Source organism: Pezoporus occidentalis, unplaced genomic scaffold, assembly GCF_034315485.1.
Source record: "Pezoporus occidentalis ecotype Australia unplaced genomic scaffold, CSIRO_AGI_Poc_V1 ctg124, whole genome shotgun sequence".
Taxonomy (NCBI): domain Eukaryota; kingdom Metazoa; phylum Chordata; class Aves; order Psittaciformes; family Psittacidae; genus Pezoporus; species Pezoporus occidentalis.
In genome coordinates this window covers 593,499-662,727 of record NW_026913038.1, presented here as the reverse complement: position 1 = coordinate 662,727, position 69,229 = coordinate 593,499, and the positions used below count along the sequence as shown (strand labels likewise).

At 46.0% G+C, this 69,229-nt stretch overlaps 5 protein-coding genes across 8 annotated transcripts in view; 2 read left to right on the top strand and 3 right to left on the bottom strand.

Moving 5' to 3' along the window:
• LSM11 (LSM11, U7 small nuclear RNA associated) overlaps positions 1–3,420 on the bottom strand; it is a 10,243-nt gene extending 6,823 nt beyond the window's left edge. The window contains exon 1 of the mRNA XM_062607516.1: positions 2,925–3,420. Coding sequence (XP_062463500.1) covers positions 2,925–3,351 — 427 coding nt within the window. The 5' untranslated portion in view covers positions 3,352–3,420. The remainder of the gene's footprint in view (positions 1–2,924) is intronic.
• Positions 3,421–6,781: 3,361 nt separating this feature from the next.
• Positions 6,782–11,381, bottom strand: THG1L (tRNA-histidine guanylyltransferase 1 like). Its single transcript, XM_062607515.1, is given in 6 exon segments — positions 6,782–6,963; positions 8,016–8,123; positions 8,737–8,825; positions 9,464–9,633; positions 10,078–10,245; positions 11,150–11,381. Coding segments are annotated over 6 exon segments (894 nt in total). The 5' UTR covers positions 11,347–11,381; the 3' UTR covers positions 6,782–6,801.
• Positions 11,382–11,732: 351 nt separating this feature from the next.
• On the top strand, positions 11,733–20,587 carry SOX30 (SRY-box transcription factor 30). Of its 2 annotated transcripts, none has more exons than XM_062607514.1 (5): positions 11,733–11,862; positions 14,005–14,244; positions 15,858–16,037; positions 17,916–18,396; positions 20,151–20,587. In XM_062607514.1, the coding sequence occupies exons 1-5, from the start codon at positions 11,850–11,852 to the stop codon at positions 20,521–20,523; spliced, it is 1,287 nt and encodes a 428-aa protein (XP_062463498.1). In that variant the 5' UTR covers positions 11,733–11,849; the 3' UTR covers positions 20,524–20,587. The 2 variants fall into 2 exon arrangements, with proteins under 2 accessions (XP_062463498.1, XP_062463497.1); XM_062607513.1 differs by having other exon boundaries at positions 11,790–12,796; positions 18,211–18,396; positions 20,151–20,396.
• Positions 20,588–25,816: 5,229 nt separating this feature from the next.
• ADAM19 (ADAM metallopeptidase domain 19) lies at positions 25,817–57,579 on the top strand. The gene is made up of 23 exons (XM_062607512.1): positions 25,817–26,015; positions 26,231–26,304; positions 29,150–29,220; positions 38,332–38,410; positions 39,274–39,350; positions 40,899–41,091; positions 41,313–41,378; positions 42,719–42,790; positions 43,619–43,785; positions 44,926–45,010; positions 45,249–45,388; positions 46,971–47,148; positions 47,828–47,917; positions 49,152–49,347; positions 49,621–49,729; positions 50,257–50,461; positions 50,981–51,061; positions 51,259–51,367; positions 51,470–51,602; positions 51,729–51,795; positions 52,051–52,245; positions 54,580–54,726; positions 55,151–57,579. The coding sequence occupies exons 1-23, from the start codon at positions 25,961–25,963 to the stop codon at positions 55,214–55,216; spliced, it is 2,655 nt and encodes an 884-aa protein (XP_062463496.1). The 5' UTR covers positions 25,817–25,960; the 3' UTR covers positions 55,217–57,579.
• A 386-nt stretch (positions 57,580–57,965) lies between these two features.
• On the bottom strand, positions 57,966–67,302 carry NIPAL4 (NIPA like domain containing 4). 3 transcript variants are annotated; one of them, XM_062607510.1, is made up of 8 exons: positions 67,144–67,302; positions 65,375–65,614; positions 62,733–62,912; positions 61,556–61,646; positions 60,342–60,502; positions 59,662–60,245; positions 59,186–59,228; positions 57,966–58,441 (listed from the first exon to the last, which is right to left on the bottom strand). In XM_062607510.1, exons 1-7 carry the CDS (start codon positions 67,178–67,180, stop codon positions 59,217–59,219), a joined length of 1,305 nt encoding a protein of 434 aa, XP_062463494.1. In that variant the 5' UTR covers positions 67,181–67,302; the 3' UTR covers positions 57,966–58,441; positions 59,186–59,216. The 3 variants fall into 3 exon arrangements, with proteins under 3 accessions (XP_062463494.1, XP_062463493.1, XP_062463495.1); XM_062607509.1 differs by lacking the exons at positions 57,966–58,441; positions 59,186–59,228 and having other exon boundaries at positions 59,241–60,245; XM_062607511.1 differs by lacking the exons at positions 57,966–58,441; positions 59,186–59,228 and having other exon boundaries at positions 59,243–60,245; positions 62,733–62,789.
• Positions 67,303–69,229: the final 1,927 nt, after the last annotated feature.

The window sequence follows — 69,229 nt, the reverse complement described above, 5'->3', positions numbered from 1 at the left end:
ACAATTCCTTCTGAGAGCCAGGGGAAAACACTGGTCTAAAATCTCACATGGCTCTTCATATTAATAAAATATCTGAGTCAGGGATGATCTCTTGCCTTGTGCTTTAGGGACCACGCATTCAAGGCCTGATTTGCACTCTAGAAGATACATCCTGTGAGTGTAAAGCGTTGCCATATGACAGCTGATCTGCGGTGTTTGCCTGCATGGTAATTCTTAGCCACAGCAGGGAAAGCTAAAGCAGTTGCCTCTGAATTAACCTAACAACATTTATCTTTTGAGATCCACTGTCGTCTTGCCAGCCCTCTCCAGCTGGGTAGCTGGAGAAAACTGCTTTCACACAGAGCATAAGCTGCCTCAGTACCTCCCAGCTCTGCCTGTGGGGGCCTTTTCACAAGTCTCTCTGCTTCCTTCAGCCAAACTGATGAGGAACTGATGTCTGGATGTGCAGGAACCACAGGTGACACCATCGCATCATCAGATGGATGCTTTTAATCAGAAAACACTCTTTCTTTCTAACCAATTCTGACAATCTACAGCATCTTATCAGAGTCAGATTTTAAATTCCAATGTTCCCTTTATGCAGGAAGTTTATCTACAACTTCTTGTGAAAATCCACATCCTGTCTATATTCCCAACTATGCCTTTGACTGTCAGCACCCCATTAGGCCTGGTGGAGAACACTGCGGCTCTACCAAACCTAGACAAGACACACTCTTCCACTTGCCCCTGCAGCTTCACCAGGGCAAACCTTCAACTTCACTTGATCAAAAGGGCAGAACACAGAATCCAAAAGCCTTTAAACAATCTGACATCCACTTCTGGCAAAACAATAAAACCAGCAATGAAAGGAATTCATTTTTGCTCTTCTGCAAGCAGCAAAGCCTGGGGTGACCAGGCTCTGCACATAGCTAGAGTTGCCTGTGGCTGCTGATGCTGTGATGTACCAGGATGAATAGGTTTTCAATCCACAAGGAAGGATGCACCTGGTTGGTTTTGTACTCTAAATCCAATCCCTATTTGTGTACAGTAAGCACATGCTTAATACCAGGATTCTGAAGAACAGCTAATAAATTACTGCAAGCCAGAGGGTGAGTACCCCAGGAGGGAAAAAATAAAGATACAAACTCTGGTGAAGTTCAAGTCCCTGTCCTCAGGGCAAGGTTTTAAGAGGCAAGATTAAAAACAAAACCAAACCCAAGCAATAAAAGCAAAGCAAATGAGAACAGCTGAAATAACCCAGAGCACTACCAAAGGCCTTTCTAACTGCTCTGCATTAACCACCTGCACATGAGTTCTCTGCCCCTTTGGTAAATGCAAAGTTAATTAGGAATAGCTTCTCCTGAACTGATCCAACACAGGCACTGCTCAAGCAGCTTCCTTCTCGCTTTTGTGGCTGCATCTGAAATCACATCTCGTGACAAGCAAAACATTAGCTCCATTTTACACTTCTGACCCACTGAATTTAGGGAACACATCGTACCTTGTCACTGCTACCTGGGAGCACAAGGATGCAGCAAACCACCCATCAGTTACTTTCAGACGCAGCCACCACCTCAGAACCCAGGCTTCAAATGTGGGCCCATCTGCAGTGCAGACAGACCCCTGCTTACAGGAAAGTTATTCTTAAAGCTCTCCAGACTGCTGAATAGCACTTTTCATGGCAGTTGTGCCAGTCTGCTTCAAAGTCCATGCTGCCCAGCCTTAGATGTGTGCATATTAAGTATATGCTCTTAATGGAACCATGTAATTTATTTGCTAGACCACCACTAGTTAATTTTCACAGTTGGGTTGGGTTTGGTTTTTTTCTTTCCCCAATTCCATCACAGCATCCATTTAGGATGCTAAATCAGTATTTAAGGTCAGTTCATCTGGAAATCCTACACCAACAGAGCCTCTGCATTTGTGCAGAATGCTAAGTTGATGGGACATTAGCATCATGCAGTGCCTACAGCAGTGAATACATTATGCTTTGACGTCTAAGCAAGGGCAAAGGTCTGCTTTGGGCACTGAGGACTGAACAATCTGTGCTTTGCCTTTTTAGAACAACATCATTAAAGTGATGCTGGTGATTAGAAGAGATACTTTGATTCCAAAAAACACACAATGTGTTTAATTAAGTGCACTAAAGCTACATCTCATTTGATAGCAATGCCATCTGATGCTTGCATTGGCACATGAATTGCACCCCTTCACATGCAGGGGCTATCGTCCTGACTGCACCCACAGATTTACAGGAGAAACTTGTATCAGCATCACAGCTGCCTCCAGCCTCCCACCACTGTCCTACCATCATGGTATTAGAAATGCCAGCACTGTATTTATGCCCCTGAGGCATACAGTTAGTAACTAAGATATATATAGCAGTGTGCTATAGACTCATGCCGAGGTTATTATGATTTAGTCACGAGCTGAACGGGCTCAAATCTGATTCCTGGTTTAAAAAGTGCACTTTCAAAAGCACAGCAGTATCGCATCCTTTTTTCCTTCAATCAAGAGGATCAACATAATCAACCACACAGCTGAGCAGCACGTCACCATAGCGAGTGCCATCTCTGAATAAGCACTCCTGTGAAGTTCGCCGCTCCTCACACGCACACGGTTTCCCCACTCTCTCACCTAACACACAAGCACCGTTTTCCACCCGGATTCCATCCCTGCCCCTTCCCCACCACCCACATCCATTGTCCCCCAACCGCCGCCCCCTCCAGAACACAACCTCCCAACTCCCCAAACTCCATCCCAGCTCCACGCCTCCGGCCACACCCGGGCCCCGCCGCATCCCTCGACCCCACGGCTCAGCTCCTACAGCGTTCCCCCCTCAGCACCCGGCCCAGACCCGCGCCTTCACGCCCTCCACCCCTGCCTGCAGCCGCCCCGCGCTCCCCTCCGCACCGCAGCACCCCTCCGTGTCCGCCCGCACTTACGGGGCATCCTGGTGAGGACGTTGCGCGGTGCCCGCCGGCGCCGGGCCGTGCCCCCGCCCTCGGCCGCCTCCTGCTCGTGGCCCGCGTTGACCATGAGGCTGCGGAGGCGCTGGATGCGCTCGGGGTCGGCGGCGGGCGGGCCCCGGCGGGCGGAGCGGGAAGCGGGCGGGCCGCGGCGAGAGGGAGCGGAGCGGCGGCCCCGCGGGCGGAGCAGGCCGCGCTGGAAGCTCTCGTACTCGGCGAGGTTGTTGAAGCAGGGCGCGGAGGGGAAGGGCAGCGGCGTGCTGGCCGAGTACAGCGCCAGCAGCGGGTCGAAGCGGCTGGAGCTCACGTCCAAGCGGCTGGGGCTGGGGCAGCGCTCGCTTCCGAGCCGGCGGCGGGGGTGCCGCGGCTCCGCGCCGCCCGCGGCACCCTCCTCCTCCTCCATGCCGGGCTGCGGGCAGGGGCCCGGGGCACCCCGCTGCCGCCAGGGGGCACTGCCGTCCCGTCCGGAGAGCCCCCCCTGCGGCCGCACAACCTGAGCGGGACCCGCGCGGCGCGGGGAAGGGAGGGCAGAGGCCGCGGAGCACCGCCCGCGTCCGGGGCGGGCCGAGGGGCGGAGCCGGCCGCGCCCGCGCAAGGAGCAGCCCCAAGTGCGGCGTTCTACGGCTGCCCTCGGCCCGTGGCGCCGGTAGCGCTGGTCGCTGCCCCGGGTTTCCCCCTGCAGCCCCACAGCTGATGTAGGAGATCTCCGCCGCGCAGGGAACGGACGGCACCGCCCTGGCCATGAAATAGCACCTGGGCAAACGGTGGTTGCAAGGGAGTTTGCATTTTAACCCGTAAAAAGGGTGTAAAGCACAGGAACAGCAAGGCCCCGTGTGTTAATGCTGCAAAGCAGTTTTACTGGGACGGATTCCATCGCCTCCCATTAATCTTCCAGACCTGGGTCCTGTACGTTTGTGCTTCCTGTTACGGAAGGACTCCTTCAGTGGGTCACCGTACGGGACTGCTGCAGCTGTAGAAACCCCTACAGGCACAGGCCGCAGGTTGAGCTGTGTGTGGTGCTAACACCTGTCTGCTGCTTGAGCCTTGGGGAGATTTATTTCCCCCTACAGCTACAAAGTCACAGAAATGACTTGACGCATGACAACAGCACAGGGATTTTCTTTCTCCAGCATTTATATTAATGCAAATCAAAGGGTATGGTTCTTCAGCTAATCCATATGTTGGTTCTAAAGTCTGCATCCATATGCACGCAGATACATTTATGTACTATTGTAAGGATGACCTAATATACACACATATCATGTACATACATTCCACAGTGTATTTATGGATCAGGTAGTCATAGAAGACAAAAAAGGTACATAATACTTTCCATGCATGAATCATGGTTGCCAAATTTCTTAATCTAAAACTTTGACTTCAAAATCCAGCTGTTACCACCTCTGGAACAGTTGCTTTAGATGTAACGTCCCAAGTCAGGCAACAGATAGCAACACACAGCATCTCAAAGGAAAGTAAACCCCAAACCAACATGCAAACAGGAAGGGCTTAAGGGTCAATGGTGAGTGCAATGACTCATCTGGAATCATCCTCTCATAATCCCTCATATCCTCTTCCTGGGAATTACACAGCCCATTCTCCAAAGGAAATTCTATCCCCATTCTCCCACTGGGTCTGCTTCATGTTAAACAACACAGCGGTGAAAGGGAAGCCCTGTGCTATCAGGAGCACATTGGCTCATTGTTTAATCTCAGGAAGAACCTACAAAGGTGTAGTTTACATCAGCACCTGGTGGGTGGCTTTTAAAAAACAAAACCAAACCCAAATACACATTGCCTTAAATGTGTAAGTTCTTCCTGGGGGAAGAAAAAAGGAAACAGAGAGCAGGCTGCTGTACAAATTCATGGGTAACTAATTCAGTCACACCTTAGCCTTTGCTTCCAGTTTTATAGCCAGTCCCAACTCCTGTCTCTCCCTTAGCAGCAGCATGCCCGATTGCTGTTCTAGCAGTAATATCCTTATAAATACCTGTTCTATCATTACAGTTGTATTTCTATACTGAAATAGGTTGTTTCTCTCCAATCCCAGCTGCACTGGGACAAGCCCCTTTACCTTGGCAGAACTATCTCGGCTCAGAGAGGTTGTATGGATTTAACTGTTTGATTAATTAATTGATTGTTTTGCCTCTAACCTGTACTATCAGGAGCACTGTCTGTGCCATCCCCAGGAAAATCAGAAGACAGCAGTACGAATTTGGGTCAGCGGCCTCTTTGCAGGCACCAGAATTTCCAGTGGTACCACTTTTCACTCTGCTGCCCAGCAGGAGACACACACCAACTCTGCTGCCGGGCACAGAAGAGGAGAACACAGTGTGTACTGCCCATGGCCTAACAGACTTCAAATCTCTACCATACCTTGACTATTAATTCCCCTCTCCGGAACTTTCACCCATTACTAGTAAAATTCTCGGGAAAATAAAGGCCCAGTAATAAACACAACAGGGAAGAAATTATTATTTTTATTTTTCAAAAGTATAAAAAACCTGTGCATTTGACAAAAGCTTTGAAAATCACAAAAAACTGCTGGGCTACTCCCTTTGTGTGAGGATCAGAGCAGGCAAACAGCTTAGCACTGATCTGATTAAACACATGAGCCTTGAAATTCAATACTAAATGCCAGTTGAAGTATTCTGCCCCATCCCTGCCAGCGTTCAAGGCCAGGTTGGATGGGACCAAACTCGCCAACAAAGTTTCCAAGGAGACACGGCGGAGGGCTCCTCCTAGCGTGTGTCCCCGCCTTGCTACACAAGCCATTGGAGAAAAGTCCAGGCACAAATTTGCCAAGAGAGTTTTCAAGTTGACAAGCGGGTAGTCTTGATTGCGGCACCAGGAGACATGGGGGATGTCCCCGTATGGCTACAGGAGACATCCTTATATAGTCCCTGGGCATGTATACATATTCATGAGGCTATGTATGGATTACATTAGTAATAATAATACATTAGTAATAATAATAATAATGTCATCTACATTAGTAGATGAAACTACAGGCGTGCACCAGCACACCCGGCAAGAAGAACTGGCATGGTTTAAGCTCAGCCAGTAGGGTTGAGATAAGAACAGTCCCGTAACTAAGGTATAACACAAAACCACTACTGCTGCCACCAGTAACAATAATGATAAGGGAAATAACAAGGGGTGAGAGTACAATCACCCACCTTCCGTCAACCGACACCCAGCCCAACCTGGCAGCGATCTGGGCGTTCCAGGTAGCTCTGTCCAGTTTATATCCTGGGCATGACATGCTGTGCTACAGCATAACCCTTTGGCTAGTTTGGGTCAGGTGTCCTGTCTCCGTTTCCTCCTGGCTTCTCCTGCCCCTCCTCACTGGCAGAGAAAAAGACTGAAAAGTCCTTGATCGGAGTAAATGTTACTTGACTCACCAAAGTCTTCAGCTGGTGCTAACAGCACTGTCCTCAGGCTAAAGCCAAAAACACAGCACTGCACCAACTACTAAAGAGAAAAATGACTGCTACAGCTGAACCCAGGCCAATGATCTTTAAGGCCCCTTCCAACCCAAACTGTTCTGTGATCCTATTCTGGCCCATCGCAGTTGAAACAAACAAACAAACAAAAAAAAACGCATTATTTTCTCCTCTGCTTTGAGCTGTTCAAATACACAAACCTTTTTATAGTTTGGCAGTTCAGTAAAACACTTCATTTAAATGCTATAGAAATGCAGGGCATTTCTGTACACTTTTTCTACAAATACGCATGGTTCAAGAAAGGAGCAGTCTTCAATTATGATTCCTTAACATTCAAAATCTACTAGGATTTTAGCTCTCCATCTGGGCATATCCTTGTACGTCAGACATCAGTGATACTCAGAGATATCAACTATCCTCAGCCAGAATCTCAGGGTATTCCTCCCAGAACTGGTCCCCGATAATGTCACAGTGCAGAGGAACAACTTTAGTCCTAGTCCGAGTCACTTCAACTTCCTTTTCTTCTGCTTCCCTTGGCAGTTTCATTTTCTTAGTCATGACTTCATTAACCTGAAAATACAGTTGACACATTAGCAGACAGGAAAGACTCCAGAGGAAATTCACAAATGGACAAGAACCAAAGCTACAAAAAAAGCAACTGTCAACCCTATAGCACACTACATAGCATCTTTTGAAAGAAAGCCTATTCTCAGTTCAACCATGAGCAGCTGAAACTGCATGTCATCATCACATGGCTTGAAGAAATGACCTGCAAAGTCACCTGATTCCAAATGTTCCCGAATAAAACACAGTATTTAATTTGGAATTATATAAAGCAAATGGGAAATCATGCAAATGTCATTACCAAAACCCGCCTGGAACATTCCTGTGTAAATTATATGTTCCTGCTCCGGCAGGAACAAGTGGAATCTCTAGCATACTGTGTGATACTGTGTGTGTGTGAACGGATTTCCAGGTGGAAGCCTCTATCTATTCCAATTAGGTCAAACAAAGTAATAGTAGGCCAAACAAAGAAACAGTAGGCCAGAAGGTCATAATTCCTTTGCAGTGGAAATACCTGGGATCTATTCCTGTGAAGGGCCCGACACAGGCCCCAACAATTATCACATCAAAATGTCAATAGTCACTGAAATGGAGTTTTTCAGGAAGCAGAATGCTTTCTGCATTTTCAAAGCTGCTAACATTAACAGACCAAGGGTACAATTCATTAAACAAAGCAGGTTTGTCTAGCAAAAACATCAGACTTGTGTAATTCACAGAATCAATAATGCTCTAAGGGACCTCTGCAGATCATCTAGTCCAACACCCCTCAGCCATGGATACATGGGTTAGCTCAACAGTCATAATTTGTACCTAAGTCACACTTCAAACACCAGTTTTTATACTGTGCTCATAGAGACACATCTCTCAAAAATATCTCCAAAATAATAAGATACTCACACATCATTACAAGGTAAATATGGTTAGTTAATACATAGGAATATGTTAAATACATAGACATATATTTGGGATATAGCTGGTCACCTTACAGCACAGCTTATCTGCCATAGTGTCCCTACTAAAACCCTGAGCGTGAAGCAAGTGGTAATACAGCTGTTTACCTTTTGCCATACTAAGGCAGCTCCTTCTCTGTACATCAGAGGTTTGTTGTTGTAGTTGATGTTGAATGCAGAAAAGAGTATTTCATTCTCATCTCCAGCCAAAGTCCCCTGGGAAGAACCGAAAACAGAAAACACTCTTAGAGAAAACCAAACAAACTGAATCTCTAGGGTAGAAAAAGGGTGAACACTGGATGCAAGACTGACATTCAGGCAGATTTTCACCTTTAAGTCACAGGGTTTAACTACCTCTTCCAACAGAGGAATTCCTTCCAACTGCCAAACGAGGATGTTAATACAGAGAAGGTTTTGTTGTCTGCGTGATTCCATTTTCCAGACAAGCCGATAAAAGTCAACAGACTCCAGGAGAAAATGATCTGCTCGAGCCTGCACGTTGAGGCAAAATCCTACAGAAGGGACTGGGGATCCATACTAGCTGAATCCTGCCAGAGTACTTCATGCACACATATACTGGATGTTTATATGACATTTCTATGGTTTCTGAGCATGCTACTGAAGGATTAAAATCCTACAGCCAAAAACCCAGTGTTTTCTAATCACGTCAGCACCTGTACAAGTGAGGAAGTCGTTGAATCAACATCCACAAAATTATTATTGTGAGAACAGACAATCCAGCCACGCCTGCTGGGTAGGCAAGTCCAGCTTTACAAATCTTAGGATTTTCTCTGTAGCTGGAAAACACATGATCTAAAAAGACTCTTACCTGCAGTCTATCCTGTGCTTGCACTGGTGTCAAACCATTTGCCTGTACAAGCACCCATAACACTGTATTATAAAGGTTATTGATACAGCCTACAGAAAAAAAGAGAGACAAAGACTAGTTATAAGATCTAAGTGACTACTCAGAAAAAACAGCTTTAGTTTCAGAGTTGTACTCAAGAAACAGCCAAGAATAAAACAGAATTAATAATACCAGTTGCTAGAGATGATATGATCTTTCTGATTAACTCTTAAGGTACTGCGTATCATGAGAATGACTAGAAGACACATTTCTTTGTAATTCTGAAATTGGAGAGCAGAGAGTGAAGGGTGTTTCTGTGCAATGCAAGTTGTCTTCATCTGAGCAATAGGGATTAGGCACCAACAAATGCCTAGGAAATAAATCCAATGGTGTGTTCTGGTGTGGAATATACAGCACTGATTGAACATCCACATCCCTTCAAGATTCCCCATGCTAAACAAACTTGGGACATAAAAAGTAGTAAATTCATTCTATTAATATTTAAAATATTTCTTGTGCTGAACTCACTCCCAGCATGCAACAAATATGGTTGTAACCTGAAGGCTCAAAATTCCAGCCAGTATTTCTGTACCCATACAAAGCCCAAAATGATCCTTCACTGATACCTATACACACTGGCAATAAAGGCATTTCTATTCAGAGACGAAGACGACTCCACTGCACAAATCTGTTTTCTAGAAACACTTACAATCTGCTTGTCTCCAGCAGAGATAGTTCTTTAAATTCTGGTGGCTGGGATACAACACAGTTCGGGCACCAAATCCTGGTGGGTACAGAAGTTGCTGCTCCTTGAAGTAATCCTCCCAATAGAAAACATAACTTCAGGCAAACTGGGAGACCACACGAGTCATGAACTTGCTTGCAAACACAAAGCAAAAGGGAAAAGAAAGAAATACCTCAATGTGATTTGTAGCTGTGATTATCTGAGGTATAAGTACCTATCATCCTGGTGGGCAGCAGCATTGCTTAAGTAATGGCCCAACTGATCAGCAACGACAGAGTCTTTTGGAGAACAGGAAATCCTGAGAATCAAGGAAGTTTGGAAAAGGTAACATTTGGTTAAAAGAATGGTTATTCTGTCAATGTTTGTTTCAGATGTTTCTATCAGCAATTCTGGTTTTAAATCCCTGTATCACTGAACGTGTTTTCCTGAAAGATCATGAACAAAGCCTTCACATGAAGAACCTGAATTAAATAGAGCATATGCACCCAAACACAGCCTAACTCTTAACTTCTGCATGTAGATAAAGGCAAACCTAAAGAACTAGAGGTTTAGGGATGTAGTATCAAAGCAGCTTTTACCTTGCTCTTCGTTTAAACCACCTACTCTTCTATTGGAAGACAAAACTGTATTCATCACTCTGGCCCGAAGCAGCAGCAATATCTTCCATCACTGCCCGGGCACACCTGGTCACCAGATGAAGAGCACAGGCATCATCTGAATTTTTGCACTCATGCTGCTCAGAAAACCTTCAAAGCAAAAATGGTTGAATAAGAACCCCTTAAGAAGCCACTAAAAATGACAACCCTTTTAGTTTCCTCACATTTGCCTTCTATCAATATTGATTTCCAGCAACCTGGCAATACAGAGAATTTGCTCCAGGTATGAAAAGCAATAACAAAAAACCTTTTTGCACACTCTGAAGAACCCATTCTCTTTCCCATCACTATCTCAGCCTAACCAGTCTTGCACCACTGGGTTCTGTATTTTACTTGGAAAAGGTGACAAATATAAACTCACTTTCTCCCATGCTGCCTTTTACACTCTATCCAATACAGGCAACATTATCATTTACTTCTTAAAACTTGACAGCTTTACCAGAACTCTGTGACAAACCCAGAGACCAAATCCCCAGCAACGGATACATCATCTAGCACTTGAGAACTGCGTTCTATTGATCACCAGAAAAGATGAACGCCGCACAGACACCGACACCAAACACAAATAAAACACGCTGTACACCAGTTGCTAGCCTTCCCCCAGCAACTGCTGCTCCCCTCAGACACTGGTATAACCGTTTCCCTACCACGCTGCCGAAGGCACCGTTATGAATCAAACCATGGCCCTCGGAGGCAAAGCACCGGTAGCAATCGGAGAGGCAGAGCTAAGGCCTCACTCTGGGGGTGAGGGGAAAGGAGGAGTTGTTAACCCTGCGGAACCCGCCCAGGCCGGGCAGGGAGTTGCCAAGGCTCCCGCATGGCGGCAGCCAGGGGCCGTTTCTCGGCCCAGCACTCACAGCCAGCATCCCAGCGCCTCCAGGGCTTCGCGCCTCCGTACCCCGGACCCGTCCCCCCCACTCCACTCGCTGAGGCGCCGCCAGAGCGACCACACCGCCAGAAGCGCCCCGGCCATGAGCTGCCCGCCCGCCCTCACCTGTGGAAGTTGCGGCCGTCCAGCCGCACCACTATCCAGCAGTTGGGCAGACACGTATCGTCCGCCTCGAAGTCCCGCACGTACTCGAACTTGCTTTTCGCCATGGACAGGAGGCGGCGGCAGCGGCCGCGCAAGCTGCGCACCCACCACCCGCTCCCGGCCGCCTTAGCTCCAGCGGCCCGCCCGCAGCCCAGCATGACCAGAGCGGAAACGGAAGCGGGGTGAACACCCCTCCCTCGGGGGAGCCGCTCTGTGCGTCTCGGCGGACCTCTCTATGGTTACAGCCTCGTCCCGGGGCGTGACCGGCGGCGGAGCCTCCGCCAACGGTCCTCGAGGCGCGCCCGTTGGTGGGCGTTGGCGGGAGGGCGCGGCGAGCTTTGGCATCAACGGCCGCGGGCGCCCTAAGGGGCGGCCTTGGGATGGAGAGGGGCCGGCGGCAGCGTCCGGTCCCCCGCAGCGGCCCCCGGCGGCCCCCGGCGGCATCCCGCCACCTCCGGCCACCGGAGGACAGCAAGGGTGCCCTCGGGGTGCTGCACATCAAAGTGGAGGAGCCCGGTGTGGAGCCGGGCAATGGCCAGGGCTACTGCGGGGATGGCAGAGAGTCAGGGGCAGGGTTCGGGTGCTCCCAGGTTCAGGAAGTGGGTGAAGAGGCTTGCGGTGCCATCAAGAGAGAAAGGGACCATGAAGTGTTTGGCGGTGAATGCCAGAAGGAGGTGAAGGTGCTGGAGAAGTGGGGGAATGGGAAGGAGCCCTGGAGAGACGGTGCTGTCAAAGTGGAGATGCCTGGTGTGGCCTTTGAGGCCTTTGGGGTGAAGGTGGGAAAGGATGATGCTCTGGCTGGATCTTTCTGTGGGCCTGCCAATGCTCTGGCTGGATCCCTGTATGGGCCAGTTTCTGCTCCTACTGGATCCCTGTGTGGGCCAGTTCCTGCTCTGGCTGGATCCCTGTGTGGGCCAGTTCCTGCTCCTACTGGATCCCTGTGTGGGCCAGTTCCTGTTCCCACTCGATCCCTGTGTGGACCAATTCCTGTTCCCACTGGATCCCTATGTGGGCCAGTTTCTGCTTCCGCTGGATCCCTGTGTGGGCCAGTTCCTGTTCCCACTGGATCCCTATGTGGGCCTCTTCCTGTTCCCACTGGATCCCTTTGTGGCCCTCTTCCTGCTTCCACTGGATCCCTGTGTGTTTCTGTTCCTATTCCCACTGGATCCCTGTGTGGGCCTCTTCCTGCTTCCACTGGATCCCTGTGCGGGCCAGTTCCTGTTCCCACTGGATCCCTGTGTGGGCCTCTTCCTACTTCCACTGGATCCCTGTGTGGGCCTCTTCCTGCTCCCGCTGGATCCCTTTGTGGGCCTCTTCCTGCTCCTGCTGGAGCCCTGTGTGGGCCTGTTTGTACCAGCATTGATGACGGCAAGGTGCAGCTACGTAAAGGTTTTGGGTTCCTCTCTGAAGATATGAAGATCCCGGTTGTGGTTCACCCTTTGCCTCCTGGGACCCGCATCCAGATCCAAGGCCCTCTGCCATCAGGCCTGCTCCACATGCCTAAAGTGCCGGTGAAAAAAGTGCCACTTAAAACGCAGTCTTTACTGGAGCCTTCTGTAAAGATCGAAACCAAAAACATTCCCTTCACAGTACTCCCCGCCGATGCAGGTATTATATTAAGAGAGCTTGCAAGGGTTCTGTAAGTGGCACACAGGTAATCAGATAGGAGAACGTAACTGGAGAGAAGCGTCCCTTTGGATAGAGTGGAGTTTGTACAGCTCTCTTCTTCAGTGTGAGATGTAATAAACATGTGGGAGCATGTTTGTTAAACTCACTGCAGCTTTGTCCACTTACTCCCTGATTACATTAAACCCATTATAACAGTGTTCAGAATTGCACTGAGATGTGATTGCAGGTTTTAAGGTCAGGAGTCTGCTTGATTTTGAAAGCTGTGAAGCATTCATACACCTCGCTCAGAAAACTTGCACATGATGAATGAGGAACATTTGAAATACCTGCATTAGATTTATTTTTTTTTAAAGATAACTAGGTTTTCAAAACTAGGTTTTCAAAATTAATGACTTAAAAGTGAGGTCTGAAAGAATAGAAGACTTTTCCCCTTTATTGATAATGTAGAAGAGCTCATTTTAAAACCATTTTCAGAGAGGACATCACTTGCTCAGGGATCAGTTGTGAGGCATCTGGGGGGCTCATCATGACACCAAACCAATCTAAATGCAGTCTGTGTTTACAAAGAGCCAAGCTGGGTGTCATGTAACAGTCATTGGGTAATGCAGGTTCCTCCAGCAAAATGAGTCCAAATCAGAGAAAAGAGAGAGGGAAATCAACAGCCAAAAACCCAAACTGGGAACAATCTCAGCTGAGAAGCCAGGGACTCCACAGGTGTGGGACTAAGCTGCTGTATCACCATTATATCTGGTCCCTGCTTCCCTAGGGTTTTGGGTATGTAGGTCTAGCGGAGAAGGCAAATTTGCAGTGACATGATCTGCACTATACAATGTTTAGTTTACAAATTCATAACAAAACAATCTAGCCAAATGAAACCCAAAGCAGGGTGTTTGCAGTCCCGTATGCTGCTTTTGGGCTTTTTCTGTCTTTTTATTTAATACTATTTAACAAAAGCCAGGTAAGTGATTCCTTGGGCAGTGGTTCAGTGGAGGTCAGTGAAGAGCACTCCCTTACCCTTAGTTATTTTTCTAGGAACTGCTCTCCAAATATGCATTGAGCTTTATGTATTCCAAAGCTCCAGTGATTCTTCTGGTTGGTGCCAAATATCCTCTTTATGCACTATTGAATGTAACCTGTATGCATATATTGCATGGCAGATGATCCTCTTTCCTTATTCTGTTGCACAGGTATGCCAGACACTCCATTTAGCAAGGACAAAAATGGCCACGTGAAGCGTCCAATGAATGCATTTATGGTATGGGCAAGGATTCATCGCCCCGTCCTAGCAAAAGCTAACCCAACTGCCAACAATGCAGATATCAGTGTTCAGCTTGGATTGGAGTGGAGCAAACTGACTGAAGAGCAGAAGCAGCCCTATTATGATGAAGCTCATAAAATAAAACAAAGGCACAGAGAGGAATTTCCTGGTAAACAAGTAACAAGTCTTTTATTTACCTGAATGCTTCAGAAGTGCGAGATATTTTGAGAAGTGTATCTCTTTCATTAGAGCAAGTAATAGAAAATGATGACAAAAGTTTCAAACATGCAGTCCTCATGTCAGCTTTCTAGTGCATGAAAGCACATTAATTCTTTACAGCATCCAAAATGATGTTTCACCCTTCATAGCCTCTAACCACAGCTACAGCAGCTTTCCTGAATGTTTTAGTAGTCTAATAGCCAGATAGTGAGTTTATTGTGAGCATGGCCTGCTGCATCATTTCATGTCCTCCAGAAAGAGTTGCCCAGGTGGCCTGTGGTGACACATGCATCCATTCCTTAAAAGCAGGAAAAGGAAATGCCACAGGAAGCACAAACAGCATTGTATATTCTGTGGGATTCTTCCATGTGTAGACTTGGGATTCCCAAATAATGGTGTGGAAGATGTTGTTTCTCAACCTTTCATCAAAAAGGTTAAAAATTTGTACCCTTCACAAATCCCTTTCTCCGTAATGCTGCAGTTCAGTAAAACAGCAAAAGTACTTTGAACACTCTTTTTAAAAGCTGTTGAGATACCAAGTGTTGTGATCCTTTCTCTCTCTGTTGTCTTAATCCTGCTAGTTCATGATTATGGCTAATCTGGGCAGATAACATCTGACTAATCTGTCATAAACAAGGAAAAGATAAAAGTCTCTCTCATCCCCTTCTCATTGCACCCTTCAAAAGAAAAAAGGGCTTCTTTAAAGTGGCATTAAGGGTTAGACTATGCAAGAACCCAAGCTGCTCAGTGTAAATTCATAATATACATCTCTCATATATACATATATATACATAATATACATCTCATATATATACATAATATACATCACTTAGTGTTTGGTTAATCTTGTAAGGTAAAGCCAAATGTACTCCTCCAAAATCTGTACAGGGTTCCTAATATGTCATATTTTCCACTGTCTCTTGTAAACTGCAGGTATGTGTGAGACTTAATGGGTTAATGAAGCAATCAGGAGAGATCTACATTTTTAATAGAATCACAGAACGGTGTGGGTTGGAAAAGACCTTAAGGATCATCTAGTTCCAACCCCCTGGCACAGGCAGGGACACCTTTCACTAGACCAGGTTGCTCAAACCCTTGTCCAACCTCACCTTGAACATTTCCAGGAATGGGGAATCCACAATTTCTCTGGGAAACCTGTTCCAGTGCCTCATCACCCTCATAGTGAAGAATCTTTCCCAATGTCTCAGATACAGTCATAGTTTATTTTCACACCAAAAGCCCGTAATACAGTATCATGTTCTCCTTAACGTGCTTCCCTCAGCAAGGCCATGTCACTCTCCATTGTTCTGCTTTTCTTTGTCTCACAGTTACTATTTAGTAATATAAAGCCAATGCCCAAATATGTCAATTTTATTTCCACCTCTGATAAAATGCCCATTTGCTGGGTCACTGAAACAAATGGGGTATTGCCATTGACTATAGGAGACACTTTGGGACTCTTTCTTTTTTTATATATTTTAGAATTGCAGATCCCATAACTTCATGTAAAGAATGAGACCATCAAAAAAATGGGACATCTGTGTCTTTTTTCATCTCTGACAGATTGGGTTTATCAACCACGACCAAGCAAAAGGAAGCGTTTTGCACTGCCTGTCTCTGCTATATTTCCCGGTGTTTCTCAGAGTGTCATCACTACAAATCCAGCTGGCATTTGTCCCATCCAGTCACCTGCTTACTCTGTTGTCATCCCCAATGTTAAGAACAGCATTGGATATCCAGTCTGTGAGTTTTCAGTAGTGAATGATTTTAAAAATTCAGAATTTACCTATTGTAATAAAAGTTATGTATGTAGTAGTGTAGATGTACTTAAAACAATTTCTTGGTCTTTCTTGACACCACTAGTTCTATCAGTCCTCTGCACTGCGTCTCCATCTCCCCATCTCTACCTACTGTTTCCTCAGCCTTTTAAATCCTTCTGGCTTTTTCATTGCCCACAGATCACTGCTATTGTATTTGTAGCTCTGGTTCCCTCCCTCTCAGTCTTTTTGGATATCTGTTACTCAACACTTGCTTTCTGTCAAGCTACAGCTGTTTCCTTTTCTTGTCCTGTCTCTACCTCACATGTCTTACCTCAGCAGCTCTAACTGCACTAGTGCTCAACCCTGTCCTACCACTTCTAAAACAGCCCATTAGCTCAGTCCATGGCACCTCCACCCTGGTTTTAATGTTTCTTCATAGTGAGGGCAACATTGCTCTAGAGCAAATGCTCCGCAACTTAGGCTGCTTACAAGAGAGAGCAGACAGAACTGTCAACAAGGACATCCAAAAGGATGCTAGTAGGGTGTTAGTAAGGTGTGTGCTGAAATGATAAAGCAGTCACTAAATCTGAAAAAGAAAGTTTTCATTGGTACGTTTTCCATGAGCAAGTTACTTAGCTATCTAGGCACACCAGTTCTGCATGTAGGTGTTATGGACTTGCACATGCTCACAGTTTGAGCTCAGCTTTATACAAACAAAAATAGAATTAGAGAAGGAATATATTGAAAAATTGCACCTAGCCTGGAAGGATTTTGATAAGACATCAATATGGGCAGTGAAATAGGATATAGTATGAGAGCCAACAGTCCTGTGTAATAGCTGACCTGCTCATTTTGTAGTGTAGGAAGTCTGGCTCAGTATATGAATAGTGGATTTCAGCAACCAATAGCTTAATGGCATTTTTAAGCATACTGACAAGGGCTGCTCCCTTTACGATGAGACAAGAAAATGAAATGCCTGTTTACACTGTGTGGTAATATTCAGAGATGTAAAAGAGAACACTCAGATTTGTTTAGGTGAAGTTCTGAGTTAATGATGTGATCCGTTCTCAAACTCTTCTGTAAATTTGACTGAATAAAGTACTAATTTTCTTACCCTGGTATATTTTACAACGTTATGCTGTCCTCCGATGCTACTATGTATCATTCCAGAGTTTACTATCCTATTGTGATTGAAATTATTCTTAAATACAAGCTGTAAAGATCTAGATGCATCTAAGTCCTGTTGACTTGGAATTTAGACTCTTAAACTAGGTAGTGGGCTTTGAAAATAAGTATACAATGTGTTTTGCAATCTTTTGTATAAAGGCAGCTCTGTTGACAGGAGGTGTGATTTGAAAGTGTACATTCAAGTGTACTGCAAAACATTTAAAAGTGAAATTGGCTAGTGGGTACTGTGCTGGTGAAACAAGAAAGCAAGCATATTGGAGAGTAGGGTGTTTTAACTGTTGCTTTTGCTTCTCATTGCTGCTTTGGCACCACAAATATTTGTTAGGAATTTGGCTCACTCAAAGGAAGCAAGTAGATCTGGGAGGTTTCTGTGCTTCAGACACTAAAAACACACTCCAGTCCCATTCTGTGACCATATCAGGACATGACAGAGACCTCACCAGCCTCATATCCTCAACACTCACTAACCAATTCCTTCTTTCACCCTTGGGTTTCTGTGAAAGGTTGGCTTGTCTGAGCTCCAAGTAGCGTATGACAGTGAGTTGCAACAAAGTAATGCTAGGACGTGTTTTGGGGAAAATGGATCTGGCTCTGCCTGTGGTTTGCTATACTGCCGTTTGTGAAATTACTTCCTCTGTTCATGTCTGATAAATAACTGTTCTGTTTCCTAAAGGTGAGCCTCCGGCCATACGTCTGCCAGCTTCTTCCATTCAACCTGCTGGTCCAATTACTCTTTTCCAGACTACTAGTGCAAACACTGCATCAGTGGCTGTTCCAGCTCCAGCCCTGCCCCTGCCCCCTGTAATTTCACCACAGCGCTTTGCTCAACCTGCTAAGACAGAAGCTCTTGATGCGTCATCTGGGCTCAATTGCTCTCTGAAGACATCTGCACCAGTTTTTATTGAGAGCTTCAGTGGAAACCCAAGTAACATAGCCAACACTAATGGCAGATTTTCTGCCTCTAATAGTGAGCCCCCCAGGGAGTACCCAGGAGTTTCTATTTTCCCTAGAGGTTTACCTCTTCCCCAGGCTACCCCTTTTCTCCACTCACATGTCTATGACATTGCTCAGCCAGCTGGTCTGTTTGGAGTACCTCTTCGGTTTCCATTTTGCCACTCTTGCATTGTACCTGGACCTCACTATTTCCCATCAAGGTAATGAAACCTTTCACTACAATACCAGTAAGAACAAATACTAAAAGGCAGTCTTTTGACTTAGAGAAAGCAGATGGTGCCTTCAGCAGGAAAGGTGCTCTTAGTTTCCTATCCCTCCTGTGTGGTGGGAGGCTGCTCGTAATTTATGCCCAGTTCCTGAAGGCTCCATAGTACTGTTGCAGTAATCGGCACTGACGGACCCACAGTAAATAGAAGTATCTGCTTTCCACTTTATGCATCTAAGTGCAGTTGATTTCCACTGAAAAGCATTAGGTAGTGTACCTATATTTAGAAACTGATCAGATAGAATTACAGTAGGTGTGTGAGATGTCTCCTGGTACTATCATTGGGGCTGGCATAACTACCAATATTTCTGAATCCCAGCCTGGTGGGAAATATCTCCAGAATTCTTATATAAGTAGTAATACCTGTTTGGTTTTTTTTTATTTTCAAGTCTCTGGGCAGTTAGTCAGAAATCACCTAATCTGAGAATTTACAAGCTAACACATGTAATATTCTGTGGGTATTTCCTAAGCTAAGCATGATCAGAAGGCACCAATGCCCTCCCAGCAGCAGGTGTGCTGCTCCAACACAAGTCGACTGATGGCCTACTGGTGCTTATTCTTTGTAAGGCATCATTTTTATTTCAGGACTATGCAATATCAAACATAACAAATTATTATGACAATTAGACTGAAGTTATGCCTGTTTATACACTGCTCATTCATACTAATAGCAGCAACCAGTATTTTCCTAGAGCAGTAAGTTACCCAGTCAGAAATTAAGGCTGATGACCTATCAAACCTTAAAGACATTGGAAATACAAGATGTCCTTTAAAGAAATACAGGACACATATTCCCAAAATTGCTCAAGATGAACTTTGCTTAGCCCTTGGTCTCTGGAATTACAGTTTTGTGAAGCCTCTGAAGGAGAGGAGTGTTCTTGTACCATAAAAGACTGCTCTGAGTTCACACATTAGCAGGCTTCAGAAGGCTGCCAGCTTTGCTTATACCAGGATCTTTCTAATACAATGATTCATAATTTCACATTCCTATAAACACATTTCTCGCATACAAGACTCATAATTTATGAGTAGCCCTGACAGTGCAAATGCATGTATGCAGATTTTTGCACTAAGAATTTAAAGATTAGACTGGAAAGATGTATCATTTCCCCTAGGCCTCAACAGACATTGTACCAACATCTTTAGAACATCTACGCTGTTTATAACTGTACATTCTCCAAACAGTAACATTGACAACCACAAGGATCCTCTGTCAGTCCTCCTATTTAATAAGAGTGTAGCAGATGCAAGAGTTTGCTTCAAAAAATAAGTAACAGTGTTTTACCCAATGTCTGTCACAGATTTTGGCATAGAGAAATAACACGAACTGACTTTTGGTGCCTTTTTTTTTGCTGTTTTGGGCATACTGGTTAACATACTGCAGGCTGACCAGATGCTAGTTTATCTGTGGTGTTATTTCATTCATAAATACATTGGGGTTTGAGTTTGTTTTCAAAGCAACATCATGCATGTATCTAGCATGAAGGGGTGCACATGCACAGATACAGAATTTGTGCACAACTCTTGTTATGGGCCCTAGTGTTTAAATTAGGCAAGGTTTTGAAGTATGCGTTCTGAATATTTCAACAGGGAAAGCTGGCTAGCAGAGAACATTAGTGTCATTCTGTTTTTCGCAGCTGAACAGCAATCTGCCTTTCTGAAGCCAACTTTCAATCTCTCTAATTGCAGCACATGCTCATTCAGCCGTCCCCCATTTGGCCGTGCGAATTTCCCCAACTCAGTGCCTGAATGCTTTGGCTTTTCTGAAGACAAGTACCAAAGGCAGGAATTGATGTTTCCAGCTCTGGAGGGAGCCTATCCTTCCAAGGAACACCCAGAAGAAGGCACACGTGAGAACCAACACATCTGTGTGCGCCTTGAAGCAGTATCCTCTCACAGCAACTGGAATGAGGGGCAGGTTGTAAGGCCCGTACCACAGCTGGGTGTTGGAGGACTGGAGGAGCTTTTCTCAGCCACTCCATCTAGTTCCTCCAGCATCCGCATAGTCAGTATAACTGACAGCGATGAGGAAGAGGAATTAAAGTTGTTGCAAGAATTGTAATTTTTAAAACATTACAATCCACAGTTATATTTTAGAATGGGAAATAAATGTTTTCCTCAACATTGTCTTTTCAGTCAGTGTGTTCAATGGAAAACCCATCTCACTTGAGCAAGCTGCGCAGGTCATTTTGAAGAATCTGATGATCTGTTTACGTTTTGAGGCTTAGGCCCCCTATGTCCATTGGGATTGCATTGTTGATAGAGGTACAGGTGAAATTTCCACATGCTTCCAAACATAGCCCTAAGCCAATGTAAAGTAGATATAATCTGGGTTCTTTGCATTTTAAGTTTTCAGTCTCGTATCAGCCTTTTTATGCTTTTCTGCTTCTGTGGGTTCATAACTCTGTTTTCCAAGTCCAAGATCAAAACCTCTCATTTGAGAACTGCTGCATTTTGTAGGTAAAGAAGGCGTGAGTGAATCCTGTCTACCCTACATATTGCAACTGTGCTGTGAACAGCCCCCTGGTCCCACTGTATCTGCAATGCAGATGAACCATTAAAAGGGAAGTCTTATAAATAGTAGAAAATGTGTGTTCTGCCTAAATTATCTTCTCAGTGAAAGCTGATCTGGCCTGCAGGAATGCATGTGGGCAAATGGACCAATTCCTACACAAAGTATGTTTCAGGGTATAAAACAGCTGCTTCTGGGATTATTCTCTAGATCTAACTTTCTCCTTCTCCCATTTTTCTTTTTATACCCTATGTAGTAGGATAGAAGACATATTTCAATGCACCAGAACCTAGAATGGCTGCTTGCCATGGATAATGCAAATTTACTTCCTCCTATATGGGGATGTCCAGCAGTGGTTTAAAGGAGGTGCCTCAGAGCTGCATGGCTGTACCCTCTTCTTGTTGTGAACTTGCTGGTGCTTGTAGCTCAGTGAACTACCCACCTAAACCTGCCTTCCTATGAACCATTCCTTAGCATGCTCTGGCACCCCTCCATGGGGGAATTCTCTGTTGATAGAAGAAGGTTTTAGCTCCCATTTCTAGGTCATTTACAGACCACTTTTGAACTTATCTCCTAAATGCAGATTCCTGAATTGCCAAGTATCTTGGATGTTATTTCTCTTCTTGCAGTGTGTGAAGAGAGCTGTAGTCAGGGCCAGTCCCTTGGTGTGTGCCCTCCTGCAAACCTGATTCACAACAGGGCAAAGGGTACTTGAGACATGAGAGAGACATACTCTACTCTCTTATAATTCTTTTCTTCTTTCTCTACTGTTTACCATGATCTAAATGAAAAATCACCTCACATGCTTCCCAGCTTGAAAAACAAATCAAATGCAGATTTTCCAAACAGTTTGTTTTCCTCCTGCTGCTGTACAAGTCAAAAGATATTCAAGAGTGCTTCCCAGTGTGTCACTGCCTGTGGCTATCCATTTGCAGATACTTTTCCTCTCCAAAGCTACTGGAAAGTTTTGTGGATTGCATGGTATTAAAAGCCCTTTCACTGTTATACCTGTTCCCCTTCTCTTACAAGAATAATGATTTCAGTATCCTATGGCGTTGAAGTTTGCAGGTGGCATGGAGAGGACTACAGTGCTCTGCATGTACAAATACAGCTTAAAAGATGCAGCGTGTCTGCATGCCTCATCTTCTACCATTAAGTTCTTTTGCCTGCAGGAATGAAGCAAAAGTAGCAGCAGTGACCCACCCTTCAAAGAAAGCCCAGAGACTGCTTTGATATCATTTCACTAGCAGCACACTGGGACAAGCCCTTGCCTAGTACCTGATCATCTTACAGCATTTCACCCTCTTTGGCAGGACAGCTGCTCTAGAGCTCTTCCAAGTATGTCCTACATGGGTGGTGGAAAACCAAAGCTAAACAGAATATTCTTGGTCAGCCGAAGCTGTTCTCTACTGTTAAGACTCTGAGTAAAGAAGTTTGCTGTTAAATCACCAGTTCCCTTCATGGATTCACATCCTTCTTCCTTTGATCATTTCAAGTGATTTGAAGGAGGAAAATAATCTGAAAAATTGAAGATTTCTCGTTCCACTCAAGTCAGCCAAAGACATAAGAGTTCTTTCATCAGTGCAAGTGTCTGTAATGTAGAGGTAAGGCGGGACAAAAAGTCTTCTGCTTTCTCCTGCTAAGACTTTGATTCTTGGTAGCATTTTCTCCATTGTCAGCAGGAGGCTTTTCAGAGCCATTTGTTCAATGAGCTTTCCTATTTCTGAAGAGAGAGTTCCAATGAAATACTGCTGAGCTTTTAGTATGATACATGTCCAAGTCATTCTGTGCATAAGTCTGTTTCCTGAACAGGCATTCTCCTCTGTAGGTCTTTCTCTTTCCTTCTAGGTGGCTAACTCCTAATTTAATATGAAGGTAATGGGAGAATCATCATCTTTTGCTGTCCAGCTAACAACAATAGTGTAAAATCATCTTGCAAACTGTTGAGTAAGTACAGAAACCCCACTGCAAAAGCATTTCCATCAGCTTTGCCCCGAGGATACTGAAACACCTAATTTTCAAGCCCACTGATCAACTGTATGCACAGCCCCTTTGCCCTGGGTGCTGCTTGGAGGCTGCTGCTAATAGGTCTACCCATCCCTTGATCACAGGGGATGTAACTGATAAGGGAACAGAACAGAGACTTCCAAATTCCCAGCTGCAGACTTTTAATCAGGCAGTTGTGATCCTGGAGGAAATGAGTCTGAGCCTGTGTAATTCCAAGATAACCGAAAGCCTGACTTTTCTCTGTGAATCAGGCAAATGTCCCATTGACTTCGGGAAGAGCCTTTTGAAGAGATGGGTACAGGCAGGATCTGACTCATCTGGTGCCAGAGCAGGTAGTTATAGCATCCGAGCACTGCTACTAAGGCTAGAAGCCCTTGAGTCTTTCCATGCAACAGTGTCTCAGTAATGTAAGTGATGTATCACATATATATAGATTGAACTATAGATAGCAACTGCACAGCCTCTGATTATATTTTTATAGAGGGAGTTTCTGGTGATTATAAATTCAGATATCAATTCTCATATTACCAAGAGCCAAAGATAAAAATATCACTCTATAACAAATGCAAATATTGCATGTATTTTGTTTTTATGATACTTGAATGCTGACAACAATCACAAGCAGTCATTGGCCTGAGTATTGTCACTATCTCGAATTAAAGAACCTTTTTTTCTATTTAATGCTTTTTTTGAGCTGATCTTATAGATGGTCTTCTTATAGGGAGCAACCCCTATGAAGATTATTCATACTGAGGAGGTTTGTGACAATCTTTCAGTGCAAATAGACATGTTCCTCATCAAAGTGCTTGATTTTTTTTCCTTTGGGTAGACAGAAATTTTTTGCAGGAATGCAAGCAGAATAGCTGAATTTGTGTCTAAATTTGGCTTGCATTTTTACTTATTTATAATAAAGGCATCAACAATAGTGCCATTGTTTTCTTTTATATTACAAGCAGCTATAAATAAGTGGGGGAGTTCATAGAAAATGAAGTTTTCCTTTCAAGATCCTCCATATGATTAGAAAAGTGCAGAAATCTGGTTCCTGGATTTTTGCTCTGGGAAATAACATGATTTAGTTGTGTGAGGAAAACTTGTGACCTGTGTTCAGCTAAAAAGTCATTTATAGCCCACTCACCCTGATGAGTCCCTCTCTGTGTCACCAAGATGACCCAGCTTTCTTCTGTAGGGTTATATCAGGAATAAAGTGACTGTCACAAGATCGCAAAGGTTCAGCACGTGAAGTGCTGGGGGAGAAAAGGGATATATATGAAAGCCATAAATCAAAATGGTATCTTCAAATGGAAACACTCATATTCCCTTTGGGCAACAGTGGCAGGATTCAGCAAAGACCTTCAGTGAAAGGTGGTTTCAATAGTATAAATCAACCTCTGGACAAGAGACAAAACCATTACTATTATCTAGCAAACCTTTTTCTAAATGCAATATGAATTTCCTATCAGCCTGATTTACTGATATACTCAGAAGTGCAGCCAGGTGTAAATGCTCCCCATTTTTAAAGCTGGTTTCCTGGAGGTTCACCTACACAGGCACTTTAAGTAGAGATGAATGGAAAGGGCTGTCTGGATAATGTGGATCAATGGCTGGCTGAGGAGTACAACTAAGAGGTAATGCTTTTTCCTGCCACTCTGAGCTGACCCCGTAAAAATCTGTGTCAGCCCACCCTTGTTAGTGTGGCTGCAGCTGAGCTGGCTGGAACTCACAGCAGAAATACACTGACATGAGGCTGGAGAAGAGAGGGTTCCAGGAGACCCTATATCAGCCTTCCAGTATCTAAAGGGGCCAACAAGAAATCTGGAGAGGTGTGTAATGACAGGACAAGGGGGAATGGCTTTAACCTGACAGAAGGGATGTTGGGATGAGATCTTAGGAAATTCTTCCCTGTGAGGGTGCTGAGGCACTGGCCCAGAGAAACTGTGACTGCCCCATTCTTGGCAGTGTTCAAGGTCGGGTTGGATGGGGCTTGGAGCAGCCTGCTCTAGTGGAACGTGTCCCTGCCCATGGCGGGGGGGTGGAACTGGATGAGCTCTAAGGTCCCTTTCAACACAAACCAGTCTATGAGGGAAAACAGTTGCTTTTCACGAGCTCAGCGTATGCAGTCCACTAACTTGGACCCCACTCTCCTTGTGCAGCCCTGACCCCAGCAGCCAGCCACTGTGTCTGGTGGTCCTCCCAGTGCTCATCCCCCTGGAAGGCAGAGGACCAGCAAAGAGATGGTGAGTGGACTTCAACCAGTGGCTCAGCCCTGAAGGATGCAGGAGAAGCAGGGATGCTCCTTTGGGACCCTCATGGGAGTGAGTGGATATCCCTGAAAAGCAGCACAGGGAATATGAGCTGTGGATATTCCCAAGTCCTTCCCCAGGTCTGGCCCCTCCATCTGGCTTAAGGGGAAAGAAACAGTGAGCATCATCTTGCTTCTGCCTTTAAAACCCAGCCTGTATCCCCTAAGCTGTGCAGGGGCAGTGTATTTCCCAGGATTGGAAGGGTTTAGGATGCTTCTGGAACCATGGGTTTAGCTATGAACGATTTGCCAGGATTACACATAAACATAGCAAATGAATAAACAACTCAAGCCATAGTACAGCTCCTGCAGGATGCTCTTGACAATGATTTGGCTGCTTCCCTCCACCGGGTCTTCCCTCTTCGCTAGCTTTTGAGGCACAATAGATTTCCGTGCTGGAAAAAGAACCGCGGGGGGGAAGGGGGAGGATTTGCAGAGGGACCCCCAGGGGGGTGCTCAGGCTTCCCCCTGCCCCGCGGTGCCGAGGGGACAGCCCAGCCCCACCACTACTGCACCGGCTGCATCCCCGGGGTGGGGTGAAAGAAGAAGAGGAGGAGGAGACACCCCCACCCATCCCCAGGCTGGGGGCTGCAGGGCCGGAATTGGTGGGAGGAGAAAGCAGCGCCGGGCGGTTTTATACAGCGGGGAGGTAGCGGCGGAGCGCGTCTCCTGCCCGGAGCCATGTGGGGCTGGGGGCTGCTCTGCGGCATCGCCCTCTCGTTGCTGCCGCCGCCCCGTGAGTGCAGGGATGCGGCTTGGGGGGGGGGACGACACACGAGCCTGCTGCCCCCTGCCCTAGCGCCCCCGGCTGCATGAGCCCCAGGGGAGGGAAGAAAGGAGGATGGGGGGTGGTTTGGTGGGGGTATCCTTCCGTTTCGCTGCCTCCTCGCCCGCGTTCCCCGCGTCCCGGGGTGCGGGCGGTGCTGAGCGGCTCCTCTCGTGTCTCCCCAGCTGGAGCGGCGGAGCGGCAGCCCGAGGTGGTGGTGCCGCGCTGGGCAGCCCCGCGCAGCCCCGGCACAGAGAAGGTAGGTAGAGCCCTCGCTGGGCTTGGTTTTGTCTTCAAAGCGGAGTAGCGCTTCAAGGGGGAGGAACGATGCGGCGGTGAGCGCAGGACCTCGCGGGGTGCGTCTGGGGGCTTTTAGAGGTTTGGGTTTTTTTTTGGTCGGTGGGGCTGAACCAGAACGCCGGTCTGCGACGGGGAGCGGCTGCAGCCCCTCCACATGATGGTGATAACGCTGATAATATACCCAGGGGAATGGTGGATTCCCCAATACTGGTTGCTTTTAAGATGCAGCTGGGCACGGTGCTGGGGCATCTAGTCCCGGTCATGCTTTGTCTGGAAAGGTTGGACCGGATGAACCCTGAGGTCTTTTCCATTCTAGTGTTCTGTGATCTTGTGGCTCCATGATTTAAATCCTGGGAAAGGCTGGGTGAGCTGGCTGGCACATCCTGGGCACTGAGTGTTGGGCTGCTCCTGGTGACTTGCATTCATTTTGTGCAAATGCTTGTTGTAATCATTTGGTTTTTGCTACGCTTTAAAACCTCGATCGGGTCTATCAGATCTATATGGCTGTGGAAGGGGAGTGAGGCAATGCCATCAGTGGCATGTAAGGAGCAGCTGAACAGAAGCATCTGCTTTAGGAGATGAATCCCAGCTGTGAGGGTGCTTCACTGAGAGAAGCCACCCGGCAACTCACGTGTATTTAACTGTGTCTTAGACACTATCAGTATGTTTCCCCTCTGTGGATGGGCGGAGTGGTGTGTCAGTAGTCTAGCCATGCTGAGAACAGCTATTGTGCCAGACTGAAACTCAATGACAAGCCACAGTTCAGCTTTCCCAGCCTTTGTGTTGCCACAATCAAGAAGTTGTAAGTTGCATAATTAAATGAAAGAGGAAAATCCAGATGGTGTTATTTACAACCAGACAAGGGAAAGCTGCAGTATTACACCAAAGAAAAATGATGGCATCTCTCTGTAAATGGTGTTATTTTGGGGTTTATGGTCTCAAAGTTTCTAGGACTTTTTATTGTGCCATATTAAAAACAAAAAAATAAGCTACAGTCATTCTCTCATGCTCTTACTTCTCTTAAAAATATCCTTACAGTGCTGCCTGGAAGTTTTGGTTCTTTATATTATTGATAGTGATACAAATACATCTGGTCAGCATTTCCCCTTATACAAATTTGCTGGGTCTCAGGGGTCATACTTGGCTTGTTTCAGGCAAGTTCCTGTTGGCTCTAAAACCGGTGTTAGCAAAGCTTATGTCCAGCTGGGATGTTTCAGTTACACAGCAACCGATGGACTCTGAAGTAGTGGGATTATTGAAGGAGAAGGGAAGGCATTCTTAGTAATCATGATGTTTGCAGAACCTTTGTGAAGAGACTTGTGTGATCATGGGGAACCTCAGACTCCCCCCAGTTATGGGGAAGGCAACCTGCATTGCTTATGTGTTAGGAAAACAACAGATCTACCCCAAGATGTACTGAGCACCTGTGATTCAGTGAACCAAACTCAGCCCCTTAGAATTAGTTGTTGTTGTATACTCTAAGTGTATTAACCTGCTTTGCATCATCTGCATGTGTCTGGTGCAATATCCTGGAAACTGAAGGGAAGATGAATAAACCCCAGAATACGAGCAGGGAACTGATGAAAGAAGTTTGTAATTGAGCTTGGAATTGATGAAATAGCAAATGAGTGTATCTCTGGGCTGACGGATCTTTCATCAGAGCATCCTATTCAGTCAGCCTTCCTTTATTTTGCTCTCCGTTGATCTGTTCTGTGAAATCCTCCCCAGCTGAATACGGAAATGTTATGAGTTAATCATTTCATCAGTTTTCTTTCAGCTGAATAGGGAAGCCAGGATTATTTCTTTTCTGGGGATTTTATTCTTCCGTTTCCTTTATGAGCACTCAGACTCAGAAATCCCCAGATGATCTTTGCTAGCGGTCCTGCATTGAGGGAGGTAAAACTGGAGACCTCCAGAGGCCATTCTAGTTGGTCCTCTAGAAAACATAGCCTATACTTTCAGTCTCTTGAATGTTTGGGGTTCCTTTAAGTGTTGGTTTTAGTGTAAGCATTTGCCATTGCACTAAGAAACTGGGGTCCTGTCTGTTAGCACAAGTAGTCCTTGGGGAGCTGGCTGTTCTAGGTCCTCATTTGGAGCTGTAGGCAGATTGTAAGCCATGGATGTGCCTGTGAGCCTCCACACATTAGAAAGTTGCTGTCAGGGTTTCCAGTACCTTGGCAGCCTGAGACTAGTAGAAAAGCAGCTGTGAAATACTGTCTGAACAATGGTTAGAACCTAAAGACATCTAAGGAACCCTGTTGCATGCTTTCTATTGGCATTTTCTGTGAGTAAAGACCTAAATGAAAATCTCTAGATGAAGCATGATTCCTCCTGTCCTGACATAGGCTCCTAAAAATGTCTATTTCTGCTGTGACATCAAAGGAAGCTTTGGTTAACTGGCTTCTGTATTTGACTTGTAAACTGCTGTGATGTGGTCCTGAGCATAGTGTGCAGGAGAAGAAAGTGTAGCACATCTTTCCCACCCAGTTGCACCTCCAAGCACTCTAGCACCAGGACTTGTTGCTTGGTCTGAGTCCATTATTCCTCCTGAGACACCAGGGTCACTAGCTCAGGTACAGCATCCCATCAGTGTGCCTGTACCATGAGCATGCAGCAGTGCGCCTGGAACTGGGAGCCACCATGGCCTGTCCCTTCCATTCCCCAGCATTCCAGGTCTGAAGGCAGGAGGAAGACAAGTGGTGGTTTAAGGTCAGCTGCAATTTCCAGGAGGACAGTTTGTGTTCTGGATATGTTCATGATAATGATGATGTATGAGTAACAGGTACCATCTCCTTTGCACGCAGCATCCCTTCAGAGCTGAGGTTACAGTAAAGGCAGAAGGCCAGGAGCTCATCTTGGAGCTGGAGAAAAACGGGTAAGTGTGCTTGTGCCTTGCACTGTGGTCTCACTGAAATAATGAATAAGGATTACAATGAAATCAACAGGAAAACCTCCACTGACTTCAACAGGGTTTTGATAAAGACAGGATAAGGAAGTCCTTTTCTGGATTTCAAGGTTATTCCAGGTCTGAGACCTTGCTGATATTAATCAACCAAGCAGCACTACTGTAACAGAGCTTTGTCAGCAAAAAAACAGACAGTGACCTGACCCTCAGTGTGTGAACTTATTTTTGCATCATAATTCTTACTACATTAACTATAAAATGTTGCTGATATCAAGTGCTTTATGATTGATGCTTTAGAGTCAGTGTGTCTCTAATGAGGATTTCATTTGCTGTGATCTGAAAAGGTCCTGCCCTGTTTCCTAGGAGAAACGATCTGACAGTTTCAATTCCATTAGTGCTGTTCATGCTAAATTGGACTGAAAAGAATGCTTTTGCATTAACTGAAATGCAACCTCCTCTCAGGCACAATGCAGTAATGCTGTCTGCTATCATAGGGTGTGATGTGTATTGAATTCAGCTGCAGCTGCAGGAGGTTAAGGTACATAGAAGGATTCTGGTTTGAAGGCGTGCTCCAGAGCCTCTCTGCCCTGTAAGTATATTAGTTTCCAGGGGTGGAACAGCAGCTGGAAATATAACTGCTAAGCAGCCCACTTGCACTGTTGGTGTTTCATTTCTTTTTAAGTGGGTCTGGAGATGTTTGTCTACTAGAATCAGTAGGAATAACAACCTTGGAATAATGACCCTGGTTGTATTTTAACTGTATTATATGGACATTCCAACCACAGAGCTTGGGAGCTCAGCTTTCCTTCTGAAAGACATCTTCTGACACTTCACTTATTAGTTCTGATGGCAGTGCATAAGCCTAAATGATATTCAGGGTGTTTTGGAGGAAAACCAGATTTTTCTTGACATTGCCTGCAGTGAAGACTGAAATCTGATGGCTGGTGAAAGTGAGTGCATCCTATGGGGTGATATCTGTAATAGGCCATATAAGCTACTGGGAGTTTTAGTGCTGTAAAAGCTGGTTCCCAGGCAGTCATGCACCTGTGTAAAGCTAAACAGAAACAGCTATTAATTCTGTGAGTTTTGGCATCTCTCAGCTTGGAAAACAGAGAAGACACCAGGCACCATGAGCACTGCTAACTCAGTGCTTTTAATGCAGGAAAAACAGCTGTTGCTGACAACAGTTGTCAGTTCTGAACTGAATCTGGAAGCAATGTAACTGGTAATGCTGTGGGGGGTCTTCTTCCTGGGGGAAGAAAGGGCTGTCAGTGTTCTGCAGTCACTATGCAAAGGTGAATTTATCTCTGGCAAGGGCAAGGATCCTGGCTGAATTAATCCATTTGTGCTCCGAGCATGATGATGTAAGCCCAGGTGCCTTGCAGGAGCAGTGCTGTGCTACTTCCAGCGCACACAAACTCATTGCTGGTGTTAGTAAACAGAATAATAATAATAGAAGCTTTCTATTGTGTTTATTTCCTGAAAGCATTTTCATTCATTGAGATGCATACACACACACTTCCACTGCAGGATGAATCGCATTACTGGGGCTGATGAAATACAGCAAGTGGCTTGGAGGTTTTTTGTTCTTATTTTCTGTGGAAAATACAAGTGATTCATAGGCAGCAGTGCTTCACATGGGAATTCTGCCAGGCCTCAGGTCCTTGTTCAAGAAAGGTGATGGCACAATCCCCATATGCAAGTCTGAACTTGATTAAATGAGAGGCTCTGGAGAGCTGCCACTTTTCAGAGACATGTGAAGGTGTAGAAGTAGTTTAGAGACACTCAAAAGAGAAGGGATGAAGCAAACAAACACATGAAGTCCCTGAGAGCCCTGTGGATGCTGTCATTATCAGCATCCCTAAAGCACTTCTAAGTAGAGGTAAACAACTTCTCCTTGTCAAAGCATGCAGCAAGGCAGGATCCAGCCTGACTCCTCAGGTTCCCAGCCTGGGGTTGCTCCACCTCACTCAGCTCGCCACTGCTGCTGCTCAGCTCAGGGGTGTGAACACACCAACCTGGCTCCTGTTTACTCTCATGTCCATATCCTGGACTCCCACCACTGAAGAAAGCATGAAATGATTGCCATAGATCAGGTCTGGTTGGGATATGATTTAACCAATGCTCCCAAAGCTAGAAAGGAGATACTCCAAGCTAGTGATACCATTGTAAGTGATATTCTCAGTGGATTAGGCAGGCTTGTTACACATTCACCACTCTCCTTATGGAGAGACAAAGCTGATGAATATGAGCTTGCTTTGAGAGCTGGGGTAACAGTCCCAATCTGAATGGCTTTGGGAGGTATGCACTTGCTTTGAAAGAAACGTGCAGTTTTCAATATGTGGAAGAAATGTTCATGGGAAGCCTGTGATTTCATATTCCATATGAAAAGGACATCATGTTCATCCACAGAGGCAAGACACAGAAATGATTGCACATCTTTCCTCAGGACTGTGCACACTTCTGTATTTTGTAATGAGCTCAGCACAGTTCTGAGTGTGGGCTTCGTACATTTACAAACACAATTATTGCATTAGCAGCTAACATAATATTGCATTATTTCCTGTTCAGGAGCTTGATAAGAAGGTGGAACCACACTGTAGTTCCAAGCAGAGTTCACAACATTAGTTAACGTTTCTGAGTAACAACAAAAGCATATCCCCAAAACAACTCAGGCTTGTTTCAAGTGACTCAAGTACATGTCCCGCAGCTGCAGGATTGGAAAGCTCAAAGCTGCACAAACAACAAATATATGGAGAGATGCCTATAAAACAGCTTTAAATTTGGCTGAGGCTTAGGAACAGAAGAATCTGAGTTGCAAACCTTGGATGAAAAATGACTTTTTTTAAAAGGCATTTGCATTTGTTAGCAAAAGGCGGCTTTGAGCCAAGCAGGGAGGGCGTGCTGGGACACTGGATACGTGTGGCAGCACTGCCTGGTGTGAGCTTTTTCTTTTCAGTGAAGAGCAGAGCTCATGTTTGCACAGCAGAAACCTGCATGGAATTTGTCTTTTCACCTGAGCATCAACAAGACTTTCCTCCCTCTTCTCTTCCTCTGTGTGTGTCTCATGGGGACAGGAGACTTGGGAAAGGCGCTCTCAGATGCACGAGGTAGTGAAGGCTTCTCCATGGGGTGTCACTGCACGCAGTGGATCCCATGAGCAGTGTGGGGCACAGATGTGTGTTTTGCCTGCTGCCTGCCCACAGCAGATGTGATGGTGTGGGGCACTTGGTGGCAGAGCCTCAGTGGAGATGGCTGAGGACAAAGGAAGTCCAAAGGTTATCATCTGCTCTGACTTCTGGAGCAATCCAGGTAGCTATTTTTAGGCAACTGGATCTGAAAGGGAGCAGCATCATTTCCAGTCACTTTTGGCCCCACCTGGATAGGCAATGAGTGTTCCAGCCCTGCTCGATGCTCTCAGTGATAAGAGATCTGTATGTCACTTGCATTTCACTGTTTCCTGCTTTTGCTCATTTCCAGGGCCTCTTCTACCAACTGAATGAGCAAAAGGGGAGGTTGCTGCCTGCCTGCAAGCAGGAAGGATATATGAGATTATTCCACTGATGGGCTATATATCATCAGTGTCTAATGGGCTTCCTGCATGGGGAGAGGGTAAGGGTTATGTAAAGGAGGGAAATTGAGTTTCATCTTGCTCTGCTGTCTCTTGGAGTCATCAGGAAAACAGGGTTGGGACCTGGAAAACCATAGCTGCTTTTCAGGCTCCTGAGTCCCTTGGGCTATTCAGTGATTTTTCTGTGAGGGGCAGAGAGGAAATGGAGCCCTTCAAATCTTTTGTGCACTGACTCATTATCAGCCAGTTTCCCATTTATTTTATTTCCCTTTTCCTGTCCAGGCAACTTTTTATTGTTTGCATTGATAAGCCAAGGGGCTATGTGGCAAATCTGGCTTGGGTCCTGATTTGCTTGGGTTATGTGGTGAATATCAAGGATGATGTGGATGGCAGAAGAGGATGGAGAGTCTTTAGCCTGTGATATTTTCCCAGGCTTTATAAATGACTAGTTTAGTTCCATCTCAATAGCTGGGAAGCTACTTATCCCTTCCAAACCACTGCTGTTCACACAGTAAACATGTTCTCAGTTATAACAGGAAAGACTCTTGAGGAAAGGAGCTACAGGGCTCCAGGCTTTGTCTGGATGAAACTCGTCAAGAAAAAAACACTGGATTCCATTGATTGTATAAGGTGCCAGGTTTTGGCTGGAGGATTCCAGGCAGATGAAAACTCTGATTTCCCACCAGTGGTGGATATAGAAAGCAGGCCTACCTGCTTGTGTTGTCATGGGTCATGTGTTGGTGGTGTTCAGATGGGGTTACTACAGGTTTTGACAACAAATTCTGACTTTAGGGAACACTTGATTGCCTGGGAGGTAAGGGGTCAAACTCTCCTTCTTACCCTACTTGGATTCTATTGAGAGGCAATGGAGTGGGACCACAAATTCGAGATGTAAATCTGATGTCTAAACTTTCTTGGGAGAATCAATTCCCTCCACCCCCAGATGTTGGCAGCCTGGCTGGACAGATTTACTGTGATTTGAGGAAAGGGACAGGGAAGGAGATGTAAGTGCTTGCAGACTTCACTTTTCTTGGTCCCACAACTGAAGAACTGAAAGTCAATATTTCTCATGAGAGCTTCATGGGCTGTTTGGCTTTTGTTTTTGGGAAGGAAACAAAAAATATGTCTGTCTCCTAGATACTCCTGGGTGTGTTTAAATCAGCGCTGTGCATGCAGTCAAGCCCCTTGAGCCCCAGTGAAGTTGCTAATGGGATGAATTATAGAAAGTCCTTCTTGCTTCAATTAGCAAGAGCTCCAGCATGCCACCAAGGCCCTTTTGTTGCCCATGCGTGACCTCTGGCTGGTAGAACCGAGCATGTTCATGGGAGTCCCCTGTGATGGAGGGCTCTGAGCTCCTTTTAGGCTTGTGCTAACAAGCGGTGTTTCACATGCTAAAGCAAACTGCTTCCATTTATCAGAAAATAGAGGTGAGGTTCTGCAGAGCAGCCTTCAGTGAACATAGCTGTGGGAAGAAGGCCCCAGCTTTCTGCTGGTTTGGGGAGTGTGTTGGTGTGCCCCTCTCCCCTCAGCTGCTTCTCTGCTCCTCTGTGGTGGATGGATGAGCCAAGATCTTGCACCGTTCCAAGTGCCACAGGGGCAGCTACCCATGAAAAAGCTGGATGTAGCCCCATGCCCTCAGCCTGCTTCTCCCACTGAATACCATCAGCTTGTGTGTGAAGTATGTGACCTCACTGGCATGGCATCTCGATGTGGCAAAACAGAGCCACGCTGCCCTGTAATGTCAGCTCTGCACGGCAGGGCCCTTCCAGGCAGCAGCACAGCGGCATGGGGAGCAGGGTTTGGTTTCAAACAATGATATCATTGAGAGGCTGGAGCAGGACCAAGATCACTCCACGTCAGTCATCAGCAGAAACAAGTCTCAAGCCATCTGTACATTATGGCACCAAGCCACTCTTCCTTTGCTTGGCTTCCTTGCTTGTATTTAACCCAGCTCCCAGGGCTTTCTGGGGAACAAATCCTGCCAAGAGCAGGCTAGTCCACCCTGAGCTGCATCTTGGGGAATGACTGATCTTGCCGAAAGCTGGTTGCTGTTGGAAAGGTGTGAGGGCCTCTCTAGAACAGCCTGAGTGCTCATGTGTAGCTTACTCTGGCCTCAAACAGCCCCATGTGTCTGCAGCTGGGACCGAGGCTTAGCAAAGGAGAGTGCTCCTATCCAAAACAAGCTTTTCCCCTTACTTCATCAATTCTTCATGCTGATAACTCCTCTAATGAGGGACTCCATGCTGCCTTTTAGGAAGATGATGTGTGCTAGCAATCTGCCAGCTGCCTGACTGCATCTCGGAAGCCTTTAAGTGATGCTGTTTTGCATCCAGAGTTTTGCAGCTTCATCCTGAGCTGCTAGAGGGGTCATCACCGAGATGTGTAATGTAACAAAGGAAGGATCAAATGGTACTGTTTTTTCCAGCAGGGAGATGAGCTCTGTGCTCTTCTGGAAACAGTGAAGCAGGTTCATCAGTGCTTTGCAGGGCTGAGCAATCAGTGCTTTGCAGGGCTGAGCTCCCCTGCAATCAGCTGCTCAGCCTGGCAGTGCTGCTGTCCTGAAATGATGATAGGTAAGGCTTTGGAGTATGTGTGTCCACTAACCTCTCCTGTTTAAAAGCAACAAGACTGGCTGATAACTCTGGTGTACTCTGAGCTGGAAAGAAGGCTTCTTTTCTATTTATTTACAGTTTGGTGGAAAGCTTGATGCTAGCTGAGGAAGTGAGTGGGGCTTAGAATGAACTTTCAGAGGCTCAAAGTAAGATAGCACCCAGGGAGTGTTGCAAGAACAAGATGTTCTGTTGGTTTTCCTCTTTCCTCACTGCCCTGCCCACCGCACACCGTGTAATGCAGTGTGAGAGCCCTTCTTAGTGCTGCAAGAGTCCCAAAGCTCTTCTGTGTTAAAGCAGGGTAAGGTCTTCAAAACAGGGCTGTTTCAAGCTCAGAATAAGAAGCTGGACTTTTTATGTGGAGCCTGCTAGATAAGAATGAGCTAGTAGAGAGAGGCTTGAAAGTTGTAACATGGCACTGCTCAGCCAGATGCTTTCGGTTCAGCAGCTGCGTAAGTAACCCTAGAAATTCAGGCAGACCTCTCAGCTCCTTAAGCCACCCTAGAAGGTGCTACAGCCTCAGCCTGCAGGTAGAAAAGAATGTGCACACAGCAAGTGTTGTGTGGCATCATCCTGTGCCCTGAAGCCTGCTGTGCTGGGCTCTGGTGCTCAGCATGGCCCGGCTCAACACGGGCTGGGTGGCAGCACCAGGGGGCTGGACAGGAGTCAAAGCACTGAGGAGTTTCATGGTTGAGGCTGGACGAGAGATAAAATAGCTATTCATAGTGAATGCTTTCCAAGAATAAAGAAGCGGGAAGAAAACATAAGCGTGCTTGTTTGGGAATGAAACAAATAGGCTATGCAAGCCTCAGCTACTGGAAATCCATGGGCTGGTGTCTAATTCTGGCTTTGGTAGCACTGGGCGGATGCACACTGGTTTACTGTCTCCTCTCGAGATGACAGTCTTACACAGACCAGATACCTGCCAGAGCACGTTGCTCAAGGCAATTTCCTGTGAGTTAATGCAATCTGTTGATTAAACATTTGTTTCTTGCAGCCTCATGCTGAGCAAGCTACTGCAGTCAGGGAGATGAAGGGAGTTACTTTCTGTGGGATGATGCTTCTGTGCTTATCTTCAGTTTACAGACCTGAGATAGCTGAATGCAGCATCTCTCCTTCTAATCACTGACAGGATCTAGTGATGAGAATTAGCACATCAGAAAGAAACAAAATGAGCTTTCCTGGGCGACAGTGAACTTTGGAAGTGAAGATAAAAGCTGTTGCATTCCCAACATCAAATGCAACACTGGCCCACTGCTTTGTCTGACACTAAGCCATCATACTTGTTCAGGTGTCTGAGCCTTCGGATGGTGGATAGGGAGAGCACTTTCAGACACTGATAAAAGGTTGGATTTCCTGTTGCTCTGGCCTAATTTAGTTAGATACTGCAATCACCCAATCCCTTATTTAAACAGAAAGGGTAGATTAGACCAGACTGCACATACCAAAACCCAAGGCAGACGGAAAAACATTTGGTTTGCCTCTGATGCAGCTTTCCTCATCCAGCCTAAAGAAATCAAGCAAAGAAAAGAACAAAATATTTGCTTTCTTGCAGGCTGTAATTCAAAATGTACCGCATGAAATGCATTGAACAGGGATGCAGAAGGACTGCCCAGGATGCATGTAGTATCCTCGTGGCATGGCAAATGTCACTTCAGTGGCCTGGTAGCACCGTGGGGTTGCTGCAGAAGCCTGTTTGATAGAAGGGACATGTCCTGTGATCCTTCTCCAAGTTTCTGGAGTGAGGCCATTATTTTAAAAAGCTGCTTTAAACCTACATTTTATGTCTGCTGAGATGGACACAGGATATGACCTTCTTGGTTTGGCCCAGATTTTGACTTGCTGTACTTTTTTAGATCACTCTTTAGCAAATGCAGATGTTTAAAAAGAAGGAGAAGGCTGTTTCCTCTGGAACAAAATCAAACCGCTTACTATTCAGTGCACAGGAGCTCCTTTTATAGGCTTTTGGTCTGATCCTGGGCTGAAGACAGGGAGAATATTGTCTATATGAGGTTGACACGAACTTATTCAAATTGGGGAATCAGCATTTTCCTAGGAAAAAGATGTGAATTGGCTTCTGAGCAGAAGTTGAAATGCAGATGCAGATTGTTCCATTATTGTGCTCAGTTTTGGGCACTGGTGAGAGTCTGGATTTCAGCTGAGAACTTGCACCAGTGCCCGAATGTGTCCTGAACTGGCCTGTGGTGTGCTTGCTATGCTGGACTTAGTGCTTTGAATCTAATCCCAGTATATCTGGGGCATAACTTGGCAGTAGTAAAGGAAATTCTGCACAGAGACTTTTATCCATTAAGGGACAATGATGATGCTGGGTTTCTGCCATTTAATTTAATTTAATAAATGGCTTAAAAGAGCACTTAGGAAGATGGGTGCTGTGCCCTGTCAGAAGTGGATGTGCTTCATGAGAAGTGCTCAGGTCCTGCCAGGGCAGAAGATAGATGGATGTGGCAATGTCAGCTATGCTTCCACCTTCTGACCCTCTGCCATCACATCACTCTGCACTGTGAAGCACAGCCTGCGGCATCGGTCCTGCAGCAGCTCAGATGGCTCCTGTGCCACCAGGAAGCCATTCACTGCTGCCTCCCTGGGGACAGCATTAGCAAGTGTCTTGCAGGCAGAATGTGCTGGTCCAGAGCAGATTGCAGAGATACAGCACTGCTGGTGTCCCACAGGTACCAATCTCCTGCCTGCCCTCTCTGTGTTGCACTTGGTTTCATGATACAGATAGCAAATAGTTCACAGTGGTGGTTCACAGCAGCAGGAATGTTCATACTGACTTCAGGAAGAGCTGGATCTAACCAATTTTCTAGCACACGGGAAGCATATAAAGAAAGGTCTTACTGTCTTTTGTCTTCTCTTTCACCCCCTCCGTGGTGTCTGCAGAAATCTCTTTGCACCAGATTACACTGAGACTCATTACAGCCAGACTGGACAAGCACAGACCATCTCTCTGACCGACACGGTGAGTGCAGTGACTGCTTTCCCTCCTGTGGCTCTCTGTTATGAGAGCCAAGGTCAGCCACCAGCATTGCTCCCCTGTCTCTGGGTGCTGAGAAACTGTTTATTCCTCCCAGTGCTCATCCTCCTGCTTTTAGTTTTGCCACTGGGTACTCCACACTGGGGGCATTCCCAGCCTTTGGGAAAACCAGCCCGTGTAAGCTGGCTCCTGTTCAGTATAAAACCCACAAATCACTGATCTCACGCAGGCCTTGGCTGACTCTCCACTGCAGTGGCACAAAGATGTGTATTGGTCATGATGCAAAAATAAGAGATAAAACCCCCATGAGATCATCTTTACTAATGCTGCCCCGGGGTGAGGGGAAGGGATGTGATGAACACGTTGGCATTTCTACCCCAAAGCCTCCTTGTCCCTGCCAGAGGCTGCCTTTGTCTTGCCAGGAGCCCCCAGACATGGACTTCCCCACTGCCCATGGTGTCACCCTCTCTGGGGCTGAAGGCACATCCTCTGGGTCCTGACCCAGGGCCAGCTGCCATCGATAGGCAGCTCCTGTTACATGCAGAAAGCCTTGGATCAGCCTAAATGCTGCAGCCATCTGAGTTGCTTCCTTGGGGATTAAAGCTCTCAGTTTTCACTGGCAACAAGGAGCTGTTTGATGCACTTACATGGGCCATGCGTGGCAGCTAAAAGGCCGGATTTCAATGCGGACTCGCAGAGATCTAGTTCTGATAGTCAGTTGCCAAACACAGTACAAGGAGAACAACTGCTGGAGTATCGGCAGTGCTCATGTGGGACTCTGATGCCCAAATATAGTGTGTGTCCACCCTGAAACTGCATTTCCATCCCTGCTCCCTTCTGCCTTCCAGGACCATTGCTTTTACCATGGGGTTGTGAGAGGCTGGAAGCACTCCAGTGTCACGCTCAGCACATGTCAAGGGCTCCGGTAAGTGCCTGGGATGATGCTGGAGCTGTGGGAATGATTCTGCTCAGCTTCTCATCATTCTGGGTAGATTAACCTCTTCTCTAAGGCCACCCAACCAAGAATTCTGGGCATAAAAGGGAGCGTGTTGGGGAAATGCAGAAATTTGGGTATCATTAGGAACCATGGCCTCCTAGCCAGCTCCTAGACACCTTCCTGCTTTGTGCTGGCAGCATGGACTCGTGCAATGAGTGAGTTTAACTCAAGAGTCCATTGGAGCGGAAGACTCAGTGCTGCATCCATTACAGAGACAGGGACAGGACTCACCACATCCCAGCCCAATACTCTACACTAATGCACAAACCAACTCCTCCCATTCTCTCACAAGTTTCTGTGGACACGTCGGGGCAAAGTCTTCAAGTCTGAAATTCTCTCTGGGTTGTGAGACCTGCTCTCTCCCTGAGTGGTGCTGGGGTTGTGTGTATTCTGCATTTAAACCCTTCACTTTGGTAGTAATGGAGTCTTTGGCAGGAAAAGATGGTCTGTATCCTCAGCAGGAGTAAGTGAAACAGCTCATTGTGACCAGGGAGCTGCATTCATTTACACCAGCTCAGAGTTTGTTTCCAAACACCACATGGGCTTTATTGATATTAGTGGTCATCCGCTCTCAAGCACTGATTGGAAGCTGTGCTGATGGGACCGGCTCCAGCCAGGAAACAGCCCGAGCCAAAGCAAACCTGAGACATCTTAAGTGACTGTAGCACAGGCCAAAGAGCCTAGCGAGATAAACAAGACAGTGCAGCCACCTGTGGCTTGCAATGAGTAATCTGAAAGTTAAACTAGTCACAGGTGTGCCTTGCTCCCATCAGACTGCCTTTTCCTAGGCTCTGCCTTCCATCTGTGAGGGAGAGTAGAGATGTCTCAGTGTGTACATGCAGTTGGGTTCCTGCATCCCTGCACTGTCAGCATGTGCTGGCAGCCCCTTGGCATCCTTTTCTGATTGCCAGGAAGGCATGGGAGCTGCACACACATAGCTGTTTTCATTCTGAGCCTTCACAGGGAGGTGTGCTGCCCATCGAGCCATGCATCTAGTGAGCATCAAGCACAGATGTCCAGCTCTGCTGGCTGTAACATGCTCATTGAGAAAACCAGAGCCATATGGCTGTGTGCAACTCACAGAAAGAACTGTGTTTTTGTCTTTTGTTGACAAAGTCTTTACATTTTTTGGGTCAGTTCTGTTAAAGATGAGTGTCTGCAATTGGTTGAAAAGTTTTCACTGCCCCTCCAAGAAAAAGCTGTACTTAAAATTAGTGCTTCTCAGGTTCGCACTGTTGCAGCACATCTCCAAAAGCCCCTCAATTGAATGTCTGAGGCCCACCGAAATATGCAAGCTCAAGGATTCTCCCCTCTGAACTCAAAATATTCCCATCCTTTTTGTTAATGACCTAAATGTGCTGTTAAGGATAAGTGCCTTGCCAGGGTCAGACGGGAACTCAGCAGCAGCAGCAGGATTTGTCTGCAGTTGCTGTGATAGTAATTAGCTTTCCCTCTTATTGCTTCCCACTTCAACAGAGGACTTATCATACTGAGCAGCAATTCCAGCTATATCTTAGAGCCAGCTCCTGACAGCCCAAACCAGCACTTCATTTACAGGTTGGATGACTTGAGATTGCAGAGAGGAGCCTGTGGCTATCAGGGCATCGGGGACACAACCAAAGACTGGCTCAGGGACTTCACAGCTGGGATGAAACCACCACGCCAGAGGGTGAGCAGGGCTGAGGACAGGAACATGGGCACTGGCTGTAGCTAAACTGACTTGTGATGCTTGGTTGCTATAAGTCAGTCGTATCTGGAGGTCCCTGCATGTGATGGGGCAGGGGGAATGGCCAGTGAAAAAATAAACTGGGAAAAACAGCCTGTACCTATGTTTTGTGAAGAGCTTCTTGGGGGCTATTGGGGAAATAACCTGTGTTGTTACTGCTGTAGGTGAAACGGGAGGCTCTGCAGGCTACGAAGTATGTGGAGCTTCTGCTTGTGGCTGATTATGCAGAGGTAAGAAACAGGATCATGTTTGTATCAACTGAGCACCGGGCCCAGAGCGAGCATCCCACCTGCAGCATCTCCTGGGGTGGGGAAGGAAGGTTTCCTCTTGCCATCTCAATGGTCCTACCCCCACCAGCAGACAGGGAAAGCTGTGTCTTGGTCTCTTTAGTTCTAGCAGCCATGACTCCTCTGCCACCCACAACAGCCCACTGTTGGTTGGGGGAGAGATGCAGGTTGTGATTTGGATGAAAGATGAGGGTTAGAGATCAGTTTTGACCTCCCAAGATACCAGTGGTTGGCCCTAGTTATTGATGGGAGAGACTGCCTTTAGCCTAGGGTGACTTGAGGGTTTCCAGAGCAACATGCTTCTAACTCTGCAGTAGACTTAATCTCTGGAGAAGATAACTGTGATTATCCTCTGCCCTGAGCTGGTGGCAGCTATATATAAATAGACATTTTTAAGGCTCCAGATCATAGAATAGGGCTGGAAGAGACCCAGTGAAGTTAGCAATCCCTCCCCCATCCCCAGCCCGAGCAGCACACCAGGCGTACTTACTGACAGTGCAAACTATGCAGTGTTTTGCTGATCATTTAATCTCCAGCACAGACAGGAGTCAGGCTGGTCCTGTCCATAATTTAAAACTTGAAACTCCAATAGGGAAAGCCACATCATGCTCTGGGCTATAATTTATTCAGAACAAAACTAAAGGCAGAACCTGTTTGTTTTCCTTATTGGGTAGCAGGATAACAGGGTAGCTGTGAGAAAACACATTATACTGCCATATGTTGTTCATTTGATTAGACAAGCTGGGGTGGACACCCTTGCAGTGTTGTCATTAACTGCCCTTGTTTTACTGTCTGCCTTGCCTAGAAGAAAAGTCCCAGGTTTTGTTGTCTGTTAAACAAAAATCTAAACATTTTGCACCTTTAATTCCTTAAATCAAACAGTTCCCTAAAATTAACTTCTAATTGCCAGCTGGTTTAAACAGGCAAATTCATTCCTCACTGAGTGGATGAGTGAGATGTGGTGAGTGCTATGGCAGCTTTGACCTCAGACATGAAGTGATGTTACCATATATTTTACCTGGCACATTTGTCAGCCGCTGGCTCTGGGGGCTCTGAGAAGTTTGGGTTGCTCCACTGTGTTACTGTCAGTGCTTGAGTAACATTGCTGGAGTGGGATGCTAGGGATGAATTCTGAATATACATGCACTCAGATATACAGTGAGGAAAACTTTTGGGCTTCCTTTCATAGTTTCCTTCTTATTCCTAGAGTAATGCGACTTGTTTTAATGCACTTTTGCTCTCCTTGTTGCCTTTGTGTTGCCTGACATGTTCATTTTGTTCAGTTTCAGAAGCATCGCTTCAACATTGAAGCAACAAGGCTTAAATTAGTGGAGGCTGCTAATTATGTAGATAAGGTGAGATTGGGTGTGCGTGAAATGGGGAAGCCAAAGCACAGATCTTGAATGATGAGAATTGTGACAGAGGGATTCTGCCTTACTGTGGGTGCGAATAATGCTGCAGCAGTTTTTCCGAGTGGAGCAGTTTTTCTCTACTGCTTTCCTCAGTGACGTGGGGAGTGCAGAGCATCTACCAAACAATTCTGTTGTTGGACATGAGGGGTGGGCTGGGGGAATCTCCATTCCTTACCTTGGAGCCACCATGAGCATCTCTGTTTTAATACATCTCTATTAACTGCGTTACCTAATAAAAGGGACTGGGGTATTCCTTCAGGCTGTCTTGGCAACTTGGCAACTAGAAATCCTGGCAGCTAGAGCTGGAAGGAGCCTTCAGAGCTTGTCCTTGCAGTGGTACCAAGTGGTACTTTTTGGATCTACTCCCTTCACTTTCCCCTTTTCCCCTTAAACTCCTTCCACCCCGCTGCCCATGAAGACTTGTCCTATTAGTACTTGTCGCAGGCAGCAGGTCATTTCATTCCCTTTTTCAGGAATTTTAGCCTATGTAAAGATAAACATGATGTGAGTCCCCAGTCTTGGTTTCTCTTCTTCTTTCACTTAAAAATGAAAGTTCAGCATCTCTAGTTGAATCAAGTTTAGGTTTTGAGTGGTGCACATTTCTCTCTGCAGAGCTGCATCACAACATTGCAGTGCATTGCCAGAGGGAGCATCTTCTCTGGACACGTGTATCTGTAGTAACATTTAGCAGGGTTCATACTCAATATTTAAACATCTTAAAAGAAATCAGTGGTGCTCATTTTGTCATCTCTTCTCCTTCCTATATCTTAGTTTTACAGATCCCTGAATATCCGGATTGCCTTGGTGGGGCTGGAGATCTGGAGTAATTGGAATAAATGTGATGTAAGTGAGAACCCCTACTCCACCTTGAAGTCTTTTCTGGCCTGGAGTAGCAAGGAGCGGGTGCACAGAAAACACGATAATGCCCAACTAATCACGTAAGTTTATTTCTCCTCAAGTAAACTGCTTCTGACAAGTGGGTTTGGTGGTGAGAAATCAGTACGTAAGGTTGTATCATCCTAATATTCAGAGTGGCAGATTTACATAGAGGCTGCTCAGTCAGCATTAAGTTCTGGCACCCAGAGCACAACCATGTTAGGAAAAGTGGAAGTCCCAGGCTATGCAACAGTCTCCATGCACATGCATCAAAGTACATCAGCTTTATTGCGTGTGTGTATCACACACAGCTGCACATGATTTCTCACAGCTGCATGTAGAGCTTCAAGGAAATCTGTACCATAAGCAAGACCTGTTAAGGGGATCTAAACCCTTTGTGGAAGTCATTCATTCCTAGCTCATCCCACTGAGGCACAGCAGACATGGTGCTGCGAGCTAACTGATGGCCTGTGACTCACCCTACTGATCCCATTACAGCCAGTAGCTATGGCCAGCAATGCAGATGTCATAGGAAGATCTCCTTACCTCTTCCATGGTAATTTATCCACCAGTAAATAATGGCAAGTCAGGAGAAACCTGCACAACTGAAATGCAGTTTCCCTTGTTTTGTTTGGTTGTTTTTTGCTGGTTGGTTTTTTTTTTCCCCTTTAACACTGCTGTATTTCGTCTACCTGGTCATGTCCTGAGCACAATTTTCAGGGCTCCCATTTCAGACGTGCTGGCAGGGATAATGCAGAATTCTGGCTCACCAGGCAGGAGCCGAGCATGGCTGCACCTCGGAGATGTTATCTAGTACTCTGCCAAGTCCCTGAATCCCAAGCTGGCAACTGTGGGGCTTACGGTAAACTAAGTGTTCACAAACAGTTCCCAGTTAAGGATCCAGAAATAGTCTTTTCTGTGCTTGTTGCGAAGCTCGGCGGGAGCACTTTTTGGCACGAGACCATTACAAAATATAGGCTTGGCTGCTTGTCCCATAAACCCAAATAGTAGTCCAAGAAAAATAGGTCTTAAGGCTCTGTAGCTCTGCTATGATGTCCTATACTTGAAGATGCTACTAAAGAAAATGTGTTCACCTCATACTGTGTATATGTATGAAGTTGTGAACTGCAGGGTGCATTTCTCTGCCTTGCCTTCCCAAGGGCCTCAGTGCCAATTCATGGTCTTTTCTGGGTTGATTTTAGGGGTGTGCCCTTCCAAGGTACCACAGTGGGCTTGGCTCCTGTGATGGCCATGTGCTCTGATTTCCAGTCAGGAGGAGTAAACATGGTAAGTAATTGCTAATACCAAATATGAAATATCTTTCCAGCAGTGGACGCATAGGATAGACACCTCCTAAAGCTCAGGAAGTGAGTATTTCCTGGGAAGGCCTTTGGCTCATCTCCTTATAGGCAGGAATACCTTCAACAGATGTTTTCTACATGTAGTAATGAGAAATGCTGCATACCCCATTGGCTCAGGACAGGCACAGGTAAAATGCTGATGTGCCTCTTTGACTCTTGCACAGGATCATTCTGAAAATGCCATTGGTGTTGCTGCTATCATTGCCCATGAGATGGGACACAATTTTGGCATGAATCACGATTCAGCTGGCTGCTGTAATACCCCTGCAGAAGATGGAGGATGCATCATGGCTTCAGCAACTGGGTGAGTTCATCTTACATGGTCTAATGGAGAAATGCAAAGGGCTTCGTTACAAGAGCCTTGGTGGAGTAAGAACTACAAACGCAGACTGACGGTGGGTCTGTTGCTGCCTGTTGCTGCCAGTTCTCTCTATTTATGGAGAAAATACTGCTGGGCAAACCCTGGCTCATGTATCAGTAGCAAATTGATATATTCCCAATGAATTTATCCTGCCTGAGATTAGCCTTAGGTAACACAGGCACCTGAGAGTGTTTAGAAATGGGGCTCTAAACTGTCTGATAAAAAGGAAGATTTTCCTATCTTCAGTCCTGATAGACCCTCAGGACCCCTCTAGCCCCTCATCAGAGTTTGTGCTTCCCACTCTGCCGTACCAAATGATCCATCAACCCAAAGCAGGTTCAACGCATGTAGACACACATCCTTCTGCAAAACCTGGACTGCCTATTGCCAGCAGGTACAGAGAAACAGGGGTGACCAGAACATGTGTGACCTTGGCAGAGGTTTCCGTGGGTTTCATTTCTGTGTTGCACATGATATGCATAGATAGATCATTGACAGGGTTTCTAAAGCATCTGGTACAAAAGCTCGTGTGTGTTAGAATGTGGTAATGAGAGGAAAAAAGATTGCTTCAGGAAAGAACTGATTTTTATTAAAAGGCACAGTGATGGGGCTATAATTCTAAGTCAGAAGACATGAGAACAGATTGACTGCATATTGTAAGAATACTGCTTGGTTTCAATGAGGCACAGAAAGCCTGTGTTTAAAAGAAAACAAATAGCTGGATTTGAGAGAAAGGGGAAGTGAGAGTGACTAGAAACCCACAGGGATCCAGCTTCCATATTTCAGTCACGTAAAAATGTCAGACGAACCCATTCACTTAAAGCCACATTTCCCATTCCCTCAAAGCTTCCTCCTTGGGGTTTAGCAGGGAATTTTCTCCATAGATATCTTCTTTTATGTACATTATTTTCTCCAAGTAAGGAAGAACATTTAGGTGAGAAGTGAAAACATCATGGCATGCAAGCAGAACATGCAACTTGAGCACACATATTCATGGTCATATATAGAGTGCATAACTTCTGGCATTGTAGCAACAGAAATGAATAATTCACATAGCAGAAAATATTCACATCCTTTGCAATGAGGCAGTAGATAAGAAAAAAGAAATGTTGTTTTTAGCAGTTAGATTCACAAGCAGTTATTCACAGTCTGAATACTGGATTCTCCGGCTTTTTCAGGCAGTTAGGAATAAGCCACAGCATCAGTACTGAGCAGGTAAGGACAGACATACTTGTTAGCTACCAAAGTCAAATTTAACGTATTTTGCTTCAACAATGTTTATTTTTTAAGGCCACTCTTTCTAGACAGTCTTGCAGTGCAATCTCACCTTACCTTCAAATGTGATCCAAATGGATCTGATTTTGAACAGGCACACAAAACCACAATCTGCTTTAGCACAGTTTTACAGACTTCAGAGGGAGACCTGTGTCCTTTGGCACTTGTCAGGATTTGCATGTGCTCCTTTATGGTTCTCTAATCATTGCCCCTGTGTGTCTTGATGTTTCTCTACACTGTCCACATTCAGGCACCCGTTCCCCAAGGTGTTCAACCGGTGCAATAGGAAAGAGCTGGAGAAGTATCTGCAGTCTGGTGGAGGGATGTGTCTCTCCAATATGCCGGATACCAGAAAAATGTATGGTGGAAAGAAATGTGGAAATGGCTACTTGGAAGAGGGGGAGGAGTGTGACTGTGGAGAGGTGGAGGTAACAATTGCTCAGATCCAGCCATCTGGGATTTAGTGGGACACTATGATTTTATTATGTATTTCACAAGTACAGTTATGGGATATGTAAACAGCTTTTGTTTGTGCAGGAAATGTGCATACCTTCCCTGTATGTAAATGTATACACAACGTAAATCAAGGTTGTAAAGTATCATGTCTAACTCATAGTGTATAATAATGCAATGTATCCCAGAACTCGGGGATTCTGTAATCCATGGCTGAACGGAGGTGATGAAAACTTCATTTGAAAAAGAAAACAAAAAAGCAATCTTAGATATTGCATTTCCATATGTAAGTTCACTTTACTTACAGCTCCATTCCTGATAATGATGGAGCTTCTCTTAACACTACATCTCACTTTTCCTAGTTCATACTTTGACTAATAAGACGAAAGTGAGCTGGAACTCAGATTTGCCAGATGTTAGGAGCAAAATTTATGGTATCCAGTCAGTTCAACAGAGGATACAGTTATGCAGTACTGTAATTCAGCACATGCTGGATATCATGAACATATTGTAGAAGGAAGGGTGTTACTTTCTGTGCATGTAATTCATCATTTATGAGAACAGATTAGCCTCAGCTTCACACTTCAATGCTCTGGCATGTTTCTGTCTTGAACATCTGCCTTGTAAACTCCACTTCATCTCTCCGTCATTTAGGAATGCAATAACCCCTGCTGCGATGCCAGAACCTGCTCCCTGAAGTTGGGTGCCGAATGTGCTCATGGCAGCTGCTGTCATCAGTGCAAGGTGGGATCTCAGAGTTTTCCTAAGAGAAGAGAGGGAATAATGGTGGTGGAAATGTAAGGCTGAAAAAGGAGGGGAAAGGGGAGCAAACACAGCCAAATGTGGAGTTCAGCTCCTCACCTGCAAACAATGGTCTGAATTTTAGATACAACAGTTACAGTGCAATCAAACTAGTGGGGTCCTTTCTTCTAGGTGACCGATTTGAGTCCTGTGATAAGGTAAGCTGTGAGTGCTGCTGGAATGAAGTCTCACTGCTTCTCACTTAGGGGGTGGGATGAATCAGAATGACTATTTCTCTCTTTTGGCTCTAGAAGAAATCTAGACAGAGTATTTAAAGCAAACGCTTCCTCTGGGGATTAGTCTGAAGCTCTGTTTGCTCTGCATCCTCTTTTTCTGTGATGCAGTTGAATTCCTTTAGCCCAGGTGCTTGATGAAGGAATGCTAGCAGAGATAATTGTATACATATGACCACTAGAATTTTAAATCTCAGCTTTCCTTATAGAGGCTGGTTAAAATGTGTTTCTGATTTTGGAGCCAAAGATCTCAAGGTTTGCCAACAAATTAACCCCAAAATGAACATAGGCAAACATTTCTCTGGAGCTCAGTTTTGTGTTTGCACGTTTACCTCTGAGCTCTTACTGACCTATCCTGGGTGTGTGGAAAATAATGTTCTAGGAATTCACCTGGACTCACTTCTTCCACAAGAGACTTGGAGAAACCTCCTGGATGTGCATGCTCTTTTGTTCTCCATGTCTGTGGTGGAAAGGACAAGAATGAACTGGGTAAACTCATCAACAAAGGAGACAGAAGTTACTCATTAGAAAAAAGTCTCCAGCAGAAATGACAGCAAACAGTGAAACAAACTTCCCAAAGAGGGAGGATTTTGAGGATAGAATACACAAACATCTGCCAGAAATGGTTGAGTTACATCAGATCCTACCCTAGGGTAGAGGGAGATAGACCAGTGTCCCCTTGAGACCTTGCATCCCTATTTTGTGTGCATGATCTCATCACTACCTAGGGAAGGGATCCAGTCATTAATCTGATTTTACACAGCTCACCCACTTAATGAAGCTGCAGAGTCATTTGGATCACTGCTGACCTCAAAAAGCCCAAGATGAAGTGGATAAAGAGACACGTGCAGGATTTTTTCTCATATACAGGGATATGTTGTGCAAACATGAAACCACAAAGGAGCCAAGCAATAATTCAGTCTTTTTCCTTTGTATCCTTTTAGCTGATGTCTCCAGGAACTCTCTGCAGGGAAAGAGCAGGACTTTGTGACCTCCCAGAATACTGCACTGGCGAGTCACCGTTCTGCCCCTCCAACTCTTACCAAATCGATGGGGCTCCCTGTGATGGAGGAAAGGCCTATTGCTACAGTGGCATGTGCCTCACGTATAAAGACCAGTGCATACAGTTGTGGGGGCCTGGTAAGGACATTGCTTGCAGTAAAATACACTGTCTTTTGAACAGGCAATATTGTGTAGCATCTTGCTATTATTACCCTGTGTAAAGCAGTAGTACCTTCCATACGTGTTATCAGTAGCAAAGTCTGAGGAGCCTTTTCTCCTGCCCTGCTTGCTGGGAAGAAGCAGCAGAAATTTTCCATGCTCCAACCATCCCAGAAATAGAACAACTGAGTGGTTAGCATGGGGTGAGGTGGGCTTGGAGGCTCCATAGCCACATGAGTCTCTTCCATGCAGGAGCAAGGCCAGCACCAGATGCCTGCTTTGAGAAGGTTAATGCCGCTGGAGACACCTATGGGAACTGTGGGAAGGACATCTATGGCAACTACAGGAAGTGTGAGATGAGGTGGGAGAGTGGCAGCCAAGAGCTGCTCATTGGAGGTACTTTTATGTACTACAAAAATATATGGCAGTAGATGAAACCAAAACATGGGTCAGTTTTATTACCCCCCTCTGCCTCCTGGAAACCAGCTGCATCCCTGCTGGACATAGAGCTCTTAAGAGCTCCTCACACTGCAGCTTTAAGTTTACCATTTCCCCTGCCTTTTGCATTTTAAAACACCTAGCTGATATTTTTTTTCGAAGTACCAGAAGAGGGGTTTTCAAATCCATAAGTTAAATGTAGCTTTTAAAGTGAGACAGAAACTTCTTAGTTGTATCTGTGATTTTGTTGAGGCTGGCCTACCCACGGGGATATTGAAATAGTGCCATCAGTACCCAGCTCTGTTGCTTGGGCTAGCTCTTGGGAAGTGCTTGATGTTTTGCCATTCAACAGTGACTCAACACTGCTGCTTTAATTCACCTATAGAGCTGATGGCTACAAAACTTTCAGCAAGCCAGAAATAATCACTTTAGCTTTTCCTTTGAAATCAGAGACGCTAAATGTGGGAAGATCCAGTGCCAGAGCTCTGCTTCCAAACCCCTGCAGTCCAACGCAGTGGCCATAGATACAACTATCCTCATGCAGAGAACGGAGCTGAGGTGCCGAGGGACCCATGTGTACAGATCTGACAGCGAAGAAAAGGAGATGCTGGATCCTGGCTTGGTGCTGACAGGAACAAAATGTGGGAGCCATCATGTAGGTACAAGCCTGTAATGGCTTAGGGGGAAGTTCAGGATATCAAGCCATTCATTTCTTATGCCTAATGTCTTTCTAGATTTTTATAACAATTTCTTAGAGGCTTCTGAGAAGCAATGGAAGAAGACACACCAAAGGCCATACCTTAAGTCTTTGCCAGATGAAGGCCAGGGCCGGTGTTGAATTTGGGAATTGCTGGTTGGTTGAGGTTGTCTTGCTTAAAGGTGAGACACGCCATAAGAAATCAAGACACCTGAAAGTTCCCTCAGAGACTTGCCACATGGGCATGGCCAAGCTATCAGCTTCTGAGCTCCCACTCCCCTCTCTGATGTGTGTTAGCTGGGACTTAGGGTAGTGATTATATTTGCTTGGGAACCAGGTTAACTTTATGGCCTGTTGTCTTTCCCAGGGTATTAATTGTGGTGTCTGGGACCCCACAAGTCACAAAATGACACAAGGCTGTAGTATGGTCCGTAACCCAGAGAGCTAACACTGAGTTCTTGGATCCTTTCTGTACAGGTTTGCTTTGAGGGACGCTGCCAGAACACATCCATCATATTTGATTCTGAAAGCTGTAACAAGAAGTGCCATGGTCATGGAGTAGGTGTTGTCTTTTTCATCTCCATTTCAGACTAAAGCAGCATGGGCTGCCATTCACCTGTGTATGGTTGTTCAGCTCAGTTCTGATACCATGCTTAGGTTTGCTCTGGACTTCAGCCTCTTGATTTGCTCTTTTCTGTCATGTTTGATGCATTTTCTGGTCTGTGGACTAAAGTATTTGAGTCTTCCTATTCTAGGTCTGCAATAACAACAAGAACTGCCACTGCAACCAGGGGTGGGCCCCCCCATTTTGCAATAAGCAGGGAAGGGGTGGAAGCTTGGACAGTGGTCCCCCCATGCCTGAAGGTGAGTAGGACCAAATCTACTATGATGGCACTTCAGAGGCACTTGAATTAGATGAGGAGCAGAGAGTTTTCCATTTAACAAACTCTACTTTCTTGTCCTCAGGCTCTTCAGCAGTTGCAATAACTCTTGCAATCCTGGCTCCCATTCTCCTTCTCATCATCGTGTTTTTATTCTACTATCTGAAATGCTGGAATAAATTTGTTATCTGTTCTCTAAAGAAGACCCCGCAGTTCAGGTAAGTTGTCAGCGCGGTGCCTTGCCTGCCTGCATCCATTATGTTAAAACATAATGGAAAATACAGCAAAGAAAAAGGAGAAAATGTACCAAGGAAATAACACTCTTTTCTTTCTGTCATTGTCAGTGACACCTCTGGAAATGGACACACAAACCCTGCATTTAAGTTGAAAACCCCGCAGGAACAGAGGAAGGTAGGGGCAAGGTCAACTTCCACCTCCCGGGGGATAGTTGCTTCTTACTATGATATGGGATGCGGTTCCCTCTCCCGCTGTGATTAGGAAGAGGTTCTATCAAAGGATGGGTAAAACACCTACTAGACATACTGGTGTTGCAGGAGATGTTTTCCACTATGTGGCTCATAGGCCTTATGTAGATCCTCGAAAGTGTAGCAGGGAGCAAAAAGATGGTTTGAAGCGGAAACACCTAACACCAAGTCTTCTGCACAGGTGATTGGCTTCCCTCAGATCCCATCAAAACCTCCTCCCCAGCAAGCTCCAGGGCTCCAAATAAACCTGCAGCAGCCACCCGCCTTCTCCACTGGCTACATGTGTGGTGCGGGGCAGCCCAATGCAAAGGACACTGCCCGTCGGACACCCCCAAGCAGACCAGCACCTCCTGCTCCCAGACCCACTGTCTCTCAGGTACGGGGTTGTGCTGCTGTCCTGCAGATGTGCTTTGATGGGAGGTTCGTTCTGAGGGTAACACCTCTCACCCTGGTAGGGTGTAGGAGTTATTGTGCTCACTAGCACATGCTCCATTTCGCCACAGGACGATCACTGGTGGTCTGCCTCACTTTGTAGTAGATGACTGACCATGCTCAACAATAGCACACACCATTACTCTTAGTTCAGGTCCCCTGATACCTCTGACCTGGACATGAAGTCAGGTACCTTGGATCACAAAGCAGCATTCACTTCACCAAGGTAATCTAAACATTTTTTTTAGCCTCAAATCAAATAGATAACGTGCCAGGAATGAAATGACTGTACAGACATTTCCCTGAGCAAGCCTAGCACAGCTCTTCTTACCATTTGTATGTATTTTGTCTCCTGGAAACAAACTCTTCTGGGATTACCAGTCAGTGGTAAATCTGAGGTTCAGTACTGAGTACAAGATCTCCATGCCTTGGGATGATCCCCCAGGTATCTTCTATTTGGCCATTCCTGGACTAAAGCCTCGGGAGCCTCAAATAAATTGTTATGTGAAGCATAAATGAGACTTTTAGCATGTTGCATAGGAAACATTAGACTTAACCCAGACTGACCCCATCTTATGTCAGCATCCTGGCCACAAGGTTCTTTTGAGTGTTATAAGGAAAGAGTTTTGATTTATTTCTTTCGCTAGCAATTTTGGTCTAAGCTTAGTACAGATCCCACATTGTTATGGAAAAGATGGTAAATCATTCAGACTGCCTTAACTTCATTTTACCCAAACATTTCCCTACTTCCTTTACTAGGTTAGGGCCAGCAAAGAAGCCAAGGGCTCAGTTACAGGATAGCAGGAGGCTGGCTCCCAGGCAGTCTCTGAAGGATAGAGAGGAAAACAAACCCAAAATACTTTAGTGAATGGGATTTGTTTCTAGCTCCATTGTTCCTGCAAACAGCCGGCACTTCAGCAGGAAAGAAAACTAAAACAAAAGCAGGAAGCTGGCTGTAGTCAATAAGGAATAGGTATGCTTCACAGCTGGTTGTTGACAAGTTCCCCACACTCTCCACTGTGTTCCCTCCTCAATGCATCATCTCTTTATTCAGTCAGGTCCTCTAGATGGAATGATTTGCCTAGGATTTCCAAAAGAAACTTTGACATTTTCAGGTTGGAGATAACCACAAGGTGTGGAAGGTACAGGAGAAATAATTCATTCCAGTCTTTTCTAGTGTCAGTGTCCTTCCTAGACGTTTGCAGTTTCTGCCAGATTTGCTCTCCTGCTATTCCTGTAGGAGCAATTTGGACCTCGTGGTTGGTGGCATTTAGCCTGCTTTGTCCTTCCTGGAGTCACAGGGCAAGGTCCTTGGAGAGCAGTGGATCCTCAAGCATCGGCTGACGCATCCGACAAGCATTGCATTTGTGCACAGTCTAAGGACACTGCATGGGTTTTGGGTCCCCTCCAAGTTGTGAGTGCAGCTGTGCTTATTAAGTCAACACCTGGAAGCCAGCGACAGCTCAGAGACTAAGCAACAGCAGGCAGTTGGTTCTCGAGTGGGTAACTTCTCCCCAGGGGCATGCTTTACACTGCAACCCACTAGGCGAATGGAAAATACAATGCTCCGAGTATCCTACTGGGGACAGCTGTGTGCACAAACAAAGTCATAACTGATGTAGGTTGGTGCAGGGCTGTGTGTGTTTGTACGGGCACACGTACATATACAAGTATATAAGGTTTACAGGCATTGTATTGGCAATTGTGTAGTATGAGTGTCTTAAGTGAATGAATAATGTGGCTGATTAAAAGGCTCTGGAACACTGCTTCTGTATTACTTGCAAAATTCAAGGCTTAAAATTTCTGGATCCTGTAATAGCCAGAATGTGGCATACTTTCAGCCCACAGCTCTATTTAGAAGGTAGAGCAAGGTGGAAACCTTGCTGCCCTGTTTGGTTGTCCTCAGTTTGAAGGTAGCTGCCCAGCAGCCTAAAGCCATCAGTCTTCATGAAACTTCATAGGTGAAAAAGTCCTGCATTTTGAAAGCCACTGATCACCTGTATGACAGTAAGCCACAGCAGCAGCTACCTGTGCTCCATCCTTTCTTTGGAGAGGGTGAGGTCTTTGCAAGCATGGATTTTTACCTGTATCCCTTCAGTCTTTGTCTCAGGCAGGGATGCTACAAGCAGAGTTGCAATCGGGACTCCTGCCTCGTCTGTAAGGTTTCTGCTGTTTTTCCTCATGCATCCATTAGATATAAAACTGCAACTACTATCTCTGTTTTCAGGCTGGGCATCTGTCCAGGCTGGGAAATCAAAACTATTTCTCTCTTGTGTAGGATATTTCTAGGTCCCGGCCACCGCAGAGAGCTTTGCCAGCCGATCCCATCCCAAACAGATCCAGAGCCTGGCCAGGGCACAGCTCTGCCATCTCGCTGCCTCCTGCACACACTAGAACCCCAGGACAACTCCAGCCTGTGACAGAGGTAGGCACTGAGCACAATGATGGGAAACACAGCAGCGTCCCCTCACCACGAGGGAATAAAAGTATTCTGAAGGGAATAACCTTACTATCATATTGCAAAACATCTTCATGCACAGTGCTAGCGGGTGGAAATGGAGAGGCTGTTGGGTTGGTTGCCTTTATTGCAGGGCAATAAAGTTTACCTGATCCTTATTGCGTTTACTGAGTTAAGCAAAACAGTTGACTCAGTTCTCCACATCCCTGAGCACTTCCTCAGGTAAGAACCTGGGAGAATTTCCTGCGTAATGTGTTAGGGTATGAATGCATGTGAATGGAGACAGGCTTCCCCTGGCTGGCTGTAACATCAGCTCCAGGAAGAGATGGCAGTGTGTCCTCTTTCATCAGTGCTCACTCCTCCCTCTTTTCCCTTTTTCCATCTCATCCAGAATACTGGTGTCAGGATGGCTGGAGCAGTGAATATCTTGAAGCCAGGCTCCCGGGGGCACTCGTGAAGCACACTGTTCCTGGGTGGCTCCAACCTTCACAGGGGACTGGATGGCCTTCATCACCCAAAAACCCATTCACGGCCACAGGCAGGGTCTTGGCTCCTCTCCTCCAGCCTCCCCTGCTTCCTATGTGACTCAACAAGCTGCAGTGAGGCTTGGCAGGAGTGCCTCCAGGAACGGCACTGGTACATGCCAAGCTGAACTCAACCCTCTCTGCTGATAGCGTTTTCCCTATAGGAATGACTTGTTCATACGGTATTTAAATATTACTGTGCAATATCCAGTGCTGGGATGGAGCGATTTCACGTGTTTCTAATCAGTTATTTAAGTCTTACCAGGGAGGACAAGCTCTGAGTGCAGGTGCTGGCCTGGATGGACTTTCACGTAAGACCCAGCCCTGTTGGCTTCCTCAGCCCATCCACACAGCTGCAGGAGCCTAGGTTGGTGCTATACAGAAACCACTGCCTCCTGGGAGAGCAAAAGGCAGCTGTTGAAACTTTCTTTGGCTTATTCTCAGTTTACAGTGGGTGGCAAATGAGGCCACAACAGGGAGCAAACCATGAAAATATTCCCGGTTAAAGTAATTTGTGGGTCACAGTGGATTTTGATTAGCTTTAATAGAGTGGATTATTTTCCCCATATAATTGTCTTCAGCAAGAGCGCTGCAACTTGCCAGTCCTCCAGCACTCGCTTGTCTTGCCTCAGTGCTGTACGACAGGGAAGCATCCCCAGTGCAGCCCATGTGCTCTCATCCGTGGCATTGGGACACAGTCAAGGTACGACAGGGAAACTCTGACAAGAGTAAACAGCCAGAAGGAAGCTCAGCAAAACCCAGTGCTGAAACCTTCTCTCCAACATGCGGTACCATGGATCAGTGACAGATTTGCACGTGTCTCCTCAGGCTTCAGCCTGTGCTGAGCAGTAGTTCAGCATGGGTTGTCTGCTCCCCATACCGGTGAGAAACCTACCTTCAAATTGCCCAGGTGGTAAACCAACATGGATATTACTGCAACACATGGTGCTTTTGTGGGGCAGCTCATTTACTCCAGGTTTTTTCTCCAGTATGTGAATGGAGAGAGCTGTCTGTGTGCACTTTAAGCAGCTGATGGTTCTGACCCTGAGGACCCTCCCTTATGACTCCCTTCATTTTTTTTCCTCACAACAGTTTGGGCTGTTTTACATTGGTTTTTCCTCAGGATTTTAAATTAAGACCTTTAGTTATGCCAGATTTCTTCCTTTTTCTTTTTTCTTTTAACTTGAAATGATTTCCTTGGAGAACACAGGGAATGCTGGAGCTATGGTTACAACAGTTCCATTGTGTCTGATTTATTATGGACAAATCCTCAGTGATTGCTGCTGCGCATGTGAGAAACTGTAATATTGGCATAAAGTCTTGTCTGATGGTTCTTTCCCAAAAGTTCTTTCCCAAAGATTGAAAAAGACCCAAAATATAACAAAACAGATAAGCCCCAAGCACTCATTAAATGTGCAGTTATTTGTAGCAGTTAAATGACTTAAATCCTACTAGGTTTTGCAACTTCACTACCTCTTTCTCCACAAGGAAACAGTACACAGGGTCTGTCTTGAATTTATCATCGAGTATTCCTTGTCTTGACCGTTTTGGACCTTTTTTTACCTTCTATATGCCTGGAACAAAAACCATCCTAAAATACTCCCCAAAATAAAGGATGGCAAGTGAAAAGATGTCAGCTTTCTAATCTTTTAATGTCTTTTTCTGTAGTTGGAATATATTGCATATAAACAACCTATTATCAAACAACCCCCAAATTTGCTGTTTCTTGGGGCGCAGCTAGTGTTGCTATGTAATGGTGTGTTTTACTGCTCACAGGTGGAGCAGTAGGCTGGACACATGCTGTATGTACACTGTAGTAATACAGCTTCAACCACAAGAACTTGACCTTGTATCTGAGCCCTCACTGAAGGCAGCAGCAGACTTCTGCTGCAGTCAGTGATCTTTATCAAATGGCCACCAAAAAATATCACTAAAACTATTTTCACTATATTTTCTGTGATCACGAAGCCCATGGGCACACACAGCTCAGCGAACTGCATGTGCCCAAACTCTAATGGAAAACCTTATCGCTGGAATATCGTAAAGTCTCCGAAAGGTAGTTTTAAGTAAATCCTTTTAAGTTTTCATATATGTGCAAGTTGAGTGAATGAGAACGGGGGAACTGCAGGAGGAGTGAAGATGGTGAAACGCTGGGAGAGCACATACCAAAAATACATCTCACTTTCTCCTGTGTCCACATATTAATGGTTTACAATAATGTTCTCTATGCAAATACTTGAAGAATGCAATTCATTGTGCCTTTTGCCTGGTTTTAATAAATTTGTCAGTTGTCATTCGCAAGTGTGTGTCATTAATCGGTGTGCCATTTCATTACCTCGATTCAAACCTTCATTTTACATAGGGCATTTGTCCACAGATGGCAGAGAGCAAGAAATGACTTTTATGAAATGCAGCTCTAGGAAGTGAGGAAAGAAGATCCCGGTTACAGGCTTTTTCTAAGGTTAGATGCATGAAGCATGACACCAATTACGATGACGAAAAGAAGCTCGAGAGGGAGTTACTTGGATTATTTTCTGCTACCAAACGAGGGCGCTGCTGGTTTATTCTCTGCCCAGATGCTCTTCTGTACTCAGCTCTCCATCAGCCTGTTTATCTTTTAGGGCTTCACCAGTAAGATCAGATTCACCTGCAACGGTGTGGTTTTGGTTTTTGTTGGTTTTTTTTGTTGTTTTTTTTTTTGCCTTTTTTTTCTTTTTTTTTAGAAAAAGCCTTTATTTCATTTTCCACATTCCAAAAAAATAGAATTGAAATATTACTACAACAAGAGATTGCATATTCCCACCCCCCAAACCCATGTTGCATTTGCTCAACGATGCTCAGGCCCAGGTATAATCAGGTCAGCATCTCAGACAGCATCAGTGCTCCAGGGCTAACCCAGGCAGAGCTGCCTCTGGATCAAGCCAGCCTGGCAAAGCCAGCTCAGGCTTTGCTGCTCCCTGTTTGGGATTTACTGTGAGAAGATGGGCTCCAATCTCCGTTTGCAGCAAGATGGGAAAAACTTTAACTGCAGCAGTACCTTCCCTTTTCACCTTCCAGGTTAAAATGTTATTTCTCCCATTTCTTCATCGTCACCACTGACAGAACTCCAAGGGGGCTTTGAAGGTGATCCATGTGCAAGAGTCCAGGTAACATCCATGCTGTATTGAGAAAGATGGAGAGGAGTGAACACAACCACTCTGGAGTAAACTGCATCCCTACAGCTCTGCAGAGCATCAACCACTTATGTCTGTTTGTCTTTTAACATACAACTCATACCTCCCTTTAAACAACAAAAACACTTTTGAGTTTAAATGATAGCAGGAAATGTCATGGGGCTCCAAGAGCTGGGAGGCTCTCCAAGGTCAAGACATTTCCTAAGAAAAGAAATACTGAAAAGTTACAGCCATTTGCTCTTTCAGCCTGAAAAGATTTTCACAGGCCACAACGTCTTGCAGACAGTGCCAGTGTTTCTCCTGACGTGGAGTTTACCTTGCCAGAGCTCCTAGCCTGAGCAGGGGCTGCCCCTTGCTAAGTAAGGTCTAGATCAGGGCCAGTAGCTTCACCAATCACATCAGCATGACCTGGGCACCATTGCTGCTAAGGAAAAAGCCCAGATAAACAAAATGCCACGTAAAGCTAAGTAACACTAGCTAGTTACTAACTACTGCTGCAGGGAAACTCCTGTACCTCTCAAAAAACAAAAGCTGAAAAAGATTTATTTGCCATCATCCTATAAAATCATTTCATGGGTCCTGCCACTGAGCCTGAGTGAATGCCTGCTCCAAAATTCACCATGTTTTGCCATATTCATTGATATTCTTGCCCCATATTTGCAAAGCAAGTAATTAATAAGGATGAGCAGAGCTTGAATAGATGTGCACCACTCAGTCCTTGTCTCTTACCTGTCAGAGATACTGGTGTGTATTTTGGAGCTCATGCAAGTGCCTAGAAAGAGGGAAAAAAGGACAAAAAAAAACACTAATCAGTGATTCAGTCAGGGCCTGGAAATAAACACATCAATGGCCACTTGGGGAAGGAGTGCAAGAGTAATTGTTAGAATTCCCTGCTGAGAATAAGAGATGGGAAGGGGCCTCAGGGATCATATTTCAAGAGGATTTTCATTTTCAGTGGCTGCATGTATTAAAACCCAGTAAGGACTAAACCCGCTCCTTGCTGCCACATCATAACAAAGATCCAATCCCAAAGCCCTGAGAAAGACTTGGTTTGACTCTACCAAGTTTTGGATAAGACACTGTTGGTTTTATTTTCTGCTTTTCCTTTTCTAAACTGCTCACTAGCATCCGGAATATTGACATCAACCCATTTACCCAACCTCCAGACCCTTGCATATAACACATTAGGTGTAGATCATGAATACTTTGGGTTTATCCTCCGGGGCAATGCTGGAGTTGTCCACCTCTATCAGGATGTTCTTGTCATCTCGGGTGACCGGTGCTTGCTGCTCACTCTGGAGGACCTGTGGTAGATTCCCTAAACTGACATCCATGTCTTTGAAAGCATGGAGTAAAAACACCCCCAGAATGATGGTGAGGAAGCCACAAACTGTCCCAATGATGTCAACAACTGTCATGGTGACCCACTCCTTAAAGAGGATGACGGAAGTTGTAATGACGATGGTGGTGAACAGTACGTAGTAGATGGGAAACACCAAAGATGTATTGAAAATATCTAGAGACTTATTGAGGTAGTTAATTTGTGTAGTGATGGATGCCACCAGCGTGACGACTAGGATCCATGTCAATGGGTGCTGCAGCACAGGCTGGCCAGCAAAGAAGCCCTTAATGGCAATTCCCAGGCCCTTGACTGAGGACACAGAGAAGGCACCAATAACAGAGCAGATGGTGAGGTAGATGAGGATGTTGCTCTGGCCATAGCGGGGTGCGAAGTAGAAGATCAGGAGGAAGCAGACAGCCAAGAGGATCACAGCATAAGCAAGGAAACCTGGAAGAGGAAGAGATATAACTCAAAACTGAGCAGTGGGCATGGGGAGCAGTACATCCTGCCCAGCCCCAAGAGAGAACACAACCTCCCGTATACCTGGTTCTTTCAGCTTAGAAGACATTTCATCCAGAGTGGTGACCTCCTCGTCCTCTGGGGCATGTATCACCATCACAGTGCTGCCCACGAGGCTCAGCATGCAGCCCAGCTTTCCCAGCATGTTGAGCCGTTCTCCAAGCAAATATGAAGATAGGATGGCACTGCATGGGGCAGAAAAATGTCAGCAGGTCCTTTAAAGTCCTTTACAGAAGGAACAGCAGCTAAAATAAGGTAAAGAATGCTTCATGTGATATAAGAACATAAATTTAGAGTAAATTTGTTGGATTCCAGTGTGTGATTACACAATCACATTGCATCTACCGACAGCTGAACCCGCAGAGACGCAGGTGTGATCTCCAGCTCACAGCTCTTGTATCAGCAAGGTGAGGAAAATGCTGAAGGCGTTAGCACACCCTCAGGAATATTTTCAAGGTCTACAGATTCACTTAGGAGCTGCTGGCCCTTACTAAGCCTTTAGAGCGCAAGGAAATGACTCCTGAGAAAAACAGAGATAAAAAACCCTAACCAAACAACAAAAGAGTTACATCAGTTGTAACTAAATCATCAGAACTATTAAGGCCCAGAGAAGCTCTGAATGTACAGGGGCTACAGATATATCTGCAGAAATATATAGTTGTTGTCCATAAAAATTTGGGACAAGACACTGGAGCAGCCCTAACTCTCAATTTGTTTCTGCATTTCACTGTTAACAGACTTTCTATAGAGCCTTCAGTACCTGGAGTCGTGTATTTTGATATGAATCTCCTTCTTAAGAATAAATAAAATAGGGTTTCAGCCCTTTTAACAACAGGCAGAAATACAAATGCACAACATTAAAGCCCCCTAAAAGCCTAGGACATAAAAGGCAAATGACAGAGTTTAAATACAAGCCTGACTTTTTTGACCCTTTTAGATTTCCATGCTGTTCACTATGAGAACAAAACAAAACAAACAAACAAAAGTTTGAATTGGTAAAAGAACTGTAAAAAAGAAGAAAATAACACTGATATTTGCAATAATTTAAGTCCCCAAAGGCATGCTACTTAATTCATCACTTTCCAAATGATCCCCCAAAAGGACAACATGTAGAAATCACAGGACATTTTTTCCTTTAGGCAGAATAATTCACATTCCTCTCACTTCAAGACTTTCTATCTTCCAAGACAAACAAGCAAACAAAAAGGCAAACTGCAAACTACAGACTCATAAATCACCTTATGAGAACGCTCAGAGCCCCCAGAGGCGTCACAATCGTTGCAGGAGCAAAGGCATAGGCAGCAAAGTTGGCAGCTTCCCCTCCACCCACTAAACAAACACAAGAAAAACAAATAGCAGTGGGTTACAGCAGGCTTTCTGTGTTTTCTCCTTGGGGCTTGCAGACTAGTGAGACATCAGTTAGACAGTGGTGTTTTTTATGAGGGATTCCATGCTGCTGCTAAACAGGGCCAAATAATGGGCGCAAATCTACTACAGATTAATACAAGGAGAGAAGCATCCCTAGAGCCCAGGGCTACATGGAGCAGGGCTGCAGGTGCCAGGGCTTGGCCTTGTCACAGCTGATCCATATGAGCTCATTAACATAGGGTCATATATATATGACCCATATGAACTCATTACCACAGGCAGCTGCAGTGTGTCTGGGTGGTTAATGAGGGGTGGGCACGTGTAGGAGCCCCAGTGCTGGGTGGCAGCTCCTCACCTACAAGATGTCTCTCCATGGGGTTGTGGTGTTGCTCTCTGGCAGAGATGTCCTTGTTCCCTGAGCAGTGAGTATTGTGTGCTTGCTTATGGGTTGTGCTGTGGTGGTTGTGCAGCAGGAGCTGCAAGGGCAGAGCAAGGTGGGGGTACCTGGAGCTGCTGCACTGGTGAGAGCCAAAAAAACCTGCTTTGAAAGACTGGGTTGTAAAACCTGCTGCTCTCTAAATGGCTGCAATTCCATTTGGGAAGACACTGTAATGTACAGCATCAAAAAAGGTTTTAAGGCTGGCTTTAAGAGAAAACAAGCTTTCCTCAAGAAAGGAACTGCTACCAACACCTCCTTCTTATCACCCCTGTGAAGGAGCAATAACCTTTCCCAGAGGCCCCAGGCATGCATGGGAGGTTGTTTGCCCTGTGCCTGGTATGCAGGCAGACCATCCGACTACCTTATTAAAACCTGGCTTTTTATGCATTTGATCTGGTAAAACTGAGCTATCAAGTCCTACCAGCCCTGCAGGAAGATGGGAGATTCTGTGTGGCTCACTGCTTTCCTTGAGGTGCCTTTGCAGAGGATGGGGGAACTTGCCAGAAAAAAGGATTTAAGCCACTAGATGCTGGGCTTATTCCACACCTCATTCACAGGGACAAATGCACTGGAAAAGCTGAAAACCCAGGAAAGCAGCTTCTACTTACTGGTTAACAAGCCAGCCCACCAGAGCCAGTCCTTTAGGTAGCCATGGCCTCCATCTCCTGGGGAAGCAAAGCACACAGATATGCAGGAGTTAACAGTTGTGTTCTTCAGAGCAAGAGATGAGAAACAGCCTTTTGTAGAGATATAAATTGCAAGAGGAAGAATGTGACAAAGAAAGCTTCTGGAAGGACACAATATGCAGAGATGTTCTCCTATATGGAAATTATGTTGAATCAAGGGATTAGCAGAAGCTGGACAACACAAATACAATAAAAGCAGTGGTTTAATCCTGGGTGGCAGTGGGAATGACACCGATTGCCCCAAAGGTTATGGGCCTGGGATGCAGCCTGCCCTCCTGCAGCAAGGGGCCTGGGGCTGCCCTTCAGCCCTGGGAGCTGTGGTCATCCTCACCGATTCATCAGGATGCATCGGCCTCTCAGTGTGTCAATAAACACCCCAGCTGAGCTCCCATGGACTGGTCATGTCTTGTCTGGCACGTTCCACTTGCCCGTTCCCTGTGCATCATCCTGGAGCAGAGGGATGAAGGATGGCAGGGGCTACTCTGTGCTGGGTACCTTCCACCCAAAGACTGCGCTCTGGGACACTGCCAGCTGCATCCTGCCTGCAAGGAAGCTGTGCTTCACCTCGTGTCGTGCTGCCTCGCTGTGGAGTCTCATGTATGGATGCTAAGGTAAGGCAATGAGTTTTTCCAAACCTTGTTTTCTAATTCAAGTGAGGGTTATAGCTATGAAGGATGAAGAGAGGAAAAGGTGGCTGGTTGCCCTGCGCAGGCATGTGGTGCCATAGTCTGTGTTGCTGTATGGTTGTGGTGAAGGCTCCCTGTGTCATGTACCAGTGGTTATCTGCTCCATTGGTACACTGCCTTGTATCATAGGGCCTCAGCCTGAACTGTCATAAATCCTAATGTTAACTTCATGCGCATCATTATGTGACTGAGCATTTCTGATGAAAAATGATTGCTGGCATTGGAACAGCTAGGAAGAAAATGTGCATATAAATGAAGAATGGACATACTGTGCTGGGAACTAACCCAGCTCTGGTCTTAACCCACACGTTGTTAGATGTGAGGAGCTTGACTTTGCTGACATTGTGAACCTTGATTTTGCTGGGTCAGAGAGAGCCTGTGTTCTTGCTAAGTCTGACCTGACTGGTCAGTAACAGCAGTGATTGACCTGCCTTGGAGAAAAGTGATGTGCTCTCAGATAGCAGGGGTGAAACACTGGGACTGAGAGATTACAGGACGAGACAGGAAAAGGGGGAATGAAGAGACAGACATGAGTTGTTCGGGACATGTGGAAAAATCTTTTGCTCAAATTCAGGCTCTTGTTTCTCAACAAGTTCAAATGTGATGCTTTGTTATGCCTTAAAAAATTGCTGATTTATTTGCTCTTGGGGGTTTTTGTTTGGCTGGGTTTGTTTCTCAAGAACTCTTACGGTCAGCTATGGTTTTATGTCATGAATCTCTAATTCTTGGTTAAACATCCTGAAAAATAGGGAGGGGTTTGCACTTGTTTTACTCACTTGGCTCTGCTGTGAGAAGAGTTCATGGAGGTAAAGAGAGAGGCATTTTCTACAGTCAAAACAATAGTGGTGTTTCATTGTGCGGATATAATGCCAAAAAGCAAACCTTTTTGAGTTCAGCAGTTGCATGTGGCCAGTGTAATGGCAGAGAATGGAGATGGACCCAAGACTGGCCTACAGCTCAGGTGCTGTTGGTAGCATTGCTGGTTGACTCTGGACTCGACCCATGCCTCTCTGTCCCCATTTGGGAACAGTGATATTTACTTCCTTTGTAAAATGAATTGAGAATTGTTCCCAGGCCAGAACCAGGCAGCAGTAGTATTTTAATTATCATTATTTTGTTTTGTAGTTATGCAAGTAGGTCAGTGCCAGGTAGGGCTGGAGTGCATGTTTACAGTGCTGATGGGATGTGTCGATTCCACAGTGTAATTCTCCTATAGGCAGTGCTCCTCCACCATTTCCCATCCACATATATGTGCACATAAACACACACCTCTCCCTGAGAGCTTGGTGCTAGAGGAAAGTTGTCCACATGTTGAGCAACATAGCTCGGAAGTATCCTTCCTGAAGACCACAAGCAGATTGCAGGCATGCGGTCTTGCATTAAGGAATGGCTTTTGCTAATGGAATTAAAGCACATGGGGCCTTGTCCTTGTCTCGGAGACTTGCTGGTAAAACTGCCTAGTGCATCAATAAGGGCAAGAGTGGAGTCATGGAGCTGTGCTGTTCTGCTGTTTGGCACGGTGATGACTTGTACCTTTTTGCAAAGGGGCTCATTTCAAAAAGCTTTCACACCAATTCCTCACACACAGGCCAGCTCTGATGGACGTGTATTATTCCTTTTATCACACAGTGCATGTGACTTGCTATCTGCAGTGCAAGGCAGGGGAATGTTGCTTTTAGCTCAGCCATTCCAGTGCAGGGCTTTGTAAATTAGCTCCTCTGCTCCAGCACAGTGTTGATATCTAGGTCTTGCAAAAATACATCCACAAAAGGTCTTATTTACATTGCTTATGGAAGCTGATGTGTTGCCTTGCCTTATGAATGCTGGAGTTCTGGGAACAGGTGGATCTCCCCCTTCTTACCCCCACAAAAGCCATACCTGCCCTGGTGCCTCCCTTCTCTACCAGCCGCAGCAGCCCCTTCTTCTTGAGGATGACACTACTTCCGATGAGAAAGCTGGAGAAGACAGCCAAGCCCAGGCCAATGTAGAATCCATAACTGGTTTCTAGCCGAGTTACCCAGGAGTTATCTGAAGTCCCATTGTCCCAGACAGGGTCAGCATTGCCGATCACTTGGCACACAACCCGGTGGGAAAGGCACGAAAGGGTGAGCAGAGACCCTGTGCAGATAAAACAGCAGTTATTGATATGACTATCAACAGTGCCTCTATTGTCCTTTGGACTCATTCAGATGTCCCTCTGAGCAGCCACCCATGCTCTCACCCTAAGGGCACGCACCCACCAGCTCCCAGGACACCTCTTTAACTGCACATGGAAATAGCAAGGTGTTGAGTGATAGATTTATGGTGTTCAAGCAGCTCATTGACACTGAATGTGCCTGCCAGTCTAGAAAACTGGCACAAGTTTCTGAACTGGAAATGGGAAAGCCACAGGGATCACTATAATAAAGAAATTTGAATTTCCAAATATTTATGCCAGTCTCTGCACCAAGCTCCAATGTCATGGGTTTGAGCTATGCCTTACCGACACTCAACCTTGTTAATTCAAAGGCTTTTGTGCTTTCCAGCCAACTAATCCTTGCATCTGCCAGCATGTCAGCTTTGGGTTTGATGTGGAGTGATGCCAGTACTTTGTAACTGTGCATCTGTTCCAGCTCTGTGTTCTGAGCAGTGCCATGGGATCTCTTGTAAAATAACAGGCTTGTCCTGGTCCAGACTTTAATCTCTGTTGTCTCTACTGTCTAAGGGGTTTATTTTACCTATTTGCAGAGTGCCTGGGTGGATGCCAAGCCCTACCAGTGCGGAAGGACTGAAAGCAGGCAGTTTTCTGCTGTTAACACCAACAGCACTAACCCCCTGTGGCTCTAGCCAAGGTGTGTTTCTGTGTGTGGGAGGGAGAATTGCAGAGTTTATTCCTACCCTCACACCCCTACCACACCCAGCACATCTTCCTATTGCAATCTTCTTTCTGTGTGTAGTAAAGGCAGTGTGACCAACTGTGGGGAATGGAGCAGCCAGGTGGAGTGTCACAAAAGTCCCTTTGTAGGAAAACACTGTAATCTTCTATCTAAACTCAAAGGAATTACAGAGCAAGCATTTCTGTTATGCAGTGCAATGGCTGAACTGCTCATAGTCCTTTTGGCAGCCCCAGATTTTCCTGAAGTGACTGCCTAGTGCTTCCATCACTGCACCCCCAGTCCCTGGCATGTGTAGCTGAGGATTTGGATCCGAACTGGATCCAACCTTTTTCTAATGGAAAAAAAAATCCAGTGACTTTCTAGATGAGTTTCCAGATTCCTTAATAGGGCTCTTCTCTAAGAGAGAGCTATCCTTGACTGTGGAAGTATTTCCTGGGAAACGGGGGCATCTTGCCGCCTCGGCAGGGTAAAAGCCTCCACAACGTGCTACTAGGCACAGACATAAGGCAGTGGGATGGGGCTATTGCCAAATGGATCAGGTAATCTTTAAGGGAGAAAAACTAAAACCCTAGGTCCCCTGCGTGTGTCTTGCGCATGGGGTGAGTTTTCCCGTTCCTATACAGACCTTGCAAAAAGGAAAAGAGCCCCTAAGTCCAGAAAAGCAAAGCAGTGACAGAGAACAGCCCCGAAGCCGGGGAGGGCAGCACCGGGGAACCGGGGCTCGCCCGCTCCCCCCCCACCCCTCGCTGCCCCGGCCCGGGGGGAACCCACCGTTGCTGCAGCTGCTGTTGGCCTCCAGAGGCTCCATCTCCTCCGTGCTCCGGAAGGCTCAGAGCATCGCGGCGGCGCGGGCAGGAGCCGGGGCTGGGCCGGGCTGCCCGCTCACCTGCCCGCACACCGGCCCGCCCGGCTCCGGCTCCGCCTCCTCCGCCACGGGACGGGGCTGGCTCGGTGCGGAGGGTGCCGGGCAAGCCCCGCGCCCTGCCCTGGGCGGGCACCTCTGGCCGCGCTGCGGGAAGCGGAGCGGGTGGTTAGGTGGGATGTGAGCCCAGCTGCGGGACGTGGGGTGCGCAGCGAGAGGCTTGTGTGTGCTGCAGAGCTGCGGAGCTCATACATGCACGGAGGATGGTGGAACAGGGAAGTAATCATGAGGCATTGCTTGGGCATTTTGTTTGAAATTGTTTAAACGTAAGAAAAAAACAAGAGGGTAAATCTAGATTAGATACAAGGAAGAAATTCTTCACTATGAGGGTGCTGAGGCGCTGGCACAGGGTGCCCAGAGAAGCTGTGGCTGCCCCATCCCTGGCACTGTTCAAGGCCAGGTTGGACACAGGGGCTTGGGGCAACCTGTCTAGTGGAAGGTGTCCCTGCCCGTGGCAGGGGGGTTGAAAGTAAACGATCTTTAAGGTTCTTCCAACCCAAACTGTTCTATGATTCTATAAATTAAATCCCATACTCCTGGAGAGATCTCTTACCTAAAAGTGACTGTAACTGCAGTTAATATAACAAGGAAACATTTCATAAAGTGTCTTGTTGCTTCAAACTTTGGTGTTTATTATTCTGCACTTAGTACTATGGCTATGTACAGTAGGTTGTAGGACTGAAGGATGAAGTTGGGGGCTAAGAAACATGTAGAGGTCTAGGGAAGGTGGCTATATCCTGATGGAAGTTTGGTGGTGGGTGCAGGGTTCCCTACATTGTGTACTCATTAGGCAAAGACATGCTTTCTGCTGAAGGTCTGGCCAAATTTCTCTAATGGACATTCGTGACCTTTGAGTTGTAATGGGAAAGGTCTGGCTCCAGGCAAAGGTGCATTTGTAAAAGTAGTATCAACAGAAGATGAGTGTGTAATGACAAGGGCACTCTTATGCTGTGAAGTGTTGTGCAAAAGGAGATCAGAGGTGCACAAACCGCCACGAGCAGCAGCTGTCATTTAAGACTCGGCTGCCTCCATGCAGAATCCCAGCCATGAGCTCCTCCATCGCTTACATTCATTTTACACCCTTCTACTTCTGACTGTTCAGTTGGTGGGTCTCGCTCATCATGACCACATGGTTCAGCCTGTACTATAGATTGGGGGCTGTGTCTCCCCCATCAACCTGCCACCCCATGCAGCCAAGCCTCTCTTGCTAATACTAGTGTGAGCATTTGGAGCATGCCTGGCAGTGGTCAAGGCCAGGTTGGACAGAGCCTTGGATGACATGGTTTAGTGTGAGGTGTCCCTGCCCATGGCATTCTACTCTGCACCCCATGTGTTTTGACTTCACCCCCACCCTCCTCTGCTGAGTCCTCCTTTCCTGTGTTTGTGCCTGGTGTCCCTGTGTAGGTAGAAACCTATTGCCAGTACAAAAGCCCTTTCGTTGCAGTAGGAGCCATTAGCCAGATTCAGCTGTACATCAGCAGAGATAAGTAAAACCAGCTTTTCTTCAGCAAGCCCAAATAGGCAGAAACGGTATCTGTCATAAAGCAGAATAAAGATGTGAGATCTGCAGGATCTGAACCTGTCTGAAAATTAGGTTTTTCTTTTTTTCTCCCCATAAAATATAGCTGTTACTACGGAAATTGCCTTAGACCATCAAGCTGCTGCATTGCCAGCACTGCGCTGCTCCTTCACTCAGTGCCTGATCCTATCTCTGTACAGCTATTTTCTCCAGCAAACGAAATGTTCAAGTGTTTTGTGAGTCATTTGACTTTAATGGGGTCTGTTCATCAGTCGCAGACCTGCGGGTCATTGGCTGTGCCAGCCAAATCCTACATCCTTTCCTTTATCATAGGGCACTTGATAATCAGTCCAAATCGTGTGGTAGCAGGATTTGATGTAGGAAATGAAATGTGTGCTGATTTATCAGTGATCTGC

Bases quoted from the DNA above. Each gene is read 5' to 3' on its own strand.
- SOX30 (XM_062607513.1), top strand. From the start codon at position 11,929: ATGCCTGGTGTGGCCTTTGAGGCCTTTGGGGTGAAGGTGGGAAAGGAT. The intron at 12,797-14,004 runs GTATTATATTAA...TCTGTTGCACAG, and splicing joins AGTACTCCCCGCCGATGCAG to GTATGCCAGACACTCCATTT. The intron at 18,397-20,150 runs GTAATGAAACCT...CTCTAATTGCAG, and splicing joins CCTCACTATTTCCCATCAAG to CACATGCTCATTCAGCCGTC.
- ADAM19 (XM_062607512.1), top strand. From the start codon at position 25,961: ATGTGGGGCTGGGGGCTGCTCTGCGGCATCGCCCTCTCGTTGCTGCCG. The intron at 26,305-29,149 runs GTAGGTAGAGCC...CTTTGCACGCAG, and splicing joins GCAGCCCCGGCACAGAGAAG to CATCCCTTCAGAGCTGAGGT. The intron at 50,462-50,980 runs GTAGGTACAAGC...CTTTCTGTACAG, and splicing joins CAAAATGTGGGAGCCATCAT to GTTTGCTTTGAGGGACGCTG.
- NIPAL4 (XM_062607509.1), bottom strand. From the start codon at position 67,180: ATGGAGCCTCTGGAGGCCAACAGCAGCTGCAGCAACG. The intron at 60,503-61,555 runs GTGATTTATGAG...TGCCCCATGCAG, and splicing joins GCTCTGAGCGTTCTCATAAG to TGCCATCCTATCTTCATATT. The intron at 60,246-60,341 runs GTATACGGGAGG...TTCCTCTTCCAG, and splicing joins TTCTAAGCTGAAAGAACCAG to GTTTCCTTGCTTATGCTGTG.